General features: G+C 44.0%; 3 protein-coding genes and 1 long non-coding RNA gene across 5 annotated transcripts in view; 1 reads left to right on the top strand and 3 right to left on the bottom strand.

Moving 5' to 3' along the window:
- Positions 1-11,322, bottom strand: part of KIF26B (kinesin family member 26B) — a 299,877-nt gene extending 288,555 nt beyond the window's left edge. For both annotated transcript variants that reach the window (XM_081187996.1, XM_081187997.1), the window contains exons 1-2: positions 10,926-11,322; positions 9,625-10,026 (exon numbers count right to left, since the gene is read on the bottom strand). In XM_081187996.1, coding sequence (XP_081044122.1) covers positions 9,625-10,026; positions 10,926-10,988 — 465 coding nt within the window. In that variant the 5' untranslated portion in view covers positions 10,989-11,322. The remainder of the gene's footprint in view (positions 1-9,624; positions 10,027-10,925) is intronic.
- Positions 11,323-22,259: 10,937 nt separating this feature from the next.
- DRC8 (dynein regulatory complex subunit 8) lies at positions 22,260-45,020 on the bottom strand. The gene is made up of 7 exons (XM_081186252.1): positions 44,900-45,020; positions 34,774-34,858; positions 32,700-32,772; positions 30,261-30,340; positions 29,569-29,611; positions 29,413-29,479; positions 22,260-28,945 (listed from the first exon to the last, which is right to left on the bottom strand). Exons 1-7 carry the CDS (start codon positions 44,931-44,933, stop codon positions 28,830-28,832), a joined length of 498 nt encoding a protein of 165 aa, XP_081042378.1. The 5' UTR covers positions 44,934-45,020; the 3' UTR covers positions 22,260-28,829.
- Positions 45,021-49,572: 4,552 nt separating this feature from the next.
- Positions 49,573-57,128, bottom strand: LOC308583824. The gene is made up of 3 exons (XR_014006433.1): positions 56,894-57,128; positions 50,202-51,270; positions 49,573-50,120 (listed from the first exon to the last, which is right to left on the bottom strand). It is a non-coding gene; the product is annotated as an uncharacterized lncRNA (long non-coding RNA).
- A 209-nt stretch (positions 57,129-57,337) lies between these two features.
- HNRNPU (heterogeneous nuclear ribonucleoprotein U) lies at positions 57,338-69,632 on the top strand. Its single transcript, XM_081188073.1, has 14 exons — positions 57,338-58,137; positions 58,885-58,995; positions 59,089-59,162; positions 60,920-61,059; positions 62,323-62,422; positions 63,159-63,271; positions 63,498-63,761; positions 63,917-64,036; positions 64,674-64,802; positions 65,133-65,301; positions 65,752-65,997; positions 66,558-66,769; positions 68,214-68,285; positions 68,805-69,632. Exons 1-14 carry the CDS (start codon positions 57,437-57,439, stop codon positions 68,856-68,858), a joined length of 2,505 nt encoding a protein of 834 aa, XP_081044199.1. The 5' UTR covers positions 57,338-57,436; the 3' UTR covers positions 68,859-69,632.
- The last annotated feature ends 1,562 nt before the right edge of the window (positions 69,633-71,194 follow it).

The raw sequence follows: 71,194 nt of genomic DNA, 5'->3' as shown, positions 1-71,194 counted from the left end.
ACAATTCTATGATACTATGATTACGTTCTTTCTAACTTCTATCAGAGTAAAAAGATACTTTTAAAACTGAACAATCAAACCAAATGAACTACAAAGCTGAGCCATCTCAGTTTCAAAAGGTTCATTACCCTGCCATCCGGAAAGCAAGAATCCTATTTACACAAATCTGGTGCCCAAATGATACAATTTCTAATACTTCAGAATTCAATATATACTAGCAAAGTTATTGGAATATGTATCAAAAGCAGAAAGCAAATATTCTACCAGCAAAAAGGTACATTTAGGGGAAATGGTCCTATTACATTTGTAAGATACAATGGTACCTTGGTTTAAGAACAGCTTAGTTTATGAACAACTTGGATTAAGAACGCGACAAACCCGGAAGTAGGTATTTTGGTTTGTGAACTTTGCCTTGGAAGCAGAACATGTTTCGCTTCCTGTTGAGTGTGTTCCATTTGTAAATTGAGTCCCCCACTGCTGTGGGAAAGCACACCTTAGTTTAAGAATGCTTTGGTTTAAGAACGGACTTCCGGAACGGATTAAGTTTGTAAACCAAGGTACCACTGTATTTGGTATACTTCAGCAACTGATACGAACCTAGGTAACAAATCTAGGGTATGACCCAGCCAAAGTTATAATGAGTGCTTTTTACCCCAATCATTTTTATAATAGAGGGACAAGCACATAAATGAGTATAATTTAACAGAACGCACAAGTCCTGCTATCTGAACACTCGTTACACAAAAATTCACTTATCCAAACATGATGAATTAGGGTCCGATCCTTGTTATAAACAGTGCAGGTTGAGATATCCCAACAACCAGACCTGCATGTAGTATTGTAAACAAATAAGTAGCCTTAAACAAGATTTTGCTGGTCCATGACAGCCGTTTCTTCAGAAACCATAGTGGGAAGCATGGGGAGGTTGGCTAAATAAGAACATTTTTTTCCTTCCTTGTTTGACTTTTGCAAGGTTTCAGAGGTTTTTCCTGGGTTTTTCCATTCTGGGATCAAAATTTTGTTGCCGGGAATGCATTAGAAATTTCCCCATAGGAATCAATGGAAACAATCCACTCATTGTGTGAATGCTCACCTAACAATTTCCCGAGAACGCATTGTGTTCGGATAGCAAGACCTGTGTGTATTATTTCTCACAGCAAATGTGAAAAATCACAGGTTACGTATCTCCCTGGAAAAAAAGAAAAAATCAAGATTCATTATTTGAATCACTCTGTTTTTAAAGCAAGGCCTAAACCTCTGATTTTCATAATAATAATAAAAATGAGAAGCATCAACAAGTCTAAGAACTATTCTTTATTTCTCGGGTTTGCTTCCACAATTGAAGTAATTCTAGGTGCTGTAATGTAAGGGCACAGGCAAATGGTAGGTGCTCTCCCTGCCAGGAGACCTGCAATTGCAAAATGTGCTTTCGACAGGTTATGCTCAGTGTTTGGTATTGTGACCTATGATGAAATACAAAAGACTGGCTGTTGCTGCCTAAACTTTAATGGACTTAATCCTCCCAAATGCTGACAAATTACTGCTCCAGGCCATTTAAAATCACATTTCTAATGCAATAATCCTATTTGCATTACGCTGACTTGGGATGAAATGATTAGGTGACTGAGATTTTTGCACTACAAAATTAAGTCCCCCATACAGTCCGGCTGTGCTTATTCATATATTAAAGGTCTGAACAGAAATGAAATTCCATTATTCTGCTACTTGCTAAGCTTTCAGGAAGGGTTCATTACTGTCCTGTCTCTGCTAGAAATGTCTCCCTAAAGTAGGCACGAGCTAACAGGAACCCATTTCCCATTATATCAGCTGCAGGGATTCTTTCATTATTAATATTATTGGTCTTCGGCCACCAAATATCTCTGAAGTGGAAAGGCTAAATCAAGAGCATGTGGGCAGAAATGATAGAAAGGTACAGAAAGTGGATCAAGCACAGGTTCTAACAGAAAGGGGAATATAATAAAGCCATGCCCATATGTCCTCCAGTATCCACCCATGGGACTCTGTGGGGAGAGCTCATAGCTCGGTGGTAGCAGGTTATATGTGTTCTGTGCCCCAGGACATGAAAAGATTCATCAGGTAAACGGAGAAATGATGAATTATGCCATAGCTTTTCATTGAGGACACATTTATTCGCTTAACAAATGACAATATGTCTGTCATTTTAAAAGATTTTTTCATATACTGTATGTTTAATAGTGGAGGGGGGTGTATGTTCCCTTCTTCTAAAGCAAGCACCGAAACGGTTAAATTAAGGTTTGTGCTTCTGTTATTAAAAGCTAAGCTTTGTCAACATAACCAAAACCAAAGTCCCTCAGCTTTCCTCCTGCTGACATATTGTGAGTGAATTTTTCTTGTTAAAGTTCCACACTTCCGTGATAGCTATGGGGTAGTCAAAGGTACCCTTGTTCTAGGTTAAGCATTCATTTTGCTGCAGCAAATCCAATGTATGGCTGCAAATGGTTTCATACATAAAGATCTGTCAGGTCACGAAATGACAGCAGCAAACTATTATGGGATGTATCTGACTAAATCATACTCCGAATAGAACCCGGACTAATTTAAATCCATTTTTTTCAGTGAGTCTACTCTGAATATGACTTGAGTCAGCTACAACCCAATAGGGTTTTTTTATATATACATTCAAACATTTTGAAGTACATGATTCGATTTTTAAAAGGTTCTCATTCAATCAGTATCAATAACCTACTATTTCTGTGAAAACATATAATAGATTGTTATATTAAGAGTTGCCATGCCTTAACTAGCCAAGGTTTATGCATTTTAAGGAAGGAATAAGTGCAAAAATCTAAAATATATATTGCTGACTGATTATAAAGCTCTTTTGCTGACAACGGTTATGAGAGCTAATGAAATTTCCAGGATGTTATCAGCAGGAGTTTCTCCCCCCCCCCAAAAAAAAAAAACACCTTGCAAGTCAGCTGGATTCATAAATGATAAATGGGCAAGAATTAGAACACACGTTTGATTATTCTTCCTATAGGCTACACTTACAGTTGTGTACTACCAGCAACTTCTGCCATAGAGGTTTACAGTAAAAATATCAATTGAGGGAGCGGGGCTGAACAGGGAAGACTGTGTGCTGTGTATTTTAAATGTGTGCCTGAATCAAGAGGGGTTGTGTGTGCACACATGCATAAGACTGTGTTTGTGTACTAGGTATGTGTGATTGTGTTAATGGGGTGTGTGAGAACAGGGTGTAGGTTGGAGCTACCCACTTTGGTATCTGGCCCCACTTGCTGCTGGTATGCGCACTTTTCCCTGAGGGAATATGGTCCCTTGAGGAGAAAAAGGTTCCTCATCCTTGGTTTACACAAATCAGGCTGATCTTATCAATTTGGAATTCAGTAGTAAGGCATAATGGGACGCGGGTGGCGCTGTGGTCTAAACCACAGAGCCTAGGGCTTGCCAATCAGAAGGTCGGTGGTTCGAATCCCCGTGACAGGGTGAGCTCCCGTTGTTCGGTCCCAGCAGTTCAAAAGCACGTCAGGTGCAAGTAGATAAATAGGTACCGCTCAGGCGGGAAGGTAAACAGCATTTCCGTGCACTGCTCTGGTTCGCCAGAAGCGGCTTAGTCATGCTGGCCACATGACCCGGAAGCTGTCTGCAGACAAACGCCAGCTCCCTCGGCCTATAGAGCAAGATGAGCGTCGCAACCCCAGAGTCATTCGAGACTGGACCTAATGGTCAGGTCAGGGGTACCTTTACCTTTTAGTAAGACATGAGTTTCAGTTACTGCATTTAAAAATAAGGTCTACAGCTATATTCTGTATACCTATTGTGCACACACACACACACCCAAAATCAACCCTCCTCTCTGAATTTCTGCTACTAAAGCACCAGTCCAGCCATTTTCTTGGTCTGGAAAAAGGAGTGTTTATATGGGATCCTGTGGGCGTCCCTAACAGAGAGGCATCTCCATTTTGCAGGAAATATGGAGTTGGGTGGGCACTGACAGCAACATTAGTCAAGGCCTAAGTTAGGCATAAGCAAACTCAGCCCTACAGATGTTTCAGGACTACAACTCCCATCATCCCTGACCACTGGTCCTGTTAACTAGGGATGATGGGAGTTGTAGTCCCAGAACATCTGGAGGGCTGAGTTTGCTTATGCCTGGCCTAAGTTCAGGACAAAAGGAGAGCAGCAAAGAAAAAAGACGCAGTTCCTCATGAACCAAAGCTGGAGACCCATTGCTAGAGGCTCTGGAATCATCATCCTGTCCTCACAGTGGCCAACCTGTAGCAAACGACCTGAGTGCACAAACACTCTCCTCCTCTGTGGTTTCCAGCAAGCAATACTGCCTTCTCTAATGGAGACAGAGGATATATATCATGGCTAGTAGCCATTGTCCTCTCTCCTCCATGAATTTGTCCAGTCCTTTTTTAACGTCATCCCAGTTGTTAGCTATCACTGCTTCCTGTGGGAGCAAGTTCTATAGTTTAACTGCTGCATGAAGAAGTACATCTGTTTATCTGTCCCGAATCTTCCACCATTCAGCTTAACTCTGGCACTCCACTGGCAACATTCAGTGGGATATGTCACCATTTCTGGGACAGAATTTTTAAAAAGTTACCAATGATTGTAAAACCACAAACTTACTACTACTATCAAAAACACATGATTTGTGGAACCATTTATTTATTATTCAGCCTTTTAATTTAATTTTTGCGCACTTGGAATAACTGCTTTAGCAGTGAGCAATTCATATAATCACATATGCTATGCAAACGGAGGATTCAACTCAGTCAGTCCTTTAGGACCATCCATATTTTAATTCAAAGAGCACCATAAATAAATAGTGATAAATGCAATTCAGCAAACCGGTGCTAGAGACCCTTCAACAGCAATCAGTGTTTTCACTTGATACCTCTTGATCCAAACCACAGAAGAAGAAAACCAAACCCTGTTTGAAGTAGAAGAGTAAATATTACCATTTGATAACACTTGGGCCTGACAGTGCAAATTGAATGGCATTGTGTCACATTCATGCAACCCACTGGCTCTCCAGCATCCACAGGGTTACCATGGAAGAGAGAGACGCTTACAATTCTTTTAACACTTCGTCAGCTCAAAAGCCTCTGACAGAGCTTTCGGGACTGTTAACTTTTTACGCAATATATGTGGTAATATTACCACACTGCTTTCAAAGAGTAGCTCAACCGCTGTAGGATTTTGCCAGATTTCACCTCAAAACATCTTGATATCCAATCCAAATAAAGAACTCAGCGTTAAAAAGGTGGCATAAATCATGCAAAGTCATTCTGACAATATGGCCAAGCTGCAGAAACCGTTTTCCACTGTGTTTAATTTCCAAGAAGAGAGATGCCAGGACTCATTCCCCACTTAAAATCATGACCTCGGATCTGGAATGTATGCCTCACAGCCACTGAAGAGGAGGCCTGGCAGTGGCTATTCAGTGAAGAGAGGAAGGTCGTCTTTTATATAATGAATGGCATTTTCTGCCTTAGGCCACATTCGTACCACACATTTAAAGCACTATTAGTGCTCGTAACCTTTCCCCAAAGAATCCTGGAACTGTAGCTTGTTAAGAGTGCAGTAAAGCCAAGGTTTGGCTTTAAATGTAATCTACACCCAGACTCATGGTTAAGCTTTCTCCATAAATTGTAACCAAATTTTGTTCTGGGTTACAGCTCATGCAGAGTCTGGAGAGATTTTAACCAAGAGACCAGGTTTGGATGACACAGGATGCATAAGCAAAAACAGGGACAAAACTAGGCTTTATTTCACCCAGGTTAAAAACCCAGTTTGACACACACACACACCCATGCGCGTTTGTGTACACACAGACACAGGCTGGGAGCCTCAGTGGAACCCCTCTGGAGGCTTCACCCAGGGCAAAAAAATCCAGCTAGCCCCACTCTCCTCCCCCCTAGCTACGGTACTGGCAAAAAGCCGCACACGTGCTCATGCTAAGCCATGGTTTAGCTTAAGAGTGCAAGCCAAGTCAGTGAAGTATTCACTATAGCTCAGCGACCTTTAATGCCAAGGAATTTCCATGGTCATAACCATTCGGGGAGGAGAACCACAGATGTGGCAATGTGGAAGCACTGTAGGAAAGAAATTAGAACAGAAACGTAACTTGTGAACAAACCCAAGTGTGTCATGGAAGCTGTCACTCCTAGATGACATCATTATTTGTGGCACTTCTTCAGATAAAGACTACGTAGTATAGAGTTACACCCTTCAAGCAAGTTATAAATGCAGATTTGTTCACAACAGTGATGCCCTCGGCATAAGATATTGCAGGTTACACCATAAACCATGGATGTGCCTTGACCCTTTGGTTAGTTTCACACTTTTTGTACACTTCCATTCCTCTTCCACATCCCAGATCATACTTTTTGCAGAAGTTCCTGCCACTATATTGCAGAGCTGACAATGGAAGGCAAGGCTTTCTTCTGGCACATTTCCCTTCCTACAAACATGAAATAGCATGTGAGCAACTTTGATCATCCAGTGGCACTTTAATGTGCATGCTTCTCAGTAGAACTACAGAGACCTGCCAGCGGTCTGCTGTGCGACTGCAATGGAAATAGTGGGGAGAGATGATGTCATATACCCATGGACACAGAAGCAAAATGATGGAGGAGGCGCACTAAAAGGAAGGAGCTATGGAGCCAATCTTTGATTTAGATGAGGGAGGGGATGGGAGTACCAAGTAAATGTAGGGTCATTTAAAAGGCAAAAACTCAAGAAAATGCCAGACTGAGCAAATTCTGCTATGAGTAGTGAGCACAGTAGCCTTTTCAACTGCCAGATGCAGGTAGTAAAATGAAACCAGAGGACACCTCACAGATGTGTAAAATACACAAAATGAGAGAATAAGGCATTTTAATTCAACTGCATGAAAATGGAGTGTGTGCACAGAATACATTATATCCTTTCAATGCATGATTTTATCCAGCAATTTCAAAACCTCAAAAATGGTATCAAATTAAATGGCTTTTTGACACTTATTTCACATTTAATTTATGAAGTGTTCCACACTCTCTATTGTTCTTACGCAATTATACCATGAAGACAAGAAGATTGGAATTCCCATCTGTGATCTAATAGGTGGCAAACTAAGGCTCGGTTCTCATGCAGATGGTAAACCTGTGTTTAGACTCTACCACTATGACTGGAGGGGTGAGCTTACAGAAATGGCTATTCCTTCATACAATAGAACGTTCATACAATAAAACACTGTACTACATTTAGAAAACTAGCATGTCAGGCAGAAGGCTATGTAAGAACCCTTCTTTCATTTGGAATGGAAGAATTATTTTTTAAACTAGATCAGCATTCAATAATGGGAGGAGCTCCCACTGCCAATCTCAATGGAAATGTCTATGTTTATTCCCCTTAGCTCAGCCATGTTCCCTTAGCTCACCACCCATGGTGAATGTCCACACCACACACCAAAGAACCCAAAACATTTGTTTGAAATAGCAATTTTAGGTGCAACTCTTGGTGTTTCATTTGCATCTCAGAATCCACTGCAGAGTCTGGGGCCAGTGTTCCTCATGATGCAGTGCCATCCCAAAATATTTTGCTGCCTGAGCAAAGGGCAAGGTATAGTGCCCTCCGCATTCCACAGACAAATGCCAAACTGATAGGTTCCTGAATCTTGCCTGAACACAGGCCTTGAGGGCAGCAGGCTAACTTAGAGGGTGCAGAGCACATCATGTGGCACACACAGCTCTCTGCTTGCTCCTCGCCCCTCAGCAGCTGTCAGCTAAGAGTACTGTCTCACATTGCCCAATGGTAGGGCCAGTGCTGATGTGGTGGCTTTAGTGTGCAGCAGCTGTGGCTGGAAAGCAGTAGCAGCCAGTATTGGTGGGACAGAACTGTGGGAATGCCCTCTAGACTAGCCATGGCTACTAGCCACAATGGCTTAGTTCAATCTCTACTGTCAGAAGCCGTGTGCCTCCAAATATCATTCGCTGAGAATCACAGGTGGACAGAGTGCTGTTGCATTCATATACTGCCTGCAGGCTTCCCACAGGCATCTAGTTGGCCATCGTGATGCTGGACCACACAGACCATCTGATTCTACAGACGCTCCTGATATTCTCATGTTCTTCCTTCAACTTCCCTACAAGGTACCTGAATGGTGCTGGGCAAGGTGGCAGCCAAGTCAGGGATGCAGAAGTGCACTTGTGGCACCAATCCAGTGCTTCTGCTGGTGAGTCTGCAGAGCCTTGATCTGTCCAGGTAAGCTGCCATGACACTGGCACCACCACAGCAGCTACAGGCTGGGAGTCAGCATAAACACAGCTGCCGTATACAGAGGAGATTATGAGAATCTGAGTTGACCACTGCGAGCTCAGACCAGTTCTTTATCCACTGGACATCACTGAAGTTACTATCCATGTTTGTTCAGCCCCACTGAGTTCTATGGGACTTCTTCCCCAAGTCAGGCTGCAATCTGAGGCAAGCTAACCTAATTCATGGAGGATAATCCTATCAATGACTGGTAGCATTGATGCATTGCTATGTATTGCCTCCATGATCAGAGGCAGCAATGCTTCTGAACACCAGCTGCTGGAAACCTCAGGTGGAGAGCATTGTGCTTGAGGGTTTCCCACAGGCATCTATCTGGAGAACAGAATGCTGGACTAGATGGGCCATTGGCTACTCTTATGTAACCTGGGAGTAGGCACCATTAACCAAGGTTTCCTCCAAGGAAACTGCACACACCTAGAAGGTTGTAGCCTGAGGCTCTCCTCTCAATACTGAGGACAGAAAGAGCAACCTTGCATGCCTATGCTTTAGATCATTTTATTTTTCACTGCCAGGTCTCCTTGGAGATGGCCACCCGTTTCCCTCCAGAGGATTGCCCATCGCATCACAAGATGTGCACCCATGAGAGATGGCCAGGGTTTACCCTTACATGCGGATTGACACATTTTTGTGCAATCAAAACAACAACAAAATGTGAAATATGTTTTTTTGCAGCTGCACATAGGAGATTTAATAAAGTGCTGGGTATTTTCTTTAAAAGGAAATGGACAAGAGGAAAAGGAAACAGAAGTTTGACCCGAACACTGGTTCCTTTCAAACCTTGGGAACCATATTAATGGTATATTGCAGGACTAATTATTTGACTAGTCAGAGGCATTTATTGACTCAGACCAAACTCTCCTTAAGCCGCGTAGGCAGGCATGCCGTCATTACAAACCAGTACAACACAAACAGAAGATTACACCGTTGGTGCTTCCTCTCACTTTGTGCTGAGCCTGTCAAAAACGTCTTTTGTCTGGAGATGGGGGGGGGGGGGGCTCAGCTACAGAGCTGCGCTGGATGCGGAAAGGGAGTCTCACTACCCAGCCACAGGTTAAAGGAGATCCCCTCTTTCTCCCAAATAATGGGGGTGGAGTTTGATCCCGATTCTTTCCAAGACCCCATCTGTTTTCCTTGCTCCCTCACTTTCCTTTCCCCGAATGTCCTGTCTCCTTGCTCTGAGATTCCTTCCTTTGTTAATTCACGCTTTCCCCACTCGTGTTCGCGCGCGCGCGCGTGTGTGTGTGGGAGACTCAAGCCCTGCTGGCCCTCGGGCCACCGACTCGCTCCATGGCTCACCTTGCTGCCGAAGGGCCCCGGCAGGAGCAGCTTGAGCGCTTGCCTCTTCAGCTCCACCAAGCGGGCGTTGCAGTTCTCGCACCAGACGCCGCGGTCGGAGCCCGGGGAGGAGCCCCCTCCGCTGCCGGAGCCCGGAGACCCCGTGCCGAAGCCCGGCGAGCCCCCCAGCGACCCGGGAGAGCTGTTGCCGATCCCCGGGGAAGCGGGGCCCGGCGACCCGGTGAAGGAGCCCGGCGACGACGTGCCCGATCCCGGGGAAGGGGTGCCGGACGAGCCCAGGATGGAGCCGGCTCCTTCCGGGGCTGGGCGGCTGCCGGCCCGAGATTCCTCGTAAGCTTTCCGGTACCAGCTTTCGGGCGAGAAGGGAGCCGCGGGTTTGGTCGGGGAGCAGGGGTCGTTCACCTGAGTGGAGAAGGGAAGCAGATCAGTGGGGGGCGTGGAAGGAGGGCAGCGAAGTTGCATTGATAGGAACCAAACGGCTCGTGGAGATGTTAGATATTAACAATCACCCCAAGTCAGCTAAAACACCCCTCCGCGCATAGGAGCCCACTCCTAGGGGCCGAGGTCCCTTCGCCCTCCCCCTCCATAAAATATCTGAGCCCCCAAGTTGATGTGCATTGCCATTCAAACGATGTGCATGCCCCACATCGTGTGATCAATTATGCAGGGCAGGGCGGGGCTCACCTGCCCCCCCCAATATTTTATTCAAGTTGGCACCTTTGACCTCCAGGCACACCCGCCCCCTCTGATCTCCAAGAAGCTGGGTTTAAAAAAAAAAGTCACCACCTGAAATCGATTTTCCCTGCAGAATTGGTGGGTGTGTGCGCGCACGTTTTTCCAATCCAAGCCCCCTCCAAGGAGCGCTCGCTCTCTCCCTCCCTGGCGACCCCCCCCCCGCGCGCCCCTCTCGTACGTGTGCAAAAGCCCCTCGCAAGTCAGGTTACTGTATTCTATATACAGCGGAGGAGAGGAGAGATCCACGAAGCACGTTTCGCCCCGCAGAGCCGCCTGTCTAGGCGGAACCCCAGGCTGCAAAAGTTAAATGAGTGCAGAGTCCATGGGCGGCTGCTGCTGCTGCCCAAGCGCTCGGCGTCCCAGGGGCGGAACTGGTTAAGGCACCCCCCGGCTGCCCCTTTGGCTTGGGGCACCGTGCCGCTTCTTCAGAAGGCGACCGGCTTGTTGCGGGGGGGGGGGGGATCCGTGTCCGCTCGCAGCCCTTTTGTGTGAAAGCTCAGCGCTGTCGATTATTATTATTATTATTGCAAGCATCCCTCCTCCCCCTTTACTTAAGGGCAACTTACCCCATATTTCCTGTTTCGGGTGCTGACCGCGATCCTCTCCTTATTCCCAGCCACGGAATTCATGGTGAGGGTGATGATCTCGGCGCCCGCGGCAAGATTTCCTGCAAATTTGTATCCAAGGGGGGATTTTTCCCCCCCAAATCCGGCAAGGTTCACGCACCAGCTGGAAGCAGCTCCGCACTTGAAGTCGGTTTCCCCCTCCCTCTGCCTTTCCAAGGAAAATACCACCAATAAAAATAAATCCCCGATCCCAGAAAGAAAAGAAAAAAACGCTGCCGGAGCCCCAAGAGAGGGTGAGATTGTATCTTCCCGCCCCCCGTCAGATCATGTTTGCCCTCATTGTCTTCTCTCTCTCGTTTATTCCCACTCTGTGCGTTTGTGTGTGTGCAGAAATCCAAGGGATCGGCGTTCCCCAGTCTAAGCAGACAGCGCCAGTTTCCCTGCACAACTAAAAAGGAACAATCGCATCCAAGGTAGATTTTTAGCAAAAGGAGAGAGAGGGAGAGAAGCGGAGGACTGGCTGGGTGTTGCTGGAGAGGCAGCGTTTTCTCCCCGTTGCTACTTGGTGGTGGTGTGTGGCAACTTGTTTCCTTCGCCAAGGTTCGCCACGGAGTTAAAAGAAATCCTCCAAAAACCTCAGGATCCTGGCTCGGGGAGGAGCCTCCGCGAGGCTTGCAGCCAATATCTTTCTCCCCATTTTGGCCAAGCAGTTTCTTGCAAAGAGGAAAAGCTCAGCGCTCCTGGAGCTGCTGCCGCCGCTGCTGCTGCAGAAGCGACACTGCCAACAGCCACCTCTGAAAGCTGCAAAAACGCTGCCGGGGCTTAACTACAGGCGGCCGGCTGTTGACTGACTGGAGGGTCCATTTTCGTTGCAGTATTTCTTGACTGACATTTGTGGTTTTTTTCTCTCTCTCTCAAATCCCTCCCGCCTAAGAGAAAGGGGAGGAATGGGCTTGCCTGCACTATAGTAGCTGGTTGCTCATGGTTGGCATTCAAAGGCACTAGTCAGTTTGGGTTCTGCAAGTGTGCGGATGGGTGCTGGGGAGAAGGAGTAGGAAGCCATGCCTGCCAACCTACCTTCCTCCATACAGGACCTCATGCCTATATGCATAGACAAAAGGATCTCTGGATACCAATGGTTAAGAATAGCAAACATAAGATCTCAACACCAGGGTTTTGTTTTTGTATTTTAAACACTTCTGTTTCAGGAAGGAATGTGCGCACAGGTTATCCCAAAGGGTAAAAGACAACCCTAATATTTCTACAAGGTTTATCCCCAAACAGCTGGCGGGACATAGATCAGCTGCTAAACTTAGGACAAGATCCATCCCTTTGAAGATGTGCAGAGGGGCTTGTTTCAAGCTCCTCATCCATGACACCTGTCGTGGGTGTAGCTAGAATTTATTTGGGGGGGCCCAAGAACCTAGTTATCTCCAATGCAATTGGTCAGTTAGTTAAGTATTTTTATTGATTTTAAGGGGAGAGCTGCACACACACACACACACACACACACCAGCTACGCTCATGACACCTGTGTCCCAAATCTGCATGGCCTACCAGGAGATTTTAAAATGTTAGAAATCAGTATATTTTGCAAGATCCTTGGTGTGTTGGGGGGAAGAATCGGTGGCGCTGCGGCACCCAGCCTTTCTGCCTTCTCAACCCTTTTGTAGGCCTTTTGCAGACCTGGATTGAGACCCACACCCCAGTGAGGTGAGTGGTAAACATTCTGCACAAGGGGGAGAGAGTGAGATGTTGTGTGGGTGCATGTGCATGCATGCATACAATTCTATTTATATACCTGTGTGTGGTTTCCTGCAGCAATGCAGAGGCTGAGATTCTCAAGAAACTGAAGTCCTGTCCCACACCAAATCTGTATGCCATACTAATAGCCCTGGCTATAATGGGATCTTGGCTTCCAGCCCAACCCCTCTCATGTCAGTGCTATGTAATGCATGGTGCATTTATTTCCTCTACATAATCAAAGCCTTCGGGCCTGTCTGCACATTGCAGTTACCACATGGAAACGATTTAAAATCACTCCATCTGGCACCTGTTATCATATTAATACTTAGCGTTTATACCACTTTAGTGTTCAAAACACTTCATACTCATTAGCTTAGCAATTGTTGCAGCAACCCTTTAGGACAGGCCAGGATGATTATCCCCGCCTTGAGAATGGGGGGGTTGAAGGTGAGAGAGAGTGGCTGGCTACCCAGTAAGTTTCCCAGCAGAGATTAACTCTGTACTGATAAGTTCCTGATTCACAGCTCCGTCTCTTAGCCACTGGGCCATTTTGGTGGTTAGTCATTTGTGTGGAATGCTCCATCACATGGGCCGGTTTTCTCCATGCTAGTTAAAAAAGAACTTTTCTTTTTTGTGCTTTTGAACCGGCGCCAAAATGATCCTTACTGCTACACAGTGAGCCAGTTCACACACATATGGCTCCCCACAGGTTGGCAGATACCACATTGAGCTTTCTGCAGAGACTTCAACGTGATGCACAAAACGGTCCCCGGTGTTAATTCCAACATATGTAATGTTTTGGTTGCCTGATCCCAAAGAGAATATCCTAGAGCTGGGCAAAGTATGCAAAAGGGACAGCTGCACGATGAAGAGGTTTGAGCAGCTTCCTTACAAAGAGAGGCTTTTACAAAGAGACAGCGTAGTGTAATGGTTAGAGTGTCAAGACGAAAACTTGGGGACCAGGGTTCAAATCCCTCCTCAGCCAGGAAGCTCCTTGAGTGACCTTGAGCCAGTTACTACCTCTCAACCTAACCTACCTCACAAGGTTGTTGTGGAGATTTAATTACAGAAGGGAAGAACTATGTATGCTACCTTGCAGGAAAAGGTGGGATATAAATGCAATAAAATAAAATAAAATAAATGCAATAAAATAAAATAAATGCAATGCAATAAAATAAAAATAATAACACTTGATGTGCTCGCATAACACTGAATGAACTTACGACACTCATTACCAGAAGGTAATTTTTTTTAAAAGGTAAGATTAGAATATAGAGGACATGCCTTATCAATCGCCTCCTTGTTCAGTGGCAGCATACTGTCTTGTCTTCTGGAGACAGATAAATGATGAGATGGTCGTAATCCCCACACCTTCCTTGTGAGCTTCCCTGAGAGCTCTGGCTTGCCTGCTTGGAACAGGGTGCTGGACCAAGTGTGCTTGCTGCTCTCACCCAGCGAGGCAATTCTTACAGCACATAGTATCGCAACACAGGTGCAGATGATGGTGTTTCTTCAACAGGAGTAGAAAGCAGGAGTGTCTCACGGTTGCTTCTGACAGCCAACACACTGGAGCAGTGACTGCACCAGTCGACGATGCAGCTGGCGCTGGTCGATTGTGCCATGATCCGGAAGTGATCAGTTTAAAGCCGACTCGCAGCACACATCTATTCATTGCATACCACCAGGAGGAAGCTGGCTTGATGAGGCATATGTACATGGCTGTTGCTTGCTCACTTGGAAAACCATGGATGTTGCACAACAGCTGTGTGAAATTATCCTCTGATCTTGTGTATATACCTGGTTGTGATGAAGGTACAGTTGGCTGACAGTTCTTTGACCCTCTCTAGATCAGAGGGCCTGATATTAAAAACATTACCTATTTAAATTGGCAAATATTTAGCATTTGTGCAGGTATGCTGCACTGTTAGACGAAAAGTCATGGAGGCAACATAGAACTTCCATGGTCAGAGGCAGGGAACCAGTTGCTGTGGAGCAGCAGCAGGAGAAGACCTATCTCCTTGGTTTCAAAGAGGCACATGGTTGATCATGGCATTCAGGAAGCTGCAACAGATGGACCTTTTGTCTGATCTATCTACCATACTTCTTTTCAGGCTCCTTGGTTTAGTTTCCAAGCGTATTTCGATCTGCAAATGCTGTATTTTCCCTCTTGCAAAGAGGACCGTTGGGATATTAAGGCATGAAAGACGAAGCACTATTAATGCTGTGTTGTCTGGCTTGTATTCCAGCATGGCCACTGTGAGTGTTTGCTTCATAGGCCACGGAATATAACTTTCAATTTGCTAGAATCAGCACTTCTCATGATGAGCAGGCAGGTTTGCTTTGTTCTTCATCAGCCCTTTAATTAACACACTGTTAGATGTCCCTGCCGAACTGCATCTGCTGCGTTGGGGATCATCAGATTGTGTGCAACGGTATGCCTACCATGGGAGATTGCAGGCATATGAGGCTCAAAGCGGCCTGGGGCTGGGGGCAGCGGATTGGCCAGCTTGCTTGTAAATTCCAATTTGCAGGCTACCACCTTGTCACACACCAGGAAGCACAGGAACGGCAACATCTTGGTGGCTGTTACCCTCGAAAGTTTGCCGACAAGGAACAGTAAGTATGCATGACACCCATTCAAACATGGTCAATGAGGCAATGTTTTACAGCTGACTGGCGGAGCAGGAAGCACAAAAGACTATTTAAACATCAGGTGGTTTCCACCATGGGGGGGGGAGGGAAATGCTTCAGGGAAATGGCAGCATCTACAAAAAAGAAAAGAGGAAAGACTGTCCTTCAAATATGTGTATTAATAGCCACCTACACCTATTAGGTATCACCAGGAATCATAGAGGGAGGTTACAGGACATGGTGCGCAGGAGTTTGACTGTGGGGGGACGGACCAGGATCATCTGCAGCTTACCAGGGGAGGCCCCAAGGCAGTGCCGTCAACTCCAGGGGTTCCATGTATTCTGCTACCCCATTCAGGACTGGTGAGCCACCCACCCCCTGTCCCCCAAGACAGTACTTCTCTTTTGTCAGGATTCAACCTCAATCTGTCACCATCCATCCTCCAACTGCCTCCAGGCACTCACACAGGACATTCACTGCCTTCACTGGTTCTGATTTGAAAGAGAGGTAGAGCTGGGTATCATCCGCATATTGATGGACACCCAGCCCAAACCCCCTGATGATCTCTCCCAGCAGCTTCATATAGATATTAAAAATCACAGTGGAAAGGACAGAACCCTGAGGGAGCACACAGGTGAGAGCCCAGGGGTCTGAACACTCATCCACCAACACCACTTTCTGGACGTGGCCCAGGAGGAAGGAGCGGAACCACTGCAGGTCAGTGCCCCCAGCACTTCCTCTGGGTGGTGTCTTCTCCCCACTACAGTTGTAACCTGTCACACAGCTCATTGGGTAGAATGCTGTTGTGGCAGCACCAGCCACAAAATGAAAACGGTCCACCCGATGACACGTTATAACACATTTTGGCAGCAATGCACAGAAGGCGCCACCTGGAGCTGTTTCAGGAGGCCATTTCGTGATAAATTCAAGGTGCAGACTAGCCCTACTAGTAGTGGAAGCGGTAGCAGTAGCTCAGACATTCTAATCTGGGGATAATTCAGCTACGGCTTTCTGCCAGTAAGAATGTGCAAGCCCAGTTATTTAATAAGCATTTATCTCATCGTTCCTATAAAAATCAGTTTCAAGGCAGTTTAATGTAAGGAGCAATGAATAATTCATAAAATGAACGTGAGCGCTGAGAATCATTAAAGCAATGACCAAGACACTGTCATTAAGGATCGGAATTCAACACCTTGATTCATTATTTAGGTTTGTTGAATTCAGAGGGCAGCAACTGGAAGGCAGGAAGCACCCCACGGCCGACTGTTTTCAGAGGGGCCATTTTGTTAATCCATACTCTCTAAAACAGAATGGTGTCAATAAAGGATCTGTGCAGAAATGCCCAAATTATTTGCACGGGTATACAATTCTATGGTCCCCCCACTCAGAATTAAGGGAGATAACTTACCGATTTACCCAGTTAGGTGGGCCTTATTTTCTCATGATCTCCCTGAGATACCTTCACGTGCACTCACAGTGCTGCTTCTCCAGTTTGCCCTTGAACACTGCACTGTGGCGTGTGTGAATGCAGCGAGCAGGTGGACAGGGCTAAGCAAATGGGCTTTTTCCACTCAAGTCACAGAGCAGTTGCTACATTCACATGCTGCCTGGGGCCCTGGCATCACACCATAGGAAAGCGTCTGAGAAGGAGATTTGCACTGGAATGGAAAAGCGTGGCACTTGGTGCATATATGCCAATATCATGCAATAAGTGATTATTGTCTCCATCTGAAGGTGGTTAAAATGCCAAGCTCCCGTCTGTTCTCTAGGCTGGCTCAGAGCTAATCCCGGAGGAACGGCAGAAGCATATGGACACTGTTAGCACCTTTTCCAAAGTCTTTGGCTCCCCTTCCAAAGGTATTTCTGAATTAACCAGCACTAGCTGGTGACATGGCGTTGTTATCGGCCACATGGTGCTATTTGCCTGGTTGCAGCATGAGTGAACCTAAAAAGTGGCGTGGCAAATCTAAAAAAAAATGTTGCCCATTTGTCAAATTGGGATGGAAATGATTAAAAATAAATAAATCCATTGAGAGATTTTGTGGTGTATGAGCGCCCTCTACTGGTAACGGTATGCAGTACATCTAGAAATATGGCAATTCATTATCGATACATGATTTCCCCAATATAGAAAGGATACAGCAGGAGACAGGCATGTAAAATGTTGCACTCTCAGCAACATTTTAAAAGAGAGACTACCACTAGGTAATGATTGAATTGATCTACTAGCTTTGGAAATTAGTCGTGTTATAAATAGTGTAGACACACTAAAGCAACTTACAATCGTGGTCCAATTAATGCAGTTGTTAATGGTCTGCTAATGTGTGTGTGTAATAACTTTTTTTAATAAAATGAATTATTTATTTAAAATAACTGCATTAACATTTTAGCAATGTGTCAGACCTCACACCAGTTCTTAGTGAAAGACAGATTAAGTTCTTAATTCAAATGAACAACTAAAACGATTAATTTCGTTCATGTATATTCAAGTTGGTATAGCAAGGACAGGTTGCTTTGAGAAATGCAGACCGTCTTACCTTGTAGCTGTTTAGGCCCACTGTATAGAACTCGCAGCAGACATTTCAAGTCTGCAAATACTGCAAGGGGGGGGGGGGGAGGCAGCCACTTGTAAGATCAATGCAAACCGTCTCTACTTCGATTTACTTTGTACAGAACCTTCATAGGGAGAAGCCACTTTAAGCAAGCCAAAAACAACCCTTTCTTTGCAGCCTCTGAGTTTCTCTTTGCAGAATCATAGCATTAATTTTTAGTGGAATGCATAATGCAAAACGCATATTGCTATGCACCTCCCTTGACAGAGAGGGACGCTCTTATCTGCCTAGGTAGAATATCTAAGACACTATCACACCAGCCCAGTGAATTTATCAGAAGAAAAGATATATGGAAATGATAATAGAATTTCAGCTACAATCCTATGCACATTTTCCTGGGACATGGTGGTCCTCACTTCAGAGCAACCATGCATAGCATCAGGTGGTAAGGTAAAGGGACCCCGGACCATTAGGCCCACTCATGACCGACTCTGGGGTTGCGGCGCTCATCTCGCTTTATTGGCCGAGGGAGCTGGCGTACAGCTTTCAGGTCATGTGGCCAGCATGACTAAGCCGCTTCTGGCGAACCAGAGCAGCGCACGGAAACGCCGTTTACCTTCACGCCGGAGCGGTACCTATTTATCGACTTGCACTTTGATGTGCTTTAGAACTGCTAGGTTGGCAGGAGCAGGGACCGAGTAATGGGAGCTCACCCCGCCATGGGGATTCGAACCACCGACCTTCTGATCGGCAAGCCCTAGGCTCTGTGGTTTAACCCACAGCGCCAGGTGGATTGACACCTAAAAGCTTTGCTTATTTGCATTGCATTGCCAAGGGAAATTTTGCACTAACATGTCAGAGAATTCATGCTCCAGTTTTTAAAAGCAAACTTGGCATTTGTATGAACACTTCAGAAGAAGGACAACATTGGGCATTCTCTTTTGATAGATCCCTAAGCTGCGTACCAAAACAGTTCCACCATTTCTCTCAAAAACCTTACTGATAAGAGCCCTGTGGGATCAGGCCAAATCCCATCTAGTCCGGCATCCGGTTATCACAGTGGCCAACTAGATATGAGTTGGTCACGGTGAGAACAGGATGCTAGATTAGATGGGCGTTTGACAAGATCCAGCAAGGCTGTTATTATATTCCCATTATATTCCTGTCTAACTTATTCACAAAACCTGGAATTTTCCAGAAGAACCACGCACATCCTACCATCCCACAAGATGCAGCACTTCTAAACAGTATTTTCTCTAAAGCCTTCCTCAGATAAGACAATGAGTCTCTGGCTTTGGTGGTTACTTCTTCTTCTTCTTCTTCTTCTTCTTCTTCTTCTTCTTCTTCTTCTTCTTCTTCTCCACCTCCTCCTCCTCCTCTTCCTCCTTCTCATTCTCCTTCTTTGGCGATCACTCGTAGCCGAGTAAGATTGTCTTCCATAAACACAGTTTTAACAATGAATCCGTAAGTGACTGTGGAGGCCAATTCTGGATTCACACATCCTTCCACAGTGGAGACATAGCTTTCCAGGTGGGAGTTGATCACGGTGTGGATTTGCCAAGCGTGCCTTCCTCTTACCGCTATATCACATTCTCGGCTGTAACTTCGTGAACAAATGAGTTGGGTTTAGTTGACTAGCTTGTTTGCATTTCTTGATTCCTATCTCACAAAACATGTGTACTTTGGCTGGAAAAGTGGAAATGGAGAAGATGAAATTTTATATGCAACTGGGCTTAGAATGCAATTGCTAAACGAGCACAATGACTGCGTATATGAGAAGATTGCAATGTGATGCAAAATTGAATGGATAGCACCTCTCGCCACAGTAATGTTAATTCGTATTTTGCTCAGATGGTTATGTAGGTTCCAATCTAATTTCCATGATAATTTTAGCAACGGTATGCATGTGGAGCGAAGAGTGGGCCTGTGCCAGGGGGTGCTGTGCTCTTCCAGAAAGATAATTAAAGCAGCCTCCGCTGTCCATGTGGGGGTCTAAATAGCTATGCATGCAGTGCATATATAAGATCTACCGGAGTCCTGCTGAAGATATGACCTTCTGGAGACTTGCCAAGCAACTTTTAAAGTGCTTAGTTACTGAGCAAGGCGTAGCTGCAGGACTCTTTGGCTTTGGCAATGAAGCTTACATTGTATTCTGCAACATCAAGAACTTTCTCAGGTATTTGATTTAGTCCAGACCTGAGTGTGGCACATCCTAAATCTCGTGTCATTCAGCTTCTTTGGATGATCTCAGGTTCTAGCATTGGGGGGGGGGCATTTCTCTTCACTTTCTTCACACTGTGCATTATTTTATACACCTCCAACCCATTACCCCACACTTGCATTTGAAATTTTAAAAATTTAATAAAAATTAACAGTTATTATACGAGCTCGCTTTACTGCCTGGAAATGCAATGCAAAGGAAAATACAAAAGAATTTACAGTACTAAGCAGATAGTTGCAAAAAGAGAGCCCTAGCAGGACTGAATGTTTTTGTGACCATTTCTTCTTTGGTTAGTCCAGAAGGGCAGTTTCTATTGTACTTGATTGCTGTACAAGGGAGCTGCTAAAGGGGTCATTTAAACCCAGGTTCAACATAATAGGGTTTATGACACAGCATGACTAGAGGTGAAGGAATTGGCCTCTTCATTAAAAAAAGATAAACAAAGAAAGGTTGAAGGCCAAATCAATATCCTGGACCTAGATAAGCAGTGTATGTTTTAGGTAAGTGTTGATTTGACGCAAATAAAATCCATCTGACCTACTGTTGTCTTCATGTTATTAGAATTAACTTCATGTTATTTAGAAATTTCACAGGTTTGGGGGGAAATGGCAAGCCATGTTTCAACTCAACATGCTGCAAGAATGTGTATGGATAGATGACTGGCGAACAGGATAATGTGGATTACAGCATAAGAAGAGCTTTTTAGTGGTCCCATCTAATCCAGCAGTCTGTTTTCACAGTGGCCAACCAGATGCCTGTGGGAAGCCTGCAAGCAGGATTTGACCACAATAGCTCCACCCCCACAACTAGTAGAGAGACATACTTCCTCCAGCAATGGAGACAGAACATAGTCATAATGGCTGGCGGCTATGGGTAGCATTGTTCCCCTGTCTAATCCCCCTTTTAAGACACTCCGGCTATTACTATATTTTGTGGGAACAAATTCCATTGCTTCATCCTGTGAGGAAGTACTTTCTTTGGTTGGTCCTGAATTTCTTATAGGGGTGGTGGCAATCATGTGTCCACACTTGACCCATTAGGAGTTAGGGGCGGCGGCAGGGATTCCTAAATGTTTTGGACCAGCTCTTCACTTTGTTCCGTCACTTAAGTCTTTCCATTCTGTAATTCCTTATTTTGGCTCGAGTCTCTAAATAGTGTTTAGTACTAAAAAAAAAATGTTGGCCACATCAGGTACATGCTGCGTGGGATGAACATTTCAAACAAATCTTTCGAGCTAAATAAGATGGCAGCAGCTTTATTTTGAAGAGGCAACAACACTTCACATCGAAGGATGCAGTCTGGGAACTGATACTAATAAACCTTAGCAGTTAGTCTCATAAAAATGCTAAAAGCCCTTTTTGGGAGACCCAAGAGAAAAGACAGCTCCGTTGTGTTGAGGAAGGCTGCATACAAACAAGAAGAAAGAGAACTAACAAGAAAAATCCAATGAATGTTTAATGAGAACTAATTGTAAAATATATGAGGAGCTAGTCAGCAGCCACCAGAAATACATTCTCATGGTCTCCGCTAATTAGAGGGGCTTGGTTCCAAAACCACATACGTGGCAGCTAGGAGAATATCCTTGCAACAACAAAAAAGAATCATATCTAATGGTATGTCAAGCAAACATAATGGCATTAAATCTGCAGTACAATCAGTTTGGATGAACTATCTCCAACTCGGGATGTGGTATCCTATCTCACTTTCTCTCCCCACTACAGGTCTAAATAACATCGATATGCAAATGCATGTAAGGAGACTCAGCACTTTAGGGCAGCAATGGGGAATCTTGTTCAACATGAGGGCTGCTTTCCTTGTGGACATCCTTCCGAAGGCTGCATGCCAGCTCTTGGTGTGGCCAGAGGCAAAGATATTCAGAGAAACAGATGTGACTCTTTGCTGTGTATAGTACGTTGCATTGTTCAAGGACACAAGCACTTCAGGAGAGCAGGTCTGGTGAGGGGTGTGGCCTAGGAGGAAGAGAAGAGGAAGAGGAAGAGGAAGAGGATAGCATAGCTAAGCTGGAAAAGGCTGAAAGGCCATATTTGTCCCCCTCGCCTGAAGTTTTCCACCCCTGCTTTAGGGGAAGGTCTACAATGTTGCAGGATCTTAACCAGAACCTTTTGAATATAGCAGTCAGTTGCAGGCAGGATGAAGCAGGAACAAGATGCTGCTACCAGTAAATTGGTTACTTATAGGTTTATGATTTACAGCAGACTCACAAGTTACTATATACAGGATACAGACACGGATCTTAACTCTCTCACAGAACAAACTCCAACGAACTCTCAAACCACATACTGACCAACCAACCAGGAAGGTCATGAGTCATCATGCCTATGTGGAGACCCTGGACAATAGCAGAGTTGTATCCAAGGTCCCATATGGCTAGGAAAAATCACTCCCTCTGCTCAGTCTTCTTCGCCTTGGGCCAACTCCTTAATTGCTTCTGTGGGAAGCTGCATCAGATTGCATGTAGTCAAAATCCCAACATACAACTCAATGGCAGAGCACATGCTCTGCACACAAAATGTCCAAGGTCCAATCCCTGGTGTCTCCAGCTAGGGGTGAGAAAGTGTTCTGCCTGCAATTCTATGGACAGCCTCCGCCAGCCAGGGTCCTAGAATCATAGCACTGGATACTGAATTAGATGAACCAAAGTTCTGTGTTGGTATAAGGCGGCTTCTAATGCATCCTAAAACTCCAGTGGCTTTTTTGACCCATAAAAGCTGTTTCAAGATGGTGCATGTTTCATTCAAGGAAATTGAATGTTGCAGGTAATATTCGACTCTTCCCATTCCCATTTCTCCCCCTCCCCCATTCAAATCATGGGTTCATCCATGCAAGCCTAACCCTGGAAATTCAGAGAGGTGGCTGGAAAGGGGGAAAGAAGGTGGGGCAAGGAGTTCCAGTGGAAAAATGGCAGGTGGGGAAAGTCTTAAGTACCCAAGCTCTCCTGTTTGAGATTTTTCCTCCTAAAAAGGATATCTGACATGCCAATGATTCTAATTTCACTGCAAAGCAACTATTCCAATGCCCTAATAAGTGCATACAGTATTTCAATTCATACACAGGCCAATTTGTTTTTCCAGGTGGGAATATTTCATTGGTTAGGGGAAGTTGTCTCTGGATCTCGAAGGAATACTATTTTATTGATTGGACGCAAAACCCTCTTCTAATTTTTTGCCATGCAATAGTACTTGCTTTCATAAATCTTGTGCTCTCCTCAGCAAAGATCAATGCATACTTATTAATATCATATTGATACATGTTTTCTGAGCAATAAAAAGTAATGTTTTACACATTCATTTAACTATGAAGGCACGCAGCATAGATTTTACAGTCTACAATAATTTCATGCATTTGGATGCACTATATTGACAGGTCTACCATTTCCTTCTGTTTATAAATTCAAATACTGAAATAATAATAATAATTGCTCTTTTTAACCTTAAATTAAAATGCATACAGAATTAAATTACAAACTAACAAAATGAATTTCAATAGGAACAAATATAAGGTGCTACATTTAGGCAGGAAGATGGAGTGTACCTGGGTTGTCAGTAGTATATGTGAAAAAGGATCTAGGGGTCTTAGTAGACCACAAGCTTAACATGAGTCAACAGTGTGATGCAGCAGCAAAAAAAAAGGAAAAAAAAGCTTATGCCATACTAGGCTGCATCCACAGAAGGATAATGTCTAGGTCAAGAGAAGTAATAGTACCACCCTATTCTGCCTTGGTCAGACTGCACCTGGAGTACTGTGTCACAGTTCTGGGAGCCACAATTTAAGGATATTGACAATCTGGAATGTGTGCAGAGGAGGGTGACCAAGGCAATAAAGGGTGATAAAGGGTTTGGAAACCAAGCCTTTTGGGGAATTGAGTCTGTTTAGCCTGTTAAAGAGGAGACTAAGAGGAGTTCTATGATTCTAAGGGAAAAGAAATTGTGGTCTAAACCACAGAGCATAGGGCTTGCTGATCGGAAGGTTGGCAGTTCGAATCCCCGCAATGCGGTGAGCTCCCATTGTTCGATCCCAGCTCCTGCTCACCTAGCAGTTTGAAAGCACATCAAGCACAAGTAGATAAATAGGTACCGCTCTGGCGGAAAGGTAAATGGCATTTCGTGTACTGCTCTGGTTTCGCCAGAAGTGGCTGTCATGCTGACCACATGACCTGGAAGCTGTCTGTAGACAAACGCCGGCTCCCTTGACCTATAGAGCGAGATGAGTGCGCAACCCCAGAGTCATCCACGACTGGCCTAATGGTCAGGGGTACCTTTACATTTACCTAGCGTGACCAGATGAAGCGAAGAACCGAACCCTTCCTTTGCTCATGCTTCCCATCTACCCAACTCCCAGCAGTTGTTATGTTGCCTCACAGGGAGAAAAATGGCTGGGAGGAAATGCTTCTGAATGTGAGAGTACAGTGGGAGGAGGTTTCAGCCTATGTGGCCTTTTAAATCTTCTGTGTTTTACTTAATAGGGAATTAGTGCCAACCCAATTGTGTAAGAGATGAGGCTGCCACCATCAGATCATCTAGTTGGGCCCAGTGTCCTCCCTGTAAAATTGGTCTGTATTATCCCCTGATTAGAGAGTGAACATGGGGACAGGGCTTGGGATGGCAAACTTGCTGGCCTAAGGCCACCCAGTTTGCTCAGGCTGAACTGAGATTTTAACCATGTACTTCCTGGCTCCTACATGGTCCTCTAACTGCTAAGCTAAACCCACTCTCAGAAGCAGAGCATTTGCAAATCAAAAGACAAGTCCAAATCAGTTTTTCTCATTATGTTTTAGGCTATTCAGACTTTATTTGCATTTATTGCATTCAGGGGTGCTCCACTTCTGTTCTTTATTAGAAAAAAATAATACACTGTGGCATTACTTGTTTATTGCACTGAAACGAAACGAATCTGGGGCTAATTAGTCATTAGCATTGTAAGCAGGGAAGGAAGTTATTAAAAACATAAGTGAAAATTTAATTGTAGAAGAAATTACTGATACAGAAGGCAACAATCTTAATTATTTCACATGCCTTAATTAGAGGTTCTAGAAGAAACAAGTCTATAAAACTAGTCTCTGATAATGGTTCATTCATAGTCTTAGATGCAAATGGCAAGTTAACGTTCTCAAGATCTGTGTAAAGGTACAGCATTTTGTAACTAAAATTAAGAGGCCACTGTTCAAAATTTGGGCACCATACACCTGTCTTGGCTATTACACAACCTTGATTCCACTCTATGAGAACAAACAGAGGTTATGAAGGCTCCACAATATATTGGATTGCCCTGTATTGCAACTGAATTATTTGCATAGTGTGAGAAATCTGATTTACTGTCTTGAGATAAGAGTCTCTAGAAGAGATTTCAGAGTAGTTTAAGCAGTAACAGATACCAGGATTAGAAAGTATTATTCACCCAGGCTCTACAAAAAATGTAAATAATTAACTTGGGACTTCTTTCTATAGTCAGCCACTACAGCCTAAGAATGAAATGTAGTTATTATAATGATTTTTTAAAAGGCTAATCATATTATCCCATGCTAGACACGTGGGTAAAATATGTGTAATTAGAAACAAATTAGTTAAATATGTGAATACATGCGGAACTAGAACCCAGTTTGCAAAGAATTAGCTGGTTAGTTAAAGTCAATTTGTAAAATTCAGGACCCTCGCTGCTTCTTGGCAATTGTCGCCAGGTCACAATGCTGCAAAGACATTATAAGACATAGCTGGCAAAATTCTGGAGAACAGAACTGGCAATTCTGTTGAGGCCCCAGGCTCACTATGCAATGGTGAGATGCAGAGGGCAATCAACATGGTTCCTCCTAAGAGTCCTCAGCAATGGTGATGCCCATGCTGCTCCTTGGTTTCCCTGCGGTACTCTAGATGATGAAACAGGCTAGATGACAACTGCAGCAATATGGCACAAAATTTGTTGGGAAGGTGACCAAGCTGACTTTAGAGTGCATGACTGTGCCTACTGTATGGTGTTGAGGGCAGCAAATAAATTGTTCTTTTTCACCTCCATTACATCCTCAATTAACTGCCCAACAGTGCTTTTCCAAGTAGTGTGGGGTTTATTAATATCTGCCCCTCTGAATGGGGAGTCCGGAGCCAGCATGGTGTAGTGGTTAAGAAAGGTGGACTCGTAATCTGGTGAACCAGGTTCGCTTCCCCACTTCTCCACATGCAGCTGCTGGGTGACCTTGGGCCAGTCACACTTCTCTGAAGTCTCTCAGCCTCACTCACCTCACAGAGTATTTGTTGTGGGGGAGGAAGGGAAAGAAGATTGTTAGCCACTTTGAGACTCCTTAGGGTAGTGATAAAGCGGGATATCAAATCCAAACTCCTCCTCCTCCTCCTCTTCTTCTTCTTCTTGGGTGCCTGCTAAGAAAAATTTGTCAGGCATTTTGAGGATAAAGTTGCGTGCTTCTGTGTAAATTTAAACACCGTAGTTGAGACAGATGCAGCTGAAATGTCCAGCATGTCTGGTGTTATGGGATCTGTTTCAGCTTTTGAGTCCTGAGGACTCAAGGTGCTTGTGGCTGCCTGGGCAATTGCCTCCCTTCTTAGTGCTTGCTTGTCAGTTAACTCAAGTGAGCTGGAGGAGACTGACGTGATAAACGCATCTTTACATGAAGAGGTTCTACTTATTTCCCATAAAGAAGCAGTAGTGCAACTGTGCCTTTAAAAGTCAGCTCTGGAGGCTTGCTGCAAAATATCCCCAGGGTGGGGGAATGGTAGCTGTTCATTTGCAAGTACTTTTGGAGGAAACGGATTATCCGAACACATTCTAGTCTGGGTTCAGGCCTGGCTGTGGGACCATATTGCCCTTGGTCACCTTGATGGATGGCTTTTATTGGGAGAAGGCAGGGAGAGTGTGGCCCTGTTGCTTATTCTTGACCTGTGACTTTGGATACCATTGATTGGTAGTATCCTGAGGATAAGTTCTGTAGGAGTCACTAGGTTGCAGTGGTTTGGCTCCTACATAAGGGGATGGTTCCATAAAATATTATTGGGCTATTGTATTTTGGACAACTGGCAGCTGTGCCATTCCAAAAGAGTTCCATCTGGTTGTTGTTGGCATCTTTCTAACTCGGGAGACAGTGGAAGAGTGTGCCTTTGGGGGTAAAGTCAAGACTTTGGAGAGTCACAGCACCCACTGTGGCTGTAGAGACCAACGCAGGAGAGACATGTTTTGTTGTAGGTGGGGCAGGTGAAGGCATCTGGTTTTCATTGCTACAGGTGCACCGTGACGTTCTTCTCTCTGAGCTCCTCCTAGCGGAGGGGAGGAGTTCCATCTTGCCTCCAAGTTACTTTTACCATGATAATGCAAGTAAATGTGAATTAACAGACAATATTTCTTCTAAAAATATTCAAAACCTGCATTTGCTTTCATGGTAGGAACTTTCTAAGTAACTCATAAATTCATGATTCCAGTGTTTTTCACATGGGTTGGCCCAAGGTCTCACTTGCTCTTAAGTTTTTCACATCTACTTCCTGTAAATCCATCCTACAGAGAGGCCTTGTGATCATGCACATCTTATCCCCTGCTTTGTCTTTTATTTGCTCTCTCTGGGGCAGGGCTATATCTCCAAATGTGTTTGTAAAAAGGTTTAAGCACACTGCCGCCTTACTCTTAACCAGGCCTCCCTGACCTACTCCAAGATAGCTATTAAGGAGAATCAACAGGAAATTGTGATGCTGCAAACCTCTGAAGAGAGTTTCACCACCACAAACACAATTTAGTCAGCAGAATCTTCTTAAATGCAAACTAGACCAGTGGAAGGAGGGGGAAGTAATACCTTGAATAAACAGAGAAGCATTACAGCATACCTGGAAGTCAACATACTTATTTTCTAGGAACAATGGGGAAAGAGTGTTCCCAAGTCAAGAGCCTTCACCAGTGCTCTGCTTTTAGTTACAGAAAACCCTTTCAATAACAGATTTCAAGTCTCAGCAAACAACTAGACTGTTTGACTAGTTTGCATAACTTCCTTAATGAAGTCAGATCAAAGTCATATAGTTTTAGAGAGTTTTGCTATAAATCAAAACATTTGGTAAGTTCGCATCTATGCAGACCAAAATATAAGGATCAATGTTAAATATGAACTGATCTCTAATAGTTTTGCCTTCAAAATGTTAGTTATATCATAACTTATTTACTTGAAGCACAACTCTTCCTAGTTTTGTCTACATCTGAATTAATTCATGAAATTATTTCTATTTTTCATTTTTAAAAGACTAATAATGCAATTAACAATAATAATAATATGTTGCCCCTCATTGTTTTGTTCTGTAACCTATGCATGTTTACTTGGAAATGAGTTTTGCTATGTTTCATGGGACTTCCTCCCATGAACGTGTTTTCTATGAACCGCCCTGACACCTCTGGGTATAGGACGGTATATAAATTCAATAAATAATAATGATAATATTTCATACTGTAGTTTTTGGCTGGGATCCAATACTTAGTTACCTGGGAATAAATCCTGCTGGACCCAGTGGTTCGTGCTTCCTCTGCATAATCTGAAGTTTTCTTATTTTCTTATCCAAACTGATCAACATTTGAAAACTATCTTTTTACAACTTCTGTATTTTACTAAGTATATAAAAGGATAATATTTTCATAGATGAATTATTTCAACATAAGCCTCTGCTGCAATCTCATGGCAAATACAGAACAACTCCAGTGATGTTAATCAACAAGCACCAAGCAAAAGGTTCAGACCTATATGAGTTACACAAGAAGTCCTTAGTTTTCATCCACAACCATCATTGAGATGTAGTCTTTGTAGCGAACATTATTTGTTTCTGGATCCACAGCAGCAGACAGCATTTCCTCCATTTCTTCTTGAGTGAAAGGCTCACCTGCAGCAAAAACAGGAATATTTGCAAATGGCTATCGTTTTTATTTATTTTTTACTGCTCAGCCTTCTCAAGCATTCTTGCTACTTACCGTATGTTTTTTCAATCACACCAAGAAAAAAGCACAGACCTGGGTAATTTTGCTTTCATTGCATACACACATAATCATATAACAGATGAACTTGGTAACTTCTTAGCACAATTCAAAGTGCTGGTTTTCACTTTTAATGGCTTGTGATTCAAGTGTCTTTAGGGCCACCTTCTCCCACATGAACCTGCCTGATTATTAAGATCATTCTCAGAAAGTAAAATTAACTACGAACCCCCAAAATTGGGGTCCCCTCCAAACCTGGGCCCTTCTCAGAGGCCCTTTTCCGGGTTCCTGCACTATCAGAGGCCGAGGTGGGAGCTGACCACATATAGCTGTGGAGTCTGCACTTAAGGACAGCAAAAGCATCTTGTAAATATACCTTCTTCAGTCATGTACTTGACCAGCTCATCTTTAGTAAGATGTCCACATTTATTCTGGTCTAGAACCTAAAAAGAATAGAATATAAAATATTACTCTTCCTTCTCTTGATTTAAGTAGTATTCTCCTCCATAAGTAGAATTTAATTGATACAGACCTCAAATGCACGTAAAAGAATATCTTCTGGAATTGGGCGGTACCTGAAATGATTCAATTAAAAAAATACTTAGTGGTGTTATGTATCTCAGTTGTGCCCCAGTCTCTTTGCTGCAGCAGCACCATTGCCTTGCTCTTCTCTTTTAAGAAGAGTATCATTTGTTGTTGCAATCTGGGCTCTGAGAAAGACCTCTAAGCAGAGGTCTATGAATTACTTATGATGATGCTTACTTTGTACTGCTAATTAGGTAAAGTCATTATCCATGCCAATTTTTGTTCTCAACATATCTTCCCATGGAATTTGTTACCATTTTATTTAAGAGAAAGTCTCTAGAAAGACATACACAATGAAGTCAATACAGTGGAAGAATAGTAGAATTGACATGCCCAGTTTTAAAAACAAATCTATTATATTTTTTTCACAGTGAAGCTTATACTTTAAAACAGATTTTGTCTGTACAGCTTATAAAAGAACCTTGAATAAAATTAGATGTGTGTGTGTGTGATTATTATTATTATTAATTGAATTTATATACCGCCCTACACCCGGGGGCCTCAGGGTGGTTCACAGAATAAAATCAAGATATAAAACCACAAAATACATAATAAAAATAAAAACAACAACCCAATAGCCCACCCTATATAAATATATGCATGACTCAAGTTATATAAACAGGTCCTTTTTTAAATCACCTTCTTTCCGTCAATACTCTAGTCATCATGGGAAGAAATTTTTCCAAACGAATAAACCCAGTTGGTTCTTCTTCTTCTACCTAAAAATAAAAATACATAAGCAAGATGAAATACAGACAAACTGAAAAGAAAACGAGTTTTCTCAAGTTTAAGCTAGCAGATATTTGCAAACATAATAATAAAAGAAAGGCAAATATCTTATCCTTCACATGGATGCATTGAATCCATGGACTGATGCTGAGAATAGGACATCTGTAGCAGAGGGCAGTCAGATGTGGAGAGCAGAGAGGATACATCAGACCAGTCCCCATTCCTCTCCTTCCTCGCTGATCTGTAACACTGGCCACATACAGATGGCCTGGCCTTCACACAAAGCAGAGTGCTCAGACACGGGGCCCAGAGTATGCATTGCATGGGCATAATCAGAGTGGGAGTGTATGGTGAAATTCTGAATCAGTGGATGTTGAAAACAGGAGGAGCAGAATGCCTGCAGAATGTACCAGGAACACGTCCCCTTTAAACTACCTTGCACCAATATTAAAAAAGGAGGTTGGGGTTTCTCTGATGTCAGCATAGGAACAAAGGAAGCCAATTTATACAGAGTCAGACTGTAGGTTTATCTACGCTGATTAGAAGCAACTCCCCAGAGTTTCAGAATGAGGTCTTTCTTAGCTATACCTGGCAGGTCTTGAACTCTGAATCTTTTGTATGCAAAGCATGGACTCTGCAATTGAATTAGAACCTGGTCCCCAAATAACTTCGGAATAGTGCTTGTAGTTCCTTGATACAGTATTTCAACTCCCGCTAGACTTGCAACCATTAGCAGGCAGCCTACACGTTAGCACAAATTACGGTATACTATGAGAGGCCAGTTATAGATAGATTTCACTTACCTAATACCTGGGTCAGCTGACACCAGTGATATGTTACAGTGCAGAAAGCTATCTGATGCCACTTTGCTTTTCTATCTTAGGAAAGTCATGGGAGATTGGTCTCCACATTATACCAGAACAGACTCTTAAATAGAAATTTTATATAGCAAAATATAACGACTCAATAAAATACACTAAATAAAATACGCTAAATACACTTTGTATTGGCAGGCTATCCTATCTCAGTTTGAAAACATGCTGGGAGAATCACTGAACATTAATAGAATGCGTTCTTAATTCTGCCTTGCCTTCTTCCACCTGCCTTGCCCCACCCTCCAGTCTCTGCTTCTCAATTTGTATTGTATTATTTTATGCACTGTGACTTGCCATTGTTTTATTGATTATAGTTTAGAATCTTTTTATTACAATTGTTAAGAGCGGATTTCTGTTTAATTTTTATATGCTGATATTTAATATTATTCTATACTATTCTAATGGATTGTTGAATATTACTTTATTTGATATAAGTTGCTTATTTTAAAGTTATGTTTTATTATCACATTTTTGTATTGGATTAGATTGTTATAAGGTGTACATTCTTTGTTTCTTCAGCTTGTAAACCACTTTGGGTATTGTAAAATAGAAATACAGTATACAAATTAAAAGTGATGATGATGAAAATTAAGATTCTAACAAGGATACTAAGATGATTCTAACAATTATATAGGTTAAAGCTTGTTGTTTTAAACATATTGTTTGTTGACATCCAATTTGTTCATTATCATAATACTCCCAAGACTAGACGAGACAAGTAACAGTGGGCATTTTCAGTAACTCAACATTGTCCTCTAGTGGTAACAGTACATTTGTGCAAAACACTGCTCCTTCAAAACATAATTTTTGAAAGAATAAAATGTTATTATATGAAATTGTTTACACTGGAGCAGTTATTTCTCTTGGAAGAACGAAACCATCCATGAAGAACAGGATACCTTTCATAGTCAAGATCAGAAAAGAACAGAGGCAGTCTAGTGACAATGTGTAGAATAGACCTCTAGTTAAGGAATTGTTACAGAAGTGCTTTATCCACAAAAGTAAAGTTATACTTCTAAGACCTATTGACTGCATTCATTTTTGATACAGTAGCCTGTAGCATTACTGAGCCATTATTTTACTTCATCAATTTCACAGTTGAGTATTTCCTGAAAACTGGTATTTATTACAAAGGGGGGATTTGATTAGACAGTCCTGAGGTTAAAGTCATTAGCCCTATCTGGGCATTTGGTCTTGTCAGGTATAAACAAAGGTGCAAGGAGAGTGAGGGTGCACAGCTAAGTCCTGTCCCTGCAGAATTTTAATTCTTGCAAGGGTTTCCACCACAGGTAAGGTTCCCTGCTTCAGTCTTTTAGCTCTCACACTCATGGAGGACTCTGAACTGTGCACAAATGATGCACTTTAGGTATGGGTATAAAGGCAGTTCCTCCATATGGTATTTTAAACTTTTGTTAATTTAGGAAGAGAGATCAGATTTCCTGTATAAAATGATAGAACTTTAAAAACACAGTACCTCTGCAATCATATCATGTAGATCCCCTTCACTTGGGCAGCATCCTAACGACCTAATGATTGTACCAATCTCCCTGAAAGAAAGAATATATTTGTTAATAAATCTGCAGTGCAATACAAATCTTTAGCAGCTACAGTTGTGGGCCAATTCCTCTTTTACCCAGCAGCTCCCCATACCCTACCTAAACATACGCTACTTACATTGCTTAGAAGCTGGCCAGAATATCACACCATTCGACATTGGAGTTAATGCTTTATTATCAAAAACATGATCCTTACAGACTTGGATTTGTGTCAGGCCTAATGAGTGCAATAGTTCGGTAGGCCTTACCCCATGAAATCAGTTGTCTAAAGGTCCCTGCCTCCCCTCAGCCATCTATGTCCCCTTTTCTCCAGGCTTTTTCCAAGCAATCAGAGACTGCACCTCCTTGTCTGCATCTGCTCCTCCTGCTTCATGCCTTTTCTGGCTCTAGGAGTCAGTGGGGAGGGGAGCTTGTCTCAACAGAAGAGACACCAGTGACTCATCACCAGCCTGACTCATCTCTGTTTCTTGACTTCCCTCCTCCCACTCACCTGCTTTAGCTTCTGCCTCTGATTCTGGACTTCTCTCTGCCACAGTCTCTCCCAGCTCACTAAGTCCTGTTACCTCTTCAGCTTCTGACACCTTCTCTTTTCCCTCTAATAACTCATTGTTGTCCCACCACCACTCCCTGGGCTCTGAGCCTTCTTCCCTTGGTGGTTTCCCAGCTGGCTCCTCCCACCATTCTTCTGTGTCCAACCAGTTCATGACAGGTTCTGACTCCTGATCCTCCAGAGAGGATTTTTAGGAGGCACAGACAGCTGCAGGGAGAAGAAGAGAACAGGAAACTTCCCTCACATGAACATATTTTGTTTGTCTGTCTGTCTGTCTGTTTGTTTGTCTGTTTATTGTTTGTTTATTAAATTTCTATACCACCCTTCATCCAATGATCCCAGGGTGGTTTACAATATAAAAACACAAAAATACATAACATAGTAACAAACAAATACCTCCCATCCTACAGTGACTAGATACCTAAAATTACTTCAAATTTAGTTGGTGCTCTTGAGACCAGAGATACAAGCCTAGTGGCAAATTAAACATGTATCAGCAGCTCTCTTTAATAAAAAAAAAAATTAAAGTTGAACTGTGCTTATTGAGAAAGTGTTGCAAGATTTTGGGCATGCGTATCCTTGAAATAAAATTTAAAGAAGATACAGTAATCTTTTTTTCCCTTTGCATGTCCGTATAGAAACAAAACAATTCTACAGGATGATGCTATAACCCAATTAAGTTGCTGTTGTAGGAGACAACTGCTAAAAAATAGTCTAAGAGTCTTCTGGCAATTTATGAACTATTTATTATAATGCCATAATAAATATTATTTTCATCTTTAAGGTACCACAAGACTCTAATGCTGTAGCTTTTGCTGTGGCTAACCTTTCTAGAAACTGAAACAGCTAAAAAGGCATCCTATAAAGTTTTGTCATCCTTGCCTCCGAAACACCTTACAAATGCCTTTAAGTTTGTGCTGGTGCCAGAAGTATTCCAAGAGTCCTTCAGATAAGGCAAAGGGAAACTACCAGCTGCCTAGTTCCCACCTCCATCCACTCATTGCCCCCTAAAATCCACTGTATAGTTCAGGAGCTTCCCCGGAGTGCAGGCAAGGCAGTGTCAATGGCAGCTGCTGCTGCCTCAAAAGGAGTGAGGCTAATTCACAAGCCCTGAGGCAAATGTACAGTGGTACCTCAGGCGCTTCAGGTTACAGATGCTTCAGGTTACAGACTCCGCTAACCCAAAAATAGTACCTCGGATTAAGAACTTTGCTTCAGGATAAGAACAGAAATCGCGCAGCGGCGGCGCGGAGACAGCAGGAGGCCCCATTAGCTAAAGTGGTACCTCAGGTTAAGAACAGTTTCAGCTTAAGAACGGACCTCCAGAATGAATTAAGTTCTTAACCTGAGGTTCCACTGTATACCAATATACACCAACTCTGGTTTCTTGCACTCTAAAACACTGTTACATTGTAATAGTTCTGAAAGAAGATCTTCCAGACCTGACATCCACAGTTTTATTACACTCATGGTCAAACACCTCAAAAGCCTCAGTGATCTTCTTATGGATTTCAGTTATTGCAGACTCTGCAAAATGAAACAATAATGAATGTGTTATATATATATATATAATTTCTCTTGTCCACAGTATGACAATATCTTTCTTATAACCAACCAAAGTGTCATAAAACAGTGAGGAATCTTCTGAGTTCTCTGTAATTCTTTATCAGATAAGGCATTTAGCAAAACATATTATTTATAAGTTTTGTTTGTTTACTTTGTGTGTTGTGAGCTGTTCTGAAAACAATTTCCTTTGTGTGAAGGCAGTATATCAAGTAAAACAGAAAGTCGGTGAAATGTAATTGAAATTTCTCAATCCGCTTTCTTTGAATCTGTCCCTTTAATCATTTCTGAAAAACTCCAATTGGTAATGACATTTCGGAGAGATGTTGCCTCCCCCAACCTAGTCATCTTAGAGCTAAACTAAATGCATTTTTCACATCTCTAACCCTGGCAAGCATGATTTTTAAAAAAATAAAAAAATCTGGGCATTGATGTTTGGGGGTTTTAAACATTTGCCCCGCCACAGTCCCAAGCAGAACCAGAGTCCGTCCCCCGCTCCATCAGCTATTTGCAGTCGAAGGCAAGCTCCCATTAGTAGTAATGGGAGCCTTCCTCACAGTGGAAAATAGCACATCCCCATAGCTGATTCAGATCAAACCATGGCAACTGGTGTCTATCACACCACAGACCACATCCAGTTACCTACACACCAGCTATTTATTCATTTATTAAACTGCATTTTAGGTCTAAAGGAATAAAATATCTGCATGCATACTTACTGAAGATTTTGATATAAATAAATTTTCATGACGAGGGTGCTGAATATACTAATTAACCAGGATAGGTTTACACTGGATTGTACCCAACTAAGTTCTACTCAGAAGAGACCCGGTGAAATTAATGAACCTAAGTTAGCCATGTCTATTAATGTTAATGGATCTGTTCTGAGTAGTACTAGCACTAGCTACTCTATTGCAAGTTACAGTGAAGGATAATTTACAGCACCATGCTAATGATGTCTACTCAGAAGCAGGTCTTGTTGAATTCAGTGGAACTTGAATTCAGGTAAGTGGGGTTAGGATTGCACCCTTACTGCTGATTGAGGACATCTTTGTACAAGGAAGGTTTGGAGTGTTTTGTCCATTTTCTTTAAGTGGTTATATGCTAGAAGTCAAAGCCTGTTGAACAGTTGTGTTTTTGAGAATACACTGGAATACTGATTAAGATGCATTTGGCTAATATTGCATTTGGCTAATACTGTAACACAGCATATTAGAACTGGCCTAAGAATTTAATAGTAGCGTTTATACATTTATTATTTGTTCATTTCCTTGCAATAAAGAACATTGTATATTCTATATACATTTTTTCTTAATTTATTTATTTTTTGGCTACGATGTGTGTGGTTTTTTAGCTTGATAGTAAGTGGTGAAATTATTCATACTTACTTCCAGAACTATAGACCTTTTATTCACAGCATTTTAAACTTGATAATTAAATGGTAGCTTTATAATGAGTTTTAATTTAAAGTGATTATTTGTCATGGTATAAACTATGCAAATTGCATTAATATTTTATTGGGGTTGCCACCTATGTGAATTATCAGCAATGGTCCCAGATATTTGGGAAATTTTAGGTGAATCTTAGTAAGTTATACAGGTTCCATCTCTTTGAGGATAGGGAAGGCAGGAATTTTCAGATCGGCTTTTCTGACTGCTCTCAACAGTACCCAGAAGTTTTGATGCTATTCCCTTGCATAAGGTAAAAAGGTAAAGGACCCCTGGATGCTTCAGGCCGAGGGTGCCAGTGTTTGTCCACAGTTTTCCAGGTCATGTGGCCAGCATGACTAAACCACTTCTGGCGCAATGGGACACCATGACGAGTGCCAGAGTGCATGGAAACATTGTTTAGCTTGGATAATAATAATGACAGTACCCCAACTGGTAAAGAGAAGAAACCAGACAGCTGATGAGGGGGGCGGGGAATCTAACTTAACTCTGAAATGTGACAGACCATGTTGCTTTCTTCTTCCATGTTAATTTGCAGAATAAGGACTTCCAGAATGGTAGCCATGTCCATCTGTTGCAGCAAAACCAACAAAGAATCTTGTGGCAGCTTTCAAATTTAGCAAATGCATTGTAGCATATGCTTTCGGGGATCACAGGGTGCTCATAGCATAGTAAATTCACTCTATGTGGGCCAACTCTTGGTGTTGGTCCAGAGGCTGCAGCAGTGGCTACAGTAGGTTCATTCGGGCACAAACTACACTCTGCTTGTAGGATTTGCATTGGCTGCCGATTTGCTACTGGGCCAAGTTCAAGGTGTTGGCACTAGCCCGGGGGTCGGCAACCTGCGGCTCCAGAGCCGCATGCGGCTCTTTAAAGCCTTTGCTGCGGCTCCGGGGCGGAGGCGCGAGGGGAGGGCGCGAGGGAAGGAGGCGAGGGGCGGGCGCGAGGGGAGGGCGCGAGGGAAGGAGGCGAGGGGCGGGCGCGAGGGAAGGAGGCGAGGGGAGGGCGCGAGGGAAGGAGGCGAGGGGCGGGGGCGAGGGGAGGGCGCGAGGGAAGGAGGCGAGGGGCGGGCGAGGGGAGGGCGCGAGGGAAGGAGGCGAGGGGCGGGCGCGAGGGGAGGGCGCGAGGGAAGGAGGCGAGGGGCGAGAGGAGGGCGCGAGGGAAGGAGGCGAGGGGCGGGGGCGAGGGGAGGGCGCGAGGGAAGGAGGCGAGGGGCGGGCGCGAGGGGAGGGCGCGAGGGGAGGAGGCGGAAGAGTTAGTTGCCTGAAGCCACTGTTCAAAACTGGTCACTGTTTTGAAGGGGAGTGAAGAACACACACTCAAAAAAAGGTAACTTGTTAATTTAATGTTTATTATGTTTACTGATTTGTGCTTTGTGACTGTTTGAGGTGGGGGTTTTTTCTTGGGAGGCTGGGCGGCGCGAAGAGAGGGAGGCTTGTGGTAGCGTCGGGGCTTGTCTCTAGCAAAGTAAGTCCTCGCTATTTGGTCACATGCGCAGCATTGTGGCTTCGGAGCTCCAACACTTGCTTTGCCGGCTGCTTTCAAAAGCGTCGGAATCAGCTGTGCTGTTGCTGGGTAACCGGATCGTCCCAGCAGCCATCTTATCTGCCCATGTGGTCTTCTGAGGCGGCCGCCATCTTACTATAGGAAATTCCACGTGGGAGTTACCGTATTTTTCGCACTATAGGACGCACTTTTTCCCCTCCAAAAATGAAGGGGAAATGTGTGTGCGTCCTATGGTGCGAATGCAGGCTTTCGCTGAAGCCTGGAGAGCCCCACCGCCAGCCCCACAAGCTCGGGGGACAGCGGGAGAGGCGCAGTGCGCCCTTCCCGCTGTCCCCCGACTTGGTTAGAAGGCTGGCGGGGGGAGAAGCCTGCTCCTCCCCCTCGCCAGCCCCGCAAACTCGGGAGACAGCGGCAGGGGCGCAGCGCGCCTTTGCCGCTGTCCCCCGACTTGGTTAGAAGGCTGGCGGGGGGAGAAGCCTGCTCCTCCCCCTCGCCAGCCCCGCAAACTCGGGAGACAGCGGCAGGGGCGCAGCGCGCCTTTGCCGCTGTCCCCCGACTTGGCTAGAAGGCTGGCGGGGGGAGAAGCCTGCTCCTCCCCGTCGCCAGCCCCGCAAACTCGGGGGACAGCGGCAGGGGCGCAGCGCGCCTTTGCCGCTGTCCCCCGACTTGTCTAGAAGGCTGGCGGGGGGAGAAGCCTGCTCCTCCCCGTCGCCAGCCCCGCAAACTCGGGGGACAGCGGCAGGGGCGCAGCGCGCCTTTGCCGCTGTCCCCCGACTTGTCTAGAAGGCTGGCGGGGGGAGAAGCCTGCTCCTCCCCGTCGCCAGCCCCGCAAACTCGGGAGACAGCGGGAGAGGCGCAGCGCGCCTTTGCCGCTGTCCCCCGACTTGTCTAGAAGGCTGGCGGGGGGAGAAGCCTGCTCCTCCCCGTCGCCAGCCCCGCAAACTCGGGAGACAGCGGCAGGGGCGCAGCGCGCCTTTGCCGCTGTCCCCCAACTTGGTTAGAAGGCTGGGGGGGGGAGAAGCCTGCTCCTCCCCCTCGCCAGCCCCGCAAACTCGGGAGACAGCGGGAGAGGCGCAGCGCGCCTTTGCCGCTGTCCCCCGACTTGGCAAGAAGGCTGGCGGGGGGAGAAGCCTGCTCCTCCCCGTCGCCAGCCCCGCAAACTCGGGGGACAGCGGCAGGGGCGCAGCGCGCCTTTGCCGCTGTCCCCCGACTTGGCTAGAAGGCTGGCGGGGGGAGAAGCCTGCTCCTCCCCGTCGCCAGCCCCGCAAACTCGGGGGACAGCGGCAGGGGCGCAGCGCGCCTTTGCCACTGTCCCCCGACTTGTCTAGAAGGCTGGCGGGGGGAGAAGCCTGCTCCTCCCCGTCGCCAGCCCCGCAAACTCGGGAGACAGCGGGAGAGGCGCAGCGCGCCTTTGCCGCTGTCCCCCGACTTGTCTAGAAGGCTGGCGGGGGGAGAAGCCTGCTCCTCCCCGTCGCCAGCCCCGCAAACTCGGGAGACAGCGGGAGAGGCGCAGCGCGCCTTTGCCGCTGTCCCCCGACTTGGTTAGAAGGCTGGGGGGGGGAGCCTGGTTTTGCGGGAGGCGGGGGAATCCCCCCGCCTCCCAGGAAAGCCAGGAGAAGCTGTGCAGCCCTTTTAAAAGGCGCGTGGCTTCTGCCGGTTTTGCGGGAGGCGGGGGAATCCCCCCGCCTCCCAGGAAAGCCAGGAGAAGCTGTGCAGCCCTTTTAAAAGGCGCGCGGCTTCTGCCGGTTTTGCGGGAGGCGGGGGAATACCCCCGCCTCCCAGGAAAGCCAGGAGACGCCGTGCAGCCCTTTTAAAAGGCGCGCGGCTTCTGCCGGTTTTGCGGGAGGCGGGGGAATCCCCCCGCCTCCCAGGAAAGCTAGGAGAAGCCGTGATCTCTTTAAAGGGTTTGCACGGCTTCTGCGGGCTTTGGGGAGAGGTGAGGGAATCCCCCCACCTCCCAGTAAAGCCAGGAAAGCCCTGTGAAGCCCCTCCGCCAAGGAGAGGCTGCACGGGGCTAAAGGGGAAGCCAAAACAGCGAGCGGGATCCATCCCGCTCGCTGCCTTGGCTTGATCCATAGCTGCATGCAACCTCTCCGGCAGGGAGAGGTTGTGTGCAGCCTGTACGCTGCTCTTTGGGGCTGCGGGGGGGAAAAAGATTTTTTTTCTTGAATTCCCCCCCTAAAAACTGGGTGCGCCCTATGGTCCGGTGCGCCCTATGGTGCGAAAAATACGGTAGTTGCCTGAAGCCCCTTTTTAAACTTAAGCAGGGGAAAGTTTGGTGAATAGCTTTTCCTTGGGGAACGTTATGCAACAGCTTATTGCTGGTCTTTGTCGTCCCGCCTTTGTAAGCAGGCTGCATTGAAAGGGGGCATATACAATGGTCACTGTTTTGAAGGGGAGTGAAGAACACACGCTCAAAAAAAGGTAACTTGTTAATTTAATGTTTATTTCTATGAGGAGGAGTAATTCTGAGGGGTCAAACAAAGAAATAATAAAAAGTGTCAAAAAAGGTATTTTTATAATGACGAATGCCTCATTATTATATATTATTTACATCAGGCACTGATTATGATTTATGGTACCTGATTAATTTTCTATGGCATTTTGGGGCATTGGTTATTGGGCATAGCAAGTTGCGGTCGCGTGGAATTTGTGCTTTGTGACCATTTGAAGTGGGTTTTTTTCCTTGGGAGGCTGGGCGGCGCGAAGAGAGGGATTATTTTTATAATGACGAGGATGACATTGGGCCCTCATTATTAATTATTATTTACATCAGGCACTGATTATGATTTATGGTTCACTGGGGCCCTGGTTAATTTTCTTTGGCATTTTGTGGCATTGATTATGCAGTCGCGGTCGCGTGGAATTCCACGTGGAGTTAGTTGCCTGAAGCCCCTTTTTAAGCGAAGCCCCTTTTTAAACTTAAGCAGGGGAAGGTTTGGTGAAAGTTTGGTGAATTGCTGCCAAGGAGTGTGGTGGAGTCTCCTTCTTTGGAGGTCTTTAAGCAGAGGCTTGACAACCATATCTCAGGAGTGCTCTGATGGTGTTTCCTGCTTGGCAGGGGGTTGGACTCGATGGCCCTTGTGGTCTCTTCCACATATGTATGTGAGCAGGTCTTCTCCAACATGAACTATATTAAAAACAAACACCGATCACGCCTCACAGATGACAGCTTGCAAGCCTGTGTGAAAATGAAGGTGACGTCTTACAGCCCTGATGTGCAGACACTGAGTACTGAGGTTCAGGAGCAAAAGTCCCATTAACCTGGTTACCTGGTTGTAAATTAAATATTTTAATTAGCTATTAATTTGTCCTTTTTTCTTGAGATTGACTGCTGACTGCACGATCCTGTATATATAGCATTAAGGCCAGAAACAATATATGCAGTGTTATATTTGTTTTAAATGTTGCAATGTTTTTGCGGCTCCCAGTTGTTGTTGTTTTTTCAGAAACGGGTCCAAGTGGCTCTTTTTGTCTTAAAGGTTGCAGACCCCTGCACTAGCCTATAAGGCCCTATACAGCTCAGGATCAGGTTACTTGAGAGATGGCCTTATACCCTCAGGAGATCACTGCAATCCTTGGGAGAGTTTCTCCTGCAAGTTTCATACATCTCAGAAACCGCTCTGCAGTACTGTAACTCAGAGTAGGGCTTTTAGTGTGGTTGCCTCTGTTCTGTGGAACAGCATTCGCAACAGCTCAGGACTCAGATTTCTTAGTTTACTCCTGTCTTCACAGCACAGCAACCTCTTGAGGTGGAGCAACTCCTGTTTCCATGGTGCACTGGGCTCTTGAGGCAAAGAAATGATCCTAAAGCATTCATAAGCACACTTACAGTGAAGGAACTGCTACTAAACTCAGCAGAGCTAACATGAGAATAGTTAGGAATACATGATTTTGGTCCGAACTAACAAGAATGTATGAACTGCAAAAAACTTGCACTACTTTTACTTGCAAATGCAATTTCATTTGATCAAAATGGACCACCCATGGAAGCAAATATATGTACTTTGGGATATTTCTGCCAGTAACCAACAAGACAAATAAATGCAGTATTGGATGCAAGGATATAGCCATGCCTGGCAATGTTCATAAGACAACTTTGTTACCCAATTCAAAATTCTACACCATGGACTGATACTGCTTGTGCACTATCAACAGGGGCAAGTCACCATATGTCCTCTTTTTCCAGGACACATCCTCTTTTTCATGGGTATGTAAAATGAGTGTCGTCATAGCGATCCTTTGTTAAAAGTAAGGTAAAGGTAAAGGGACCCCTGACCATTAGGTCCAGTCGTGGCCGACTCTGGGGGTTGCGGTGCTCATCTCGCTTTATTGGCCGAGGGAGCCGGCGCACAGCTTCCGGGTCATGTGGCCAACATGACTAAGCCGCTTCTGGCGAACCAGAGCAGCACACGGAAACACTGTTTATCTTCCCGCCGGAGCGGTACCTATTTATCTACTTGCACTTTGATGTGCTTTCGAACTGCTGGGTTGGCAGGAGTAGGGACCAAGCAATGGGAGCTCACCCCATCGCAGGGATTCGAACCGCCAACTTTCTGATCAGCAAGTCCTAGGCTCTATGGTTTAACCCACAGCGCCACCCGCGTCCCCATTGTTAAAAGTAGAAGTCCGCAAATGTGTCCTCTTTTTTGCTCTTCAAAATATGGCAACCCTAGTTAGAGAAACCTTACTTTACATGTCACAAAAGCCATTTTACCTTTCTGAAGTAAAAAAAAAAAAAAGTATGTTATATGCCTAATAATAGTCATTGCCTTAAACATTGCAACTGAGAGCATAATAAACATGACAACTGATGAAATGGCTCATGGTTGGGCCCATTCATCATATGTCTATGAGAATATTTCCACAATTAAAAGAGTACTAACTTATCACCAGTCTCACTGAGTTCAAGGAGATTATTGTAGACGAAATGTTTTGTATATCAAAACCTTGATCAAATGACATACAAAGAATATTTCAATGTAATAAGACTCAAGAGATGCTTTAACCTTGAAAGCTCTTGGAAACTGTGCATGACAATACCCTGAAGATTAATTATTAGTCAATACTGTGACTGTTATTGCTCAGAGAGAGACAAAGAACATCTACTGAAATTTCTAATTTATACAGGAGCATCAGTTCACAGAATAAAAAGTATGACCAAGACTTGTGTATCATATAATTCTGAAAGTGAGCTTTTAGGGAAATGCTGTTTACCACATTTCTGAGAACCAGTCATCAAACCAATTTATATAAACTCTTCCTCTTTGAGGAAAAAAAGCTTTTATCTTTCTTGTGTTCAGCCTTTTTACTGGCAATATCCAACAGAAGACTAGATCATTCCTGAAGTCTTCAGAAATATTAAATAATTGCTGGGGAGAAGTGTGGAAATTTCCCAGCCTCCTAATATTTAAAGTTTTCAGCTAAGAAGTTATAACACCATACAAGGTGAATCACTACCATGCACACACTCTGTTAATCAGCTGTATAGGGCACCTATTTCAGATAGGGAATTTAGAGAAGATTATGTATGCATGTTTATACACCTTTTAAATAAATGGCAATTAAGCACTTAAATTTAAATCTTATATAAATCAATGGGATTTACAACTTGAGCCTAACCCAAGTTAGGCTTGGCCAAGGGGGGGGGCAGGGGGCAGCTCCCCCCCCCCCCAATCAAGTAAATCAATAAAAGTACCATACTTAACTGAGGTCCTGCACTCCCCTCCGCAACATTCAGCCTGGCTATGCCCATAGCCTAACCCAGTGTATTTTATTTTTGCTATACAAATATGCCCACTAAACCTACTAACCGACAAAAAAAAATTTATAGCCCACCAAGTCACACATGCTAATGTAGATTTCGGTAGGTATCTGTCTCAGAAGAAAATGGAAGAGTGCACCTTTGAGGGTGAAGTCAAACCACTGGAGAGTTACAGCACCTCCTGTGGCTGTAGAGACTGATATGGGAGAGACATGTTTTGTTGCAGCTGGGGCGGATAGGAATACACTGTTGTTATGCTGGGCAAAACATGTAGCTACTTTCAGCCCTGGAGAAATGTAATATGTGACACGACTGTCCAAAAAGGGCATCTATTTATTGCATACAGTGGTACCTCGGGATGCGAATGGGATCCGTTTTGGAGCCCCATTCACATCCTGAAGCGAGCGCAACCTGCGTCCGTGTGTCACGTCTCGCCGCTTCCGCGCAAGCGTGTAATGTCATTTTTGACCGTCTGTGCATGTGTGCACGGTGAAACCTGGAAGTAACGCGCTCCGTTACTTCTGAGTTGCCGCGGAGCGCAACCCGAAAATACTTAACTTGAAGCACATTTATCCCAAAGTATGACTGCACAGATAAATGTGAATTAATGTGTAACGCCGCTGACATAAGTAATAATATTTATTATTTATGCCCCACCCCATCTGACTGGGTTTCCCCAGCAAACTGAATTGTGCCCTGCTTATAAAAATGGCACTATATTTTTAATACTGATGATTTCGTTATGCAAAATAAAACTATATGGGATAGCTCAGTTGGGAAGGCATGAGACTCTTACTCTCACAGTTGTGCCCGTGTTGGGGAAAAGATTCCTGGGTTGCCGTGGGTTGGATAAGATGACCTTGTGGCGAGGTCCCTTCAAACTTTTATGATTCTGTGAAATATGGGAAATATGTGCGTCAAGCAGTTAAAGCTGAAGAAATTGCGTCTGACAGTGTGAAGTCAGCTGGCCAATATTTCCAGCGCAGGATGTGGAGCAAGTTTCGCATTCAGGCAGTTCTGCAACACCCACATTTTGGGGCCGCTCTCAAAAGGCATCCTGCTGAACTCTTCTGCCATGTTGGAGATGAACGTGCCATCTTGCGGGGAGGGAGGGAAGGAGGCCGGCGTGCGCGTGGACCCAGCGGGGCTCCGACCCGCCCGCCCAACCTGTGTTCTCTGGGCTTCACTACTACTCCACAAGACGCAGCCTAAGGGTAGCACCGGGGATAAAGGCCGAGAGAATCAGCCAGCTGCTTTTCCTCAGCCTCCCGGAGGCTTTGCCCTTACCCGCTGCAGCGGCTTCCTTGTCCTCAGTCGCCATGCTGTTTCCTTAGCGGTTGCCATGGAGACGCTGGAGCTTCACAGGCCTTCTCCCTCTCCAGCGCCTCCGTCGCGCTGCCTGATTTGGCGGCAACGCGCACAGGCGGATTTCTCTGTGTCGATCCGTTCCTACGTGTTCTTGCATTGCGGTGCCCTCGTAGGAGAGGGTGCTTAAGAAAGCGGGCATGGGGAAACATCAGGAAACAAATGCACGGGGAGCAGTTTGAAATGCGCTGTGTTTCTTGTTCCCATATATATCGTACACATAGCGGCTGCATTGCATTGCTTGCGTGAAGTGCTCTCCAGTTCCAAAGCAATATGCGCGCACTTTCTCACACGCACACTTCATGCTCCCAGGTCCAAGGGACGGTTTTGCTAAAAGGGAGGGCAGGGAGGTCTAGCAGAAGGGGGAGAAGGGCGTTTTTAGAGACTGTTTCTAATCACCTTAACATGTGTGCTGTAAGAAGAAACAAAACAAAACCCCACGTTCAGTAAGTGTCAAAAAAAACCCCACCAACACTGAGCCCCATGCACACTGACTAGACAGCTGCAGAGGAGGGATGTTCTGGTTCTTTGCTGGCGGAAACCTTGGCAGCATCGACAAGCTGTTTGAAGTATGATTTGATTCAGAAGTATGTGCAAATAACAATAATATAAATTTTCTCCCCAATCCCTAATTAGGCATACTATCTTTTTCTCAGTCAAAAGCTCTGGGTCTTTTATGGCTGATGAACACGCAGAAATTCAATCTTGGTTGCACTCCTAGACATATCTACTCAGAAGTAAGTGTTGTTAAGGTCAATGGGACTTACCACCAGGCAAGTGTATATAGCAGGGATGGTGAGAAAGTAGATTTGTATTTACTGACAGATTTCTGGGTGATTTGCAGTTGATCCCTGAGGATTTCTGACTCCCAGTTATTTAGCAACAGTAGCAAATGAATGACTCCCCCTTCTGCCTTTTTACTGCTGAAATGAAGGAAGCTTGGGGTAAGCAGGGGTGGATTTTTATGTGAAAGAGTTGTGAGCTCTATTCAGTTCTGGTACTAAAATTCCTGTGCTCAGTTTTTTAATTCTATTGCTACAGTCCTAGCCCCACTTAACCTGGGATTAAGCCACACTGAATTCAGTAGGAGTTACTTGTGAGTAGACATGGCTAGAATGGCACTGTTAGTATATGACTTTTGTACCAAGTTCTGGATGGTGCCTCTCATGGTTTTAGTAAAAATAAAAATAAAATAGTAGATCCTGGAAGGCTGAACTCTGATGTCCATGGCAGAATCCTGAGTGTTGATGCTGCTCAAATCAGTCTGGAAGCTACATACTTTGGATGCCATACTGTCTAATCTCATATATATATGGAGTCTGCTATGGTTCTTCAGATTGAGGAACATGCACACTGTAAATAGATAATTATTATTAAGATCTTCCATTGTAAACAGGTTGTAAGATTGTGCCCAGACTCAAAACAGTGATGGGGAATGCTGCACCCCTTGTGTTACTAGAGAGCTTATTTTTCATCTAGATCTCAGCTCACTTTCTTTCTTTGCCTATTTCAAATGCAAAACTGCTGTTTCTCATACCCTTCTCTCCAGGGCACAGGTCTGTGCCTCATTCATTCAGATGAATTGCCCATTCAGGAAATATCCACAGTCCTTAAGAAACATTAGGACTCTTTTGTCAAAGATGCTGGCTATTCAGTGATTAGGCCAGTCAAATTCACAGCAGTTTGCCCTCACAGAAAACATTTGCAACTATGCTGAAATAAGCTGCTATGATAGCCAAAATGACTGGCTCCAATTTTCCTAAGGAAAAGACTCCTAAAAAGATTTACAATTAAATTTAAAGATTTAAGAATGAAGCACACAAGAGCATTCACTGGGTAAGTAATCCACGTATTACAAAGGTATTTCCCCATCACCAATAAATGGTTTCCCTTCAGTCAGACTTTCTATATTAGCAGGACAAAAGGTGATGCTTGCCTCTTTATCCAGAGGCATTGTCCCCCTTCCAGGTACATGCTGTTTTTCATGAAGATAACATTCCTTTCAGGCTTGCAGCTTCATAGTCCTCACAAACAAGTTACAGTGGTGCCTCGCAAGATGAAATTAATTCGTTTCGCGAGTTTTTTCGTCTAGCGAATTTTTCGTCTTGCGAAGCACGAAATCCCATAGGAATGCATTGAAATCCAATTAATGCGTTCCTATGGTCAAAAAAAGTCCAATCAAAGCCAAATTTGGTACAACAAGAGTTTATTAACTGCTCTTTAAAGTCACGCATACTGTAAAGAGCATTTCAAAAATTGAAGGAACAATAAATTCAGTTTCTAAACATGACAGGAAAAACATTTAAAAATCAAAAAAGGGTACATTACATTTCTAAGACTCTGGGGGACCACTCGAAGAAGGTTCCTCTTCCACTCTTTGCTTCTTGCTGAGGAACCTGTCCATGGTCTGCTGCTTCATCTGCCTTTTCAGCAGCTCCCTGAGAGGCAACATGACCGTCATATCAAAAGTGTTCGCTTGGTCATGTGCCACATGCTTGTCAGGGTGGTGCCGCTCTGCAAAAGCCTGCACCTCCTTCCACTTCTGGCAAATGTCCCTCAGTTCTTTGGAGGACGGCCGTTCCTCAGTTGCTTCCTCCTCTTCCAGCGAGGCCTGCTCCTGCGCAACCTCTGCCTGCAGTTCAACCAGCTCCTGGGTGGTCAGCTCGTCGTCGTGCTCCTCCACCAGCTCGCTGACGTCCTCCTCTGTGACCTCCAGGCCCATGGTCCTCCCCAAGGAAACAATGTCCTGCACCACTGTTGACTCTGGTGCATCAGAGTCACTTGGTGCCACACAGTCCAGCCACAGGCTGCGCCAAGCGCAATTCAAATTTCTCTGCCTGACCACGCTGTGGATTCCAGATCTCGTCTTGAACCGGTCAAACCAGCCTCTGCTTGCCTTGAAGACTTCTGGCTCGCCTGAGGTTCCTGGCTGTTCCCGGATGAGGTCTGCGTGCAAGGCCTTGGCCTTCTCACAAATCACGGCCTCAGTCACTGTGTCCCCTGCACGCTGCTTCTCTTCTATCCAGATGAGGAGCAACTTCTCGACCTCCTCCAGAACAGCTGGGCGGTTCTTCACGATCCTGGTGACTCCCTTGGCTGCATCGGTCGCAAGGATCTTCTCCCTCATCTTCAGGATGGTCCCGATGGTCGATGGGTTCCTGCCGTACTCCCTGGCGAGGTCCGTCACACGCATTCCACCGTTGTGCTTCCAGATGATCTCCTTCTTCATTTCCAGCGTCACCTTCTCCTTCTTCCTCTCGCCGGCCTCCGCAGCAGCAGCAGTCTTCTTGGGTCCCATGGCAGCACAGCTCTTACCTTCGTAAACTTAGAAAAAGAAAAAAAATCAGCAATTCAAACCCAGAACCAAGTCCTTGAATTCCAAACACCCAACCCAAAATCCAGAAAGCCCAAAAAAAGTTTTAAAAGTTTAACTTACCAAACAGCTGCAAATCACCAAAGTCTTCAAAATCCTCAAATGGCTGCAAAAGAAGTTTTGGGAAAGCTTTAAAAATCACCAAAGTCTTCAAAAACCTCAACTGTTCCCCCAGCCCCTCCCCAACTGTTGCAAACCCCTCCTCAGCTGTTCCCCCAGCCACCCAGCACACAGAAATTCAAAACCCAGAACTTTTTTTCAAAAAAAACCAACATGGCCCAATGGTCACAGAAAACCATAAAAATTCAAAAAAACCCACACAAGCTCCCAGATTCTTGCAAACCCCTCCTCAGCTGTTCCCCCAGCCACCCAGCACACAGAAATTCAAAACCCAGAACTTTTTTTCAAAAAAAACCAACATGGCCCAATGGTCACAGAAAACCATAAAAATTCAAAAAAACCCACACAAGCTCCCAGATTCTTGCAAACCCCTCCTCAGCTGTTCCCCCAGCCACCCAGCATGCAGAAATTCAAAACCCAGATTTTTTAAAAAATAAAATAAAATAAACATGGCCCAATGGTCACAGAAAATCATAAAAATGCAGAAAAAAACCACACAAGCTCCCAGATTCTTGCAAACCTCTCCCCAACACCAAGTCCTTGAATTCTAAACACCCCAACCCAAAATCCAGAAACCCCCCAAAAAGTTTTAAAAGTTTAACTTACCAAACAGCTGCAAAAGAAGTTTTGGAAAAGCTTCAAAAATTCAGCAAAGTCCTCAAAAACCTCAAAAAGGCCACCACACCGCGTGCAATGTGTTGCTCCTCAAAGTCAAGTCGCAACTGCACCTCTTCCAGCAATGCACCCTGGGTATTAACGGTTTTACGAAAAAGGAAACAAACTTGCAAGACGTTTTCGTCTTGCGAAGCAAGCCCATAGGGAAACTCGAAAACGGAAAAACCTTTCGTCTTGTGAGTTTTTCGTCTCGCGAGGCGTTCGTCTTAAGGGGCACCACTGTATAAAGTTTTTCTTCACCAAGCTGCCACCGCTCCCATCCAGCTCCCTCTTCCACATTTTAGATGATTTGGCATGCTTGAGACAATTCTGCTTTGTACCATTCATCTCTTCCAGTAGCACACCTAAATAAATAGAAGACTATAGCAGATAGAACCTTTTAGAAGATATTATCTTTCCTAAATAATCATAAAATTTAATCCCTCTTGAGCTGTGCTTCTCTTTGTCCTAAAGCTGAGTAAAATCCCAGGTCTGTAGAGATTCCTGCTGCTTAGCAAAGGGTCTGGAGAAACATTTCCCATGAATATCAAATGGACATTCTGATCAAATTCTTATTCTTTCTTTCTTTTTATTTCTTTTGCTGCTCACTTATTGGAACAGTATGTGCTTAGCACTATGGTCCAAACTGTGGTTGTAAGGCTGGTCACATCTGAGGCTATATCCTATTAGATTAGCAAAGCTTTTCCGTATAACCCTCATTTCTGTCCATCATCCTAGGTACTTATACTGGTAAAGACTTCAAATACTAAGAGTTGGATTCCTCTATTTTTCTCCTGTAAGCTGTGGGCTTCCTGTTTGCTGCCACTGGAAGACCTCTCCCTCTCTGTTGCTCTAATTACATTCATATCCTGCTTTTTCTTCAAGGTGATGCACATGCCCCCCTCCCCCATTTTATGTAAATGGCCCAGGACAACTCACTAAGTTTCATGGCTGAGTTGGGATTTGAACTTTTAGTCCCCTTTGTCGTGGTCCAACCTTCTTCTTCTTCATTTTTTTTTTTTTAATTTCATGGTCTTTATTCAGCTCATAGTGGTGAGGAGGAATGCGTGATCCAACATTCTAACATTGGGCTGTGTTGGTTCAAATGAGACCAAGAAGCCTACAAAGGATTTCTCTGCAAACATTGCTCCTGCTTGTGGATGGTTCCCTTCCAGATCATTTCCTTCCAGCATGGGCTTCCACATTTGTATTTCACCTGTACTTTATCTTTCGTGGGTACACATAGGCTAGTATATAAAATGTGATTTGGGAACCTGTGACCCTCTACATATGACTTTACTGCATTGTTAAGTTGTGGGTGTTAAGTTGTGGACGAACATATCAGACGACACAGCGATTCTTCAAACAGCTCTTGTTTATTCACAGGCCAGAACAGAACTGAACAGCAAACAGCTCAGCCGGCCTGCTTTTACAGGCAGCCGGCTGTCAACATTGTAGCAACAACAACCCAGGGTTTCCCGCCTAAAGTAACTGACGTGGACCTGAGTGAAAACTATATACACAATACCCCTGGTGGCCAGGGTGAGAACTTCAATACATAGCATGCATCATCCTTGTCTGTTTGCTACGCTGACTCCAACCTCTGGAGGGCTACTGTTTCTGTATTTCTGCTAAAAGGAGTGCTTCTTCATCTATGGCTGCAGCCTTCAACTGTTGCAGTCTTTTTCCAGCATCTTTCCCATGCCTGGCTCTTTTTTCCTCCAGCTGATGGACTCCTGGATATGCAAAACAAGTTGGCAACTAACTACAATACTTTATGATCTAAACACAGCAGACTTTGACTGATTTTCTTGTCTACCAATGAATCATGTGCCTTACAAAATCTCCCAATTTTTCATTGAAAGTGCACCCTAAAATAAGGTTACCAGATGGCCCCGTTTCCCGGGGACAGTCCCCGGATTTACAAATCAGTCCCCATACAAAATCCATTGAAGTTGAAAAGTGTCCCCGGATTCATTGAAAAAAAAATCTGGTAATCTTACCCTAAAACACACTCAACACTCCCTACAAATCCAGATTTTAGATCAGCAGTGGTGTGTAAACAAACTGTCCACTACAGATCTCCTCATAGAAGCATAGAACTGTAGAGTTGAGAGGAATCCTGAGGGTCATCTAGTCCAACCCCCTGGAATAAAGGAACACTTGATCAGTTTTCAAGGAACACCAGAATTTAACAGAATGCAGTTTATTTACCAAATGCTAGGAATAAGTAACTGGGAATGGCATCCTCTTCATGTTCTGCATGCAAACTACAGAGACATATGATTGGTTGATGCTGAAAATCAATTGTTGATCTCAATCAATAATTTTTAGACACACATTCCTATAAAGATGGAAATTCCATTTAGGCATCATGGCTAATGGTTTTGATGTGCACTCCATTCCCATGCATGTTTACTCAAAAGTCAATGTTATTTTTTTTTAATAATCATGCATTGTTTGAAGATAAAAACTTATTTTGGTTCACATCAACCTATCACTATTCAATTCAAGTGGACATCCCTGAATTCTAGTACCTTTTAAACTTTCAATCCTTCCCATAATTTACTACCCAGCACCGCGGTCCTACCGGTATGCAGATTTACTAGGGAGCTGGTGGTGCTGTGGTCTAAACCACAGAGCCTAGGGCTTGCTGATCAGCAGGTCAGCGGTTTGAATCCCCGCAATGGGGTGAGCTCCCATTGCTTGGTCCCTGCTCCTGACCACCTAGCAGTTTGAATGCACGTCAAAGTGCAAATAGATAAATAGGTACCACTCCGGCGGGAAATGGCATTTCTGTGCGCTGTTCTGGTTAGCCAGAAGCAGCTTAGTCATGCTGGCCACATGACCCGGAAGCTGTACGCCGGCTCCCTCGGCCAATAAAGCGAGATGAGTGCCGCAACCCCAGAGTCGTCCGCGACTGGACCTAACTGTCAGGGGTCCCTTTACCTTTAGGCCCTGTTGAGATCAATGAGATTTGAGTAAGTATGGATAGAATTGAGTGGCATGCAGTGTTTTTACTGTGACCCCAGGGTCTCTGTGGTAGTCATGGTGATGGCTTACTGTTAAGTAAGGATTGGAAACTAGAAAGAAAATAACTTGCTTTTCCTCTGTTTTCATCACCTGCCACTCCTGCATAATATTGGACATAACTATAGTCTTCACAGCATACTGTTTTCATACTGCTGTGGAGAGTTTCCATCTACGTATCTGAAAAACCCAGGCAAGCCACATTCCTAAATCGGGCTGTGTACACATGGCAGTTTAAAGTGGAAGCATGCACTTCTTATTATTTGGGTTCTTATCCATGACATGTATAGCGTTGTCCCATAAGTGTACTTCTACAAACTAAATTAAAATATGTGCTGCTATTGGTCAAGCTGTCACATGGGGCTAGTAGGTGGAGAAAAGTACATCATGGACACGTGAGCAGAATGAACCCGTCATGCCATGACAAGGGCCTGCTCTTATTGGGTGTAGGTAGTGAGTCAGTCACATCCTTTATTCTTATTGGTAGGGCATGGGGTGAGCCACCTCAAAACGACTAGATATACTGCAGAATTTCAAACTCTAGCCCAGACTACATCTTAGATTGGGGAAAACTCAAAATCTTCTTTTACAGATCAGGGGCAATACCTTGACATACCTTGGTCAAATGTTACCCTAAAACAAACTCCCCAGTTATATGCAATTTATATTAATTTTATATCAATAGATAGGTAGATAGGTAGGTAGGTAGGTAGGAAGGTAGGTAGGTAGGTAGGTAGATAGGACTTCCAGTAATAAGGGTGCAGGGTTACATGACATTTTCTGTTTAACAAAAAAACAGGCACTATATTTTTTGCAGTTTTGCCTTTCCGAGAGCACATGTTGCTTTTTAAAGCTTGCAAAACTGGTTTGACCAAAGATGGTACCTGACACATACATAAGCATGTGTACAATGACAGAAGTGGTTTATCTACAATTGCTCTTTCATATAGCTGAAAAAGTTACCTGGTCCGCCTCTATAGCAGGCATAGATAGGCAAACTCGGCCCTCCAGATGTTCTGGGACTACAACTCCCATCATCCCTGACCACTGGTCCTGTTAGCTAGGGATGATGGGAGTTGTAGTCCCAAACATTGGAGGGGCGAGTTTGCCAAGCGTGCTCTGAGTCTATAGAATGCTAGTTATGCAATGAAAAGTGTGTAATGGTCTGTCTTAAAAAGTTTTTATGCCATTTCTGAAAAGGTTCTTACCAGATTTTCAATTTATATGTGCTCCTTTTATTGGGTACAAAGACAAAAAAGTAAATAAAAGAGTCTTCAGAAGACAATGGGTCATTGTGTCTGGCTGTTAACCAGAAGGTTGGTGGTTTGAGCTCACTCAGGGACAGCTGTGGGCTGGATTCCTTCATTGCAAGGGGTTGGACTAGATGGCCATTGGGGTCCCTTCCAACTCTAATTCTATGATTCTGTATTAATTGCTTTATTATATATAATGGCACTATGGTCTGCTGAAGTTGCATGAAAGATTTCAATGAGAATTAAACCACGTTCTCACGATGAAAGTGATTCTCTTAACTTAATGCATCTCTATTAGGAAACTTATTTATATTTCTATATTTGCATTCATCAATGAATTGAACTGAGAATAGTCTTTTCAAAATAATCTCATGAAACCTGTTTCTATCATTTGTATTAAGCATTCCATTAATTTTAAGAAAGCAGGTTCTAGAGCCCTAGGGCCTCCATAATAAGTTTATATCTGGAATATCCAAAAGTTAAATCTCTTGCTCTTTCACTCTTTCTTACAGTATATTTTTATGAGTAAAAAGAAAGCTCCAGGGCCAGATGAACTGCATCCAAGAGTATTAAAAGAACTGGCAGATGTGATCTCAGAACCACTGGCAGTCATCTTTGAGAATTCCTGGAGAACAGGCGAAGTCCCGGCAGACTGGAGGAGGGCAAATGTTGTCCCTATTTTCAAAAAGGGGAAAAGAGAGGACCCAAATAATTACCGCCCAGTCAGTCTGACATCAATACCAGGGAAGATTCTGGAGCAGATCATTAAGCAAGCAGTCTGTGCGCACCTAGAAAGGAATGCTGTGATCACCAATAGTCAGCATGGATTTCTGAAAAATAAGTCATGTCAGACTAACCTGATCTCGTTTTTTGACAGAATTACAAGCCTGGTAGATGAAGGGAACGCAGTGGATGTAGCCTACCTTGATTTCAGCAAGGCATTTGACAAGGTGCCCCATGATATTCTTGTAAAGAAACTGGTAAAATGTGGTCTTGACTATGCTACCACTCAGTGGATTTGTAACTGGATGACTGACCGAACCCAAAGAGTGCTCATCAATGGTTCCTCTTCATCCTGGAGAAGAGTGACTAGTGGGGTGCCACAGGGTTCTGTCTTGGGCCCGGTCTTATTCAACATCTTTATCAACGACTTGGATGATGGACTCAAGGGCATCCTGATCAAATTTGCAGATGACACCAAACTGGGAGGGGTGGCTAACACCCCAGAGGACAGGATCACACTTCAAAACGACCTTGACAGATTAGAGAACTGGGCAAAAACAAACAAGATGAATTTTAACAGGGAGAAATGTAAAGTATTGCACTTGGGCAAAAAAAATGAGAGGCACAAATACAAGATGGGGGACACCTGGCTTGAGAGCAGCACATGTGAAAAGGATCTAGGAGTCTTGGTTGACCACAAACTTGACATGAGCCAACAGTGTGACGCGGCAGCTAAAAAAGCCAATGCAATTCTGGGCTGCATCAATAGGAGTATAGCATCTAGATCAAGGGAAGTAATAGTGCCACTGTATTCTGCTCTGGTCAGACCTCACCTGGAGTACTGTGTCCAGTTCTGGGCACCACAGTTCAAGAAGGACACTGACAAACTGGAACGTGTCCAGAGGAGGGCAACCAAAATGGTCAAAGGCCTGGAAACGATGCCTTATGAGGAACGGCTAAGGGAGCTGGGCATGTTTAGCCTGGAGAAGAGGAGGTTAAGGGGTGATATGATAGCCATGTTCAAATATATAAAAGGATGTCACATAGAGGAGGGAGAAAGGTTGTTTTCTGCTGCTCCAGAGAAGCGGACACGGAGCAATGGATCCAAACTACAAGAAAGAAGATTCCACCTAAACATTAGGAAGAACTTCCTGACAGTAAGAGCTGTTCGACAGTGGAATTTGCTGCCAAGGAGTGTGGTGGAGTCTCCTACTTTGGAGGTCTTTAAGCAGAGGCTTGACAACCATATGTCAGGAGTGCTCTGATGGTGTTTCCTGCTTGGCAGGGGTTGGACTCGATGGCCCTTGTGGTCTCTTCCAACTCTAGGATTCTATGATTCTATGATTCTATTTAACCTGTATCACAGTAGCCAATGTGACTGCCTCCAGATGTTGCAGGATTACAATTCCCATCAGCCCCAGACAGCATACTCAATGATCAGAGATCATGGGAGTTGTAGGCCAGCAACTTCTAGAGGGCATAATGTGGGCATATCAAGTTTAGATTAAGTAATGAAAGGTTCTCACGGTTTGCGTATTATGCTGTTATGCACATAACTCTTTGCACTTAAATGACACTTAGGCCTATCTATTTTGATGTTGATAAACTTCCCATGGATTTCTAATTTTCAGGGGCCTATTTTTATTCCCAAATGGTCTCCAACACTGCCTGACCCAATACCATCTACAGGAGAACATGGATGGGAGACATTTGAGGGATTGGCTCTTTGGGTCTGAGGCAGAAAGAGGCCTGACTTTTATTACTTTCTCTAGGTGCTCACCATGGTTTCCACTTACTAAATCTGTGAACTTTCGAGCTAGTTATTTGAAAAATCTTTTGTCTGCCCTGTAAAGAATCACCCTTACAGAGCTGCGCTTCCAGTCGATGCCTTCAGTGCTTCTGGACGGACAGTACAGTAAAATATGCTGCGAGGAAAGACTCCTTGGGGGCAACCACACATGGAGGACATATAATTATGCCATTATGCCATTACTTATTGCGATGCCCACACAAACCCAAGCATGGGCATAGCCAGGATTTATGGGTGTGTGCAGAACCTCAGTTAGTTAAGTATTTTTATTGACTTACTTGCTTGGGGGTGGCAGCTGCCCCCCCCCCTTGGTTATGCCCATGGACCCAAGGGACTGATTTATAAAACCTGTGTTTGCGAAGGACATTAATTTAACCAGGGCAGAGAGGGTGAAATGGCTGCTGAGTGACGCTGATAACTCCCTAATTTAGAAAGTAGCTCCCTATGCCATGGAACTTGGCAGCTAGGAAGATTATGGCAAAATAATTTGATAAACTAGCAAAGGGGACCTGGAGATTTAATTTGTATACAGTGGTACCTCGGGTTACATACGCTTCAGGTTACAGACTTCACTAACCCAGAAATAGTACCTCGGGTTAAGAACTTTGCTTCAGGGTGAAAACAGAAATTGTGCAGCAGCGGTGCAGCAGCAGAAGGCCCCATTAGCTAAAGTGGTGCTTCAGGTTAAGCACAGTTTCAGGTTAAGAAAAGACCTCCAGAACGAATTAAGTTATTAACCCGAGGTACCACTGTATTTTGTATGAGAATTACCTCTTATCCTATGTAACAAAGAATTTAAGCAGATTTAACAGAGGCTTTATTGTATATGTAGCGATTGTTCATGTTTTCGGATGATTCAATGGCCTTTGGCTAGTGCAAGAAAGTTTATGATGATTTTTATTTCCAATTTCAGTTAAAAGCATATTCAGAGCTGTATGCCTGTGGAAACTTACCTGGGAGGAAGCCGCCTTGGGCTTAGCTCTGCAGAGGGCAGAGGAGGCTATTGCCCAATACAAAATACTTTTAAATGCGCCTGGAGCAGAGCACAGAACGTTAACATTTTGATATCCAACCTGCAGCCCAATACTAAAACTGCATTCTTGAATATAAATAGAATCTAGCACTGCATTTGAATGTTTAAGTGTGCAGTTTCGCAGCCTTTGGGGCGCCACTGGTTCTGCCGCGCGAATATTACTGAACTATATTACCACTTTGTCCTCGGGCTACTTGCGCCGTGGTCGCTCACGGTAAGAGCTGCGCGAAATTTGATAGTTACGGTAGCGAGGGAGGGGCGAGGATATATTGGGCGCGCGGCGGGGGCGGGGTGAGGACAGCGCCTGCGTGCTCGAGCCCGCGAGGCGCGCTCACCGTCCCTGCCTCGCGAGCCTCGGTGAAAGGATTTGGCGCCAGGCGGGTCTCCTCTCTTCTGCAGCTGCCGCAGCCACCCGAGCCAGCCACCTCCGCCCAGACCGCATCGAGTCCTTGCAGCCGCCGCCATGAGCTGCTCCCCGGTGAACGTGAAGAAGCTGAAGGTGTCGGAGCTGAAGGAGGAGCTGAAGAAGCGGCGCCTCTCCGACAAGGGCCTCAAGGCCGAGCTCATGGAGCGGCTCCAGACCGCGCTCGACCAGGAGGAGGCCGGCGGGGGAGGCCTGGCCGGCGGAGAACCCGGCAACGGCAACGCGGAGGAGATGGGCGAGGCCGCTCCGGGCAGCGGCGGAGCCCAGGAGGAGGACCTGGCCCGGGGAGGAGGAGGAGGAGGCCCCGACCAGGCCGCGGCCTGCGACGACGATGAGGAAGCCGAGTTCGGCGTCTGCCCCGGGGAAGAGGAGGAGGAGGAGAGCATGGAGCTGGGCGAGGAGAACGGCGAAGGGGTGACGGCCGGAGACGAGGAGGCGGCCGAAGACCTGGAGGACGACGAGAACGGCGACGACCAGGGCTTCCAGGAAGGGGAGGACGAGGAGGAAGAGGCCGCCGCCGGCGCCGCTACCGCAGCCACCACTAGCGGCAGCGGCGGCAACGCCAACGGCCACGGCGCCCAGCAGCAGCAGCACGGCGCCGCGGCCAAGGAGGCTGCCGGGAAAGGCGCTGCTGCCTCGGAGGCCTCGGCCTCGACTCCGGCCTCCTCGGCCCAGCCCGGCGCGAAGCAGCTGTCACCCGCCCAGCAGCAGAAGCCCGGCGGGCCTGCTCGTCCTGGGGGTGAGTAGTGCGTGGGACCCGGATGGGCGGCGGTTGGGAGCTCAGCAGCGAGGTCAGGGTCCGCCGCCATCTTTCTCTTTCCCTCTCCCCCCCCCCATCTCCACGGCCACCGCGCCTTTCCCCCCACCGCTGTCGGTGGAAGTGGGGAAGGCCCTCCCCGCGCGCCTGCCTTTGGGGATTTCCAGGCCAGGCCCGCCGCGTGTCTCTGCGGGGGGGGGAGAGCTTTGCGCCATTTCGCGAGCGTGGTGAGGAAGGGGCGCGCGAGGCGGGGGGAGGGGCGACTCGCAGGAGCCGCTGGGGCGCGCTGTGGAACGTGCGAGGGAACGTTTTGTGCTGTTCTGCGTCACATCCGTCCGTGGGGCGCTGTGGGCTCGAGTTCAAACGCTGAGTACAATGGAGGCGGAGGAATCCCTTTCGCAAAGCCTAGGCCGCGCGCGCCTGCCGAAATCAGGCCGTGGCGGGGGGAGGGGAAGGATGAGGAAGAGGTGGGCCTTTTGAGAGCCGCCGCTTAAGCGCGATCGTAGATCCGAGCGAAGACTTTCCCTGCTAACTGGAAGGTCAAATCGACAGCGGCAAACGTCAGGCGGGGGGCAGACCTTTAGTTTTCTGCGCACTTGAAGTTCCAAGATTTACGGGAAGCGTTGTTACAAATGCGCCGAGAGAGTAGATGTTTTCCTAATAAGAGTAAAAAAAGTCTGCTGGATTTTATCGTTACTAACGTATCTTATTTCCCTCTTCAAAAAAACGAAGAAGCTAAAACTGAGCAAAAACCTGGTGAGAAAAAAAGGGGAGTTAAGCGGCCACGTGAAGACCATGGGCGAGGGTATTTTGAGTATATTGAAGAAAACAAATACAGCAGGTAAATCACTTTCGCGTGTTAAAGTTTTTCATGAAAGATTTTAATAATTTCGATTTGTTGAACTCAAGTGACTGACCTTTTTTTGTTGGCCAGGGCAAAGTCTCCTCAGCCACCTGTTGAAGAGGAGGATGAACACTTTGATGACACAATGGTTTGTCTTGATACTTGTAAGTATAAAAACATGCTTGTCGTTTAAAACAAACTTCTAAGACAGTGTTGATTCTTAAAATTTTTTTGGGGGGGGGAGCCATTTGTGTTCCTGAGGTACAATTCCTGCTCTTCTCTGAAAATTTAGTTTTCAATGCATTAGCTTTGAATTTAATCAGGAGAACACAAAAGTGTAAAGTGTTCTGTGCAAAAAGTGAGGCACAAAGGGAGAAACTGATGCTTTCAAAGGGGAACCATTATTTGAAAAACAGGGAGCTATGAGATATGCTAATTGTGTAACACTACTTTTGGAAAGTGGTGGAATTTTCCACCTTGTATTGCTTAGTATGTCTGCAGATGTTGGTTGGCAGCTGCAATCTTGCTGCCTCCCGTCTGGACTGGGGGCAGGGTATATTTGGAGTGCCAAGTCAATCTTGAGTTTTATTGGTAAAATAATGGAAACTGATAAGGAATATGTTTGAAAATTGTTACCAAATGATAATTTAAGGGCATGTGTATTCTAACAAGATGATAAGCCATTGTTTGAGGTTGTAGGTACTTTTGTAAGCTTTCACTTTAGAGCTTCATGCACATTCAAAGTGACTTTATTAAGAACAATGAAACTTTAAAAAGCTCTGAGAAGTTATTCTGGGATAATCTACAGTTATTTTGGCACATTTGCATTGCTCATGGAAAAGTAGTGAACTGTTGCACAGACAGGTTTATAGAGGGATTATGGAGGTATTTCCAGAAGACAAAGTGGCTATGCGATACTAATCCTCGGTTTGAAAAGTGATAGTACTGGGCAGTGAAGCTGCTGATTGTTGACGTTTTAGAAAATTTCAAATTTTCATATGCTGCAGCATAAGATAAAAAATAGTAAGAGTAAACAACTTTATCATGTGCATGTTTACTTAAGTAAATTCTACAGAGTCCAGTTCAAGCTTAGTACTGTATTGGATATGTCCAGAATTGCATCTTAAACTGCAGTCCTCTGCACCCTTGGAAGTGAGGCTTACACTTTCTATTTCACTTACATAATATGAAAGTATTGTTTGATAGAACACTTGAGAGTATTTATAGCAATGTTTTTATCTCTGTTTGAATAGTGTCTGACTCAATGGCTCTATAAAAAGCAATAATCTCTTGAGGTGTTGAGACATTTGTATTATAAGACAACTTGTGTTTTGCTGAACATTGTCATCTTGAAATCCTTTCCCAGTCTACAGCTTATTCATGGAAAGTGGTATCAAAATAAGTTTTACTCTGATTAGACCCATTGAAATTAATGAACATTACGAAGTCAGGTCAATTAATTTCAGTGGGTTTACTTTGGGTAAAACTTAGTTGCATACCATCCCATGGTTCTTAGGTTTTATATACTAGAAAACATAATTAGATTTGGCAGAGCACCAGATAAGAGCACATTTTAAGCATCTGCACACAAAAGTAGCCCAAGACAAATGATGATTACTTCATAGGGTATGTGTGAAAACACATCATAGCTAAGTTAAACATAGATAATCCTGATTCCAGAGTGAAATAAGACGATAAGCTTAGGTCTTGAGCAAACTTCATCACTTTGCTTGAGAACCCTTAAGTACCTTCAAGTAAAAGGGGGACTGAGTTAAATTTTGACTAATTCAAGAGTTACCTGTTGTGACAAAGAATAGCACTAAACTAAACTGATGTAACTTGATTCTTACAAGTGTTCTCCACTTTTTTGTTTGACTGTAGTTGAACAGATTTCAACTGTTTGATTTTCTTTTATTGACAGATAACTGTGATCTACACTTCAAAATTTCAAGAGATCGTTTTAGTGCTTCCTCATTGACAATGGAAAGTTTTGCCTTTCTTTGGGCTGGAGGGAGAGCATCCTATGGAGTTTCTAAAGGAAAAGTCTGTTTTGAGATGAAGGTAAGCCAGATCAGTATTGAAGAAAGTTCAACATTGCTTCTGAATGCTTATAGTTTCAGCTGAAGTCAAGCTAAATGAGGAGAGGAGAAACTACATTTTATTATGGAAAATACGTATTCTTGATTTCAACTGAGCAGTCATGCCCATTTCCAAGATACTCCCAGTCTATTCCCACCTATATGCTCCCTAACAGAGTCAGCATTTTGAGGGCAAGTTCAGCCTTTAAAAGAGCTGGGGGTATTTTTCTGGGGTGTGCCAATTCCCCACCCGTCAATACTGCCCCTCATTAGCATGAAAGGTGTTTTCTTCGCTGCACAGGCATGCACACTCAGAATCATTTAAGTATGAGTATTATGCAACTCAGAATAAAAATAGCTAAGACCATAACAGGTATTTTATGAATACCTGGAAAATTTAGCAGTAAAGTGCTATTTAACACACTCAAGCAATTATCCAATTAACCTACATACAAAAACCAGAATGGTTTCTTCAATAATAATAGCATTTTGCAGCAGATCCTACACGTAGTATGCTTATTACCATCATTCAACATAATGTGCTTACCTGGTCACCACCGGCATCTAGGCAGTTCACCCAAGTAAGGGAGTGAATCGCCACTAGAGGGATGGAATGATTGATCCCTCTTGAAACAGTCTGTGCTGGGTATGTGTTTCCTTTTTGTCCAACATGGTCACATGGGAAAGGACCACGCTGTTCCTTGATTATTAGCCTGCTGTTGTAATGCTAGATTCCCAGCTGCTAGACTATATAGTGTTTAGCATAGAAACATGGCAAGCTGCACTTTTATGCTCTGTGCACAAGGTGAAGCAAGTTGGTTGAGGAGGCAAAGAGCACTTGTTACTGGCTTGCAATATACAGTGGTACCTTGGGTTACATACGCTTCAGGTTACATACTCCACTAACCCAGAAATATTACCTTGGGTTAAGAACTTTGCTTCAGGATGAGAACAGAAATCTTGCTCTGGCGGCATGGTGGCAGCGGGAGGCCCATTAGCTAAAGTGGTGCTTCATGTTAAGATCCGTTTCAGGTTAAGAATGGACCTCCGGAACAAATTAAGTACTTAACCTGAGGTACCACTGTATTTTACTAGCCTGCAATTTGCTCATAAGAGGAGCTGAAAACTTTTTTTTTTTAAAAAGTGTATGAAAGACTGGCAATTTTGGAGCCTGATTGACAAGGCTAGCTAAGCTATGCTTTTATTATAACTGTAATTAATAGCAGTTTTTTTATTACAAAAATAGGTAACTGAAAAGATCCCTGTCAAGCACCTGTATACAAAAGACATTGACATACATGAAGTGAGAGTTGGCTGGTCACTGAACACAAGTGGGATGCTGCTTGGTAAGCTTTTCCCTTAAAATGTAGATTGTCACGGTGATTCGTCTTTTTTGTAGGAACAAGTGTAGTACTTTTCTGGGTGCTTAAAAGAGGGAGATGATGAATCACTGTAGACAGAAAATGCGTGGTAAAACTTAATTTTGAAAACAGAGTAACTACAACCACTATTTTTGTTAGTAATGGTAGTTACAAGTTACTTGTGATCTATGGAATCTGTTCCAGAAAGCTCCCTCTCAGTACTTCGTCAAAAGGAATATAGGGAAGTGTCAGCATACCTGACATCCTCTATATTTGGGTAAAGAATAGTGCTTTGAATCAAATCCCTTTAGCAACAGCACTCTTCATCTTTGTACCTATTTCATGTCTCTGTCTGCCTGCGGAGCCTGGTACAGAAGGAAATGGCTCCAGCACATGTAGGAATCTGGGCTAATTCATTGTGTGCTTGCCAGAAGTGAGTAGTTGGGTGCGAAGCTGAACTCCCACGCAGCTAATTTCCTTGGATTGGAAAGAAAATAATGGGACTTTCCCACCAGACCTGTGCTCTAAACTAAAGTTACTTTGTGAGCTCTCACATGAGCCATTCTCACTTTGCAGTGTACCACAGTGCTAGGATTCTGCAGTGGGTGGGGGTTATCTGTATGGTACAGCTTTTATAGAAAATCTTGAGGTTGAATGTTGGGTTACAAATACAGTAATTCAGAACTTGAAAGCCTCAATTGTAACTGTTCAAATTTATCAGGCGAGGAAGAGTTTTCTTATGGATACTCCTTGAAAGGAATAAAGACATGTAATTGTGAGATTGAAGACTTTGGTGAGAAATTTGATGAAAATGATGTGATCGGATGTTTTGCTGTAAGTATTTCCTTACTTGGAACGTCATTTTCTATTTGCTGCTGTGCAGTTACCTGCTTTATAACAAAATGCACAACTTCATTTCCTTAATTAGGTATTGCACCTTTGCTTAATTTTCAAGTGTTTAGATTTTCCTTTGAATATCCACTCAAGCCTTACTAGATTTATTTCTAATTAATGAACCTGCCTAAGTTCATTTATGCTAACACTTTTTTTTGTACAACAGAATTTTGATGGTGATGAAGTGGAACTTTCTTACTCAAAGAATGGACAGGAACTTGGCGTTGCTTTCAAAATCAGCAAGGAAGTTCTTTCTGAAAAGCCCATTTTCCCCCATGTTCTCTGCCATAACTGTGCTGTTGAATTTAACTTTGGCCAGAAGGATGAGCCGTACTTCCCCATACCAGAGGGGTACACCTTCATCCAGAATGTTCCCTTGGAAGATAGAGTTAGAGGACCCAAGGGACCAGAGCACAAGAAAGAATGTGAAGTAAGTAATGGTCCATTTTGAAATCATTGAAGCATGCCAGCTTGAGTATTTGTCTTGAGGCAGTTGATGTGGGTACCACAAATGACAAGCCTTGTCAGTAGGGCAATTGGGGTATAAAATAAGAGCTTTCATTTTTTTATGCCTAAACTCATTAGGTGGTAATGATGATTGGCTTGCCTGGTGCTGGGAAGACTACATGGGTTACCAAACATGCAGCAGAGAACCCTGGGAAGTACAATATCCTTGGAACAAATACTATTATGGACAAAATGATGGTAAGTTCCAACTCCTGCACAAATTTAGCATAATTCTATGGGTAGTTCATCCCACTATGTTCAGTGGGACTTACTCCCTACCTTAATTTTTAGGATTGCAACTTTAAGGTAACTCATTTGGAAACTTGTAGCCATCATGCATCTATTGTAATAAAGCTTAGATGTCTTTTAACTCATTTAAGGGTACTGCTTTAGCAGTTGATGGCCCACTGAAAAGCTTTATTTCTATGGAGCGGGTATTTTCTAGATTGTTCATTTGGAAACTTAGAAGAAGCTGTTATTCCCCTAAAAGTATACACATCCTGCTTGAAATATTGGAACTCCAGATAAAAATAAGTCCAACTTCGTTTAGCTGTAGGCTGTTACGTGACACATTTGTTTTGAGATTTGCATGGTATATTAATAGTAAAGTGTCTGAATTAAACATTGCAAGGCACTGAATGATGGGATAAATTGGGTTGGCCTGTTTAATTCTTAGGATTGATCTCATGAGCATTTTGAACAAGTCAATGTATTGCAAAACCATTGCCTAAAATGTTTCTGGTATTAGCAATTACAGACAATTTCTTGCTATTAAAAATACCCATTGAAAAGAACATTAATGGCAGTGAATGCTGGGCAACTTCTGTTTTCATAGGTTGCAGGTTTTAAGCGGCAAATGGCTGATACTGGAAAACTCAACACACTGTTGCAGAGAGCACCACAGTGTCTTGGCAAGTTTATTGAGATTGCTGCGCGTAAGAAACGGAACTTTATTCTGGATCAGGTATGGGGGCAAAAGTTCATTGTTTTACAAAATTCAGTTAAGCTGCCATTTGTTTAAGGGGGGGTGTAGATTCTAAACTTCAGTGGGAGATACAATATATATATTGAGGCAATAAAGTTAGAATATTAGCAGTTGTACTTAGGTTTGTAATATACATGAAATCAGGGGGAGAATGGTTATCCTAGCCTCTACGGCCTAACATGTACATAACTTCCTTCTACTTGTAAACTTCTTTGCATTTATACATGTGGAGGTGAAATCTAAGCACACTAATTTAACTTAGCTCTAACAATGACAGCTACGTGTAGTAAGTTACTGCATTTTTTTCAGACAAATGTGTCTGCAGCTGCGCAGAGGAGAAAAATGTGCCTGTTTGCAGGCTTCCAGCGCAAAGCAGTTGTTGTTTGCCCAAAAGATGAAGACTACAAGCAAAGAACACAAAAGAAGGCAGAGGTGGAGGGAAAAGATCTTCCAGAGCATGCAGTGCTCAAAATGAAAGGCATGGAACATAATCTATACTGTGTTCTAGGATGTTGAGTATCTGTTTAAAGGAATAATGTAAAAACCTAAAGATTCAAAATTTCTTGCCTTAAAACAGTTATGCCTCTTTAAAAAAACTGGAAGACTTCTGTAACTTTGTAAGACAACACTATATTGTGTTCCCTCTGCTGCAGCCCTTAATACTACTTAAGTCATGATATGCTTCATGCAGATGCACAAAGCTGTCTTGGCATAAAGTGCCCTAGAAAACAAAGCTAAACGTGTTATAGCAGACGTGTGTTCCCAATTCAACTTACTAGGGAGAATGTGTCAAGTTTTCAGGAATCCTGCTCCTAGCTTGAAGTGATGATTACTTGTCTTGTATTCCTTTTATATAGGAGGGGAACTTTGGCTTTTTCTAATGGCTTCAGAAATAAATACTGAATATTCAGGACTCTCTATCTTGTAGGAAATTTTACTCTGCCAGAGGTGTCAGAATGTTTTGATGAAATAATCTACGTAGAGTTGCAAAAAGAAGAAGCCCAGAAGCTTCTGGAACAGTACAAAGAAGAAAGCAAGAAGGCCCTTCCTCCAGAGAAAAAACAGAACACTGGTTCAAAGAAAAGTAACAAAAAGAGTGGTAAAAACCAGTTTAACAGAGGTGGACAGAGAGGACGTGGTGGATTTAACATGCGTGGCAACTTCAGAGGAGGAGGTATCCTGTGCTCCTAAAACTGCCTCTTAAATATTTTAATTTTATACCCGAGGTCTTAGTTGCTTGCCCCAAAGAAGAGCAGAGCTTTGAGAATAGATCAATGTGGATGGAGACAATGTCTTCATTTCTGAAAAAAATACAGCTGGAGGGGCCCAGGCATGGCTTTGATTTAGCAGGAAAAAAACAATGTAATTAAGCATCCTGAAGCTTAATTTTTTAAAAGAAGCAGCTAGGTGTATGTTTATGGACAGAACCTCATGAAATCACCAGTGCTTGGGCTGAATAAGTTTTCGGTGGTTTGGGAGAGGGCTGTCACTATCTTTTCCCATAACTGTTCTTAAAGCAACCTCAGTTTGGACTCTATAGCAGTTTTCAGATGCCTTGCCCCATGGAATTTGAATTTTGTCTTCCAAGTTCAAAGCTCCTTTACTAGAAAAAAACTAACTTGTGCACAGGCTGAAATTAATGTCTATTACTAAATAGTCTCGTACTTCTCTTCACCAGCCCCCTGGGTCAAATTAAAGTATGTTATTGGGTCAATATTCTAACATTTTCCACAGTCCCTGGAAATCGTGGAGGATACAACAGGAGAGGTGGTAACATGCCCCAACGTGGAGGTGGAGGAGGTGGTGGCAGTGGTGGAGCAATAGGCTACCCATACCCCCGTGGTCCTGTCTTTCCGGCCAGAGGTGGCGGTGGCGGAGGAGGTGGTTACTCAAACAGAGGAAACTATAACAGAGGTGGAATGCCCAACAGAGGGAACTATAACCAGGTAATTTGCTGTAGTCAGGAAGATGGCATTTTTGGCTGAATCTTTTGGTGCTCTTGGTGCTCTCTTAGCAACCAGTATAGAAAGCATGTTTAAAAGTGTGGTCCTAATAAATAACGATACTGTTCCTGAAGTATATGATGTACAATGTTTTTTCAAAGTTATATAACACGTGCAATCCTGTAGTGCTGAAACTTTAAAAAACTTCCAGGCTTCTGAAAACAAACCCCTAAATCAGCAATTTAACATGAATTTTACTATCTTAACAAGACCATTGATCCATAAAATGAAAGCAATAATCAATGTACTGTACTATTAAAAAAAACAGTATTGTAGATGATTATAATTTTAAAAAAAATTACGTGCACTGATAATAGTCATTGTTTGGATGTGGGGCTTTCATCCATTTCCACAGTCATGGGGGAGAGTTGCGAGTCTGCCAACCATATGGCTAGCGAGCGCAGCTTCCCTCCCTTGTGGCTGCAGGAAATGCCGTGATGACCCCCTTCTCTGCTGCCGGACAACGGAAGTGTGGCACTTAAAACGGAAGTGCACCCCGAATGGAGTACGTTCACACTCCAAAAAAAATACGCAAACAAGAACACTCATTTCCGGTTTTGAAGTGTTCGTAACTAGGCTGCTCGTTGGCTAGGCTGTTCATAACCTTGAGGTACCACTGTATTGGAAACATAGGGTTTTAGCAGAGATCCCATATATAATTTATGCAACAGTGCCGCTGTGCTTTTGTATGAAGTCCTGTTTTCTTATCAAGCATATTCCTCTGTGTGATTGGATAACGGAATGGGCAGAAGGTAGATTAGAATCTATTGGTTGATCCACTCTGATCTGTAAAAATCTCTGGCTCATAGTAGTTGAAGCAGAATTACCCCACCCCATAAACACTAGCATTTAAAATATTTGAGTGGCATTACCATGATTTGTTTGTTTGAAAGGATTGAGCCTGTACCTGTGTGAAATTCCTGGGTTTAAAATTACTCTAAACCTCAAGATTTTAGTAAAAAACATACACAAGCAATCTCACAAGCCTCTGCACCCCACCCCTCTGCTAGGTAGCGTATCATCCAGACGATGATCATAAGATCACTGACCATGTAATTCATACGTACTGTATAGCAAAATCAGCACCACATTTATTTGCTGGTTTAGCCTGATTCCCCAACTTGCATGTGTTCAGGAGCAGTACTTTACTGGCATATGGGTAAATACTGACTAGCAAGAATTTGGAATGAATGTCTCTTGTCAGAATGTTGCCTTGATAGTTAGGAATATTTGATCAACAGCAACTGAAGTCGTTTTATCTGAAAGTTTATTAACTGAAACATTTTTGAAGTTTACTGCAGATAGCCGCCTGGATGTGTTTTTCGCCATTGAATGTTGAAATGTTTAATAAGTAACTACAAATCAATTTACTGGACTTTTGTTACAGAACTTCAGAGGAAGGGGAAACAATCGTGGCTACAAAAATCAATCTCAGGGCTACAACCAGTGGCAGCAGGGTGTAAGTAAACTTTCTCAATCTGCAGCAAAATATGAAGTAACGTTAAGTGTATGTTTTAACAAGTAAACCTTTATGAGCATATATATAGCTTAAGAGTAACGTTAGTACAAGATGTAGTTTGTTTGTAATTTGTACTTCATACAGCGGAACCTCGGGTTGCGGACATAATCCGTGACGGAGGCACGCCCACAACCTGCAGCACAGCATCTGTGCAAACATGTGATGCGATATGGCGCTTCTGCGCATGCGTGAGTGGCAAAACCCGGAAGTGTAACCCTTTCCGGTACTTCGGGTTTCTCACGGTCCGCAGCCTGAAAACACGTAACCTGAAGAGTTTGTAACCCGAGGTACCACTGTATGTGTAAACAATCATAGGAGTGGGATTAAAGTATTAGGAAGTGTCCACACTTCACTCCCAATTGCAAGCTTCAGGTGTTTTTCATACACACCTACGGAATGTAGAAATAAAATTTGCTGATATTTGACAATGGTTAACTGTGTTTATCTTTGTTTTTGCAGCAGTTCTGGGGTCAGAAGCCATGGAGTCAGCATTATCACCAAGGATACTATTGAATTCCCAAATAAAATGAACTGATCCATATTTCTTCAAAACCTTCACAAGAAGTCGACTGTTTTCTTTAGTAGGCTAACTTTTTAAACATTCCACAAGAGGAAGTGCCTGCAGGTTCCTTTTTTAGAAGCTTTGTGGGTTTGATTTTTTTTTGTACATTTTTAATTGCAGTTTTAAAGTGAATCTTAAGAGAACCTCAGCATTGTGCACGATAAGAGAATGTGTCAGTATTTCAGGGTTCTGCATTTTATCTGTAAAATGTGACTTTTTTTTTACCACAACAAAAGTAAAATGTTGCTTTGTATCTGGTGTCCTCTTATTAAAGATTTTCTTTTCTCTTCTCCCCCCCCCCCAAAAAAAAAATTCTAAGAAACAGTCGAGAGTCATCAAAACAGAAAAGTTAGCAACCAGGCTTGTTGTGGCCCCATGAATACTAATACTATGTAAATAATGCTCATTACACTCCATCTTCCACTCCATCCTCTCTATGCAGTTTCTAGGTATGGAAGAGGGGGAAGAGAAATAAGAATGGTCTTTTGGCAATAAGCTAGGTTGTATTTTTGTTTTTTGATTTGGCAAAGGGTTGAGGGTGGGGTTGCAAAGCAAAACCTAAAGATTAAATAGTGAAGGTGGAGTGCATGTAAAACCTGGTTGCTTTTGTCTGTGGAGGCTCAACTTGTGAAGGTACACACCATCAACTTTTTCCATTTGTTATGCATTTTGATTCTGAAAAAAGCTGGCTCTGCCCATTTCTTATTAAACAAACTTGTTGTAAATCCAGTTGTCTAATGGGATCTATATGAAGTTAGCTGTGTGTCTGTAACCTTTTCCCCACAAATACTGTGTATTTAGTGTGCTTGTAGTAGTAACTCCACCATTTTGTAAATGAAATTGTGATTCACCCATTTTATATCTAATTTTTAATCATGTTAGTTCTCAGATGGGTGTGTCTCCTTAGCCTGCTGATTTACTTATCTAAAGAAAGTGGGTGGAGAAATTAACTTTAGCCGTTTGTTTGCAATAAAATAAAATCATTTTACTCTTGTTCTGGGATTCTCACCACATTGGTCTAAAATCCCTTTAATGACTTTGAGGGGTAGGATACACAATTATAGTGAGATGTATATGCACCACATGCATGCTTTCACATAATAAAGAAAACCAGTTGCTTAAGCAACTTAAAACACTTGACAAGACTTCTGGAATCAGGAATCCGGTAGTCCCTTGTTGGAAGGAATTTCATGAAATGGATGGCAATATACCAGCACACAAATGTTTTAGTTTTGCAAAGAATAGCCAGTAGTATTTGTATATTGCAGGGTTGGTGCTTAGGCTAACAGAACCCTCAGCGGTGGTGGCAATTGAAGCTCATAAAGGTAAAGGGACCCCTGACCGCTAGGTCCAGTCGCGGACAACTTGGGGGTTGTGGCGCTCATCTCACTTTACTGGTTGAGGGAGCCGGCGTACAACTTCCGGGTCATGTGGCTAGTATGACTAAGCCGCTTCTGGCAAACCAGAGCAGCGCATGGAAACGCCGTTTACCTTCCCGCCGGAGCGGTATCTATTTATCTGCTTGCACTTTGACGTGCTTTTGAACTGCTAGGTGGGCAGGAGCAGGGACCGAGCAACGGGAGCTCACCCCGTTGTGGGGGGCTTTGAACCACCAATCTTGATCGGCAAGCCCTAGGCTCTGGTTTAGATGACAGTGCCACCCGCTCATAGCCAGAGCTAATGACTATTTGATGTAAAATGGCAAATTAGTGGGCGTCTTCTAGAGAGAATATAGGTGGTTATATATGTCATGGCTAGATAGCTACTTTTACAGCTACACTTGGCAGGGTTTGTTTGGTATAATATTTAGTATATATTATATTTGGAGTTCCTAGTGAATACGCCACTTCACCAAGTGAGCTAAAGGTGCATCTGCAGGAGTGTGTAGTTATTTTTCAAGGTTTATCACTGTATTCTACTTTTTAGAGTACTTGTACTAAGCTTATGAAAGAGAACAGGTTTAAAATGTTAAGTGTTTAGTAAACTGATGCTAAATGTAATTTGCTAGGAAGGATTATCTAGATCATAGTCTTCAAGCTGCTGTGATGCCTGGCGTTTCTAGCTTTTTCTCCCTGCTTTCTCCCATCTTTGCTGCAGCTTGCCACCCCCCTCTTGGGAACATGCTACCTGACATAGAAACGGGTTGTGATAGGAGGTCTAAGGGGTGGAGTTGGTGGTGCTTGCTCATTCACAATAGGAATGGATTAGGTCTTCATTTAGAGACCAAGAATTGAAATGTGTTTGCTCACTAGACTAGACTAGTTTCAGTTTACTTGAATAGAAATGT

This window comes from Podarcis bocagei, assembly GCF_964188305.1.
Source record: "Podarcis bocagei genome assembly, chromosome: 3".
Taxonomy (NCBI): Eukaryota; Metazoa; Chordata; class Lepidosauria; order Squamata; family Lacertidae; genus Podarcis; species Podarcis bocagei.
Note: the sequence above shows the minus strand (reverse complement) of the source record. Positions and strands in the feature narration are given on the sequence as shown.

Coding starts and splice junctions, on each gene's coding strand:
- DRC8 (XM_081186252.1), bottom strand. CDS start 44,933: ATGGCGACTGAGGACAAGGAAGCCGCTGCAGCGG. Junction 30,341..32,699: donor TACATGATATGATTGCAGAG/GTACTGTGTTTT, acceptor TTTTATTTTTAG/GTAGAAGAAGAAGAACCAAC. Junction 29,612..30,260: donor AGAGTATTGACGGAAAGAAG/GTGATTTAAAAA, acceptor GAATCATTTCAG/GTACCGCCCAATTCCAGAAG.
- HNRNPU (XM_081188073.1), top strand. CDS start 57,437: ATGAGCTGCTCCCCGGTGAACGTGAAGAAGCTGAAGGTGTCGGAGCTG. Junction 62,423..63,158: donor CACAAGTGGGATGCTGCTTG/GTAAGCTTTTCC, acceptor CAAATTTATCAG/GCGAGGAAGAGTTTTCTTAT. Junction 65,998..66,557: donor TGGCAACTTCAGAGGAGGAG/GTATCCTGTGCT, acceptor CATTTTCCACAG/TCCCTGGAAATCGTGGAGGA.